Source organism: Anarhichas minor, unplaced genomic scaffold (genome assembly GCF_050575085.1).
Source record: "Anarhichas minor isolate MPS153535 unplaced genomic scaffold, ASM5057508v1 ptg000046l, whole genome shotgun sequence".
Taxonomy (NCBI): domain Eukaryota; kingdom Metazoa; phylum Chordata; class Actinopteri; order Perciformes; family Anarhichadidae; genus Anarhichas; species Anarhichas minor.
This window is the reverse complement of record NW_027466492.1, coordinates 1465373-1531023: the sequence shown is the minus strand read 5'-3', so window position 1 is coordinate 1531023 and position 65651 is coordinate 1465373. Positions and strand designations below refer to the sequence as shown.

Below are 65651 nucleotides of genomic sequence, written 5' to 3'. Positions count from 1 at the left end.
GTGTGGGATTTCATTTTAAAAAATATATATTTATTCAGTATTTATGACAAATGTTACTTTCATCAATCAAACAGTTTTTCTTTCCATTGTTTTGTAAAATATGTTTTCTCAGTGTGCGTCCATAGAGCTGACACAGCATTTATTTACTGCGACTCTCTCCTCTATTTCAACTTAGTAGCAAGACTTCAGACTTTAGCCTAATTTGATTTTCACTTTTAATGGTTTTGATTCACACCTGCAGTTTGTCCAAAGGCTGAAATGGCTTCTGTCACTATCACTCTATCACACACTGCAAACAGACTTCTTCTTCTTACGAGCAACTCTTTTCTCAATGTGCTTATTAAGACCTTGAGATGAAACAAACTCCCCAAGTCGATCCCATTAAGCAGTTTTATTCTCTGATGCACAGACCAGTGAGCAAACTATCCTGTGTTTTTACACCTCGAGTACACGGAGAACTGTGAAATGAGTCATTTATTTTCTAGCAGCTTTAACGCTGTGAGCTCCACTTATTTCATCTTCCCCAACAGATCCGTAGAAATGCTAAAAGAATTCTCTGATCCACACAAAACCGTGACTGATATGCTGCAGGTGATGTAACTTGTGTTGTTTGGTGTATGGTGTATTTTTCTTCTCTAACAAAGATGGAGGAGTCATTCGTTCCTACAGAAATTGTCCCAGAATGCAAAGCAACAGCAAAACAAACTTTACACAAGAGTGCACAACCGCAGTATCCCGTGTTGGTCACATGTTGGATTTCCACATCCTTACGGCCAGATATGATTTAAAGCAGCAGTCTGGGAAATGTAGGTTACTGTAAAAATTAGACGTGGCAGGTTGAGGTAAACTATAGGAGTGCCAGGAAAATAATAAAATTAAGATTTTGGGCTAAATGTTTCCTTTAAAGACTCTTAAGAAACTAATACTTAATTTGCTCACCTGAGCTGTATTTCTTCTGCTTTGATTCCAGGTAGAATCAGCACTTTCTAACGGCTCTAACGATGTTGCGGATGTGAAATGATATTCAGAAATCATTTCAAAACCTGTGGCTGTGTACGACTCCTTGTGAAAACCTTCTGCAGGAAGAATTCAAGTTAGTAAATCTGCAGAAACAATCTGTAGCGTCGAGCTGTTAAGCCTGAATTTGCAGTAATTCCTCTTTGTCTGTGCATGTGTGACACACTAAAGAGAGACGCTGAAGGTACAACGCTTTGGCACAGTTTCCTGCTTTGACTCTGTACTCGGATGTTCAAAAGATATTTTAATGTAACCTCACTGTTGATATAATTTGTGTGCAAAAATGTTCTACACTTACAATTTTTAAGACATGCTTGCTGCAAAGTTGATCCATCAATCTGTTCGTCCACCACTTTGGTCCAGACTGAAATATCTCAACTACTGGATGGATTGCTGCGAACATTTCAGACGTTCGTGGTTACCAGAGGATGAACTATAATAACTTTGATCCCCTGATCGTTTCTTTGCCCCATCGGCAGGTTCAAGTTTGAATCTGGCCAATACTTTGAACTTGTGACCCGATACCTGAAAAATAATGATGTCATTTGCATCAGCCTCAAGTTTACTTTGCTTAACACCAGCATGTTAATGTGTAGTTAGAAATGTGGAAATTCAATTCTATGTTTATTATTGAGGGTCATAGTTAAAGATGGTGTTGTACCAGACAACACCAAGATGTCAGTGCTGAAACGTAATTTAATTACGGCATCATAAAAGCAGAATTTATGGCGGAACAGTTGGACTGAACTGCACCAGTCTGTCCAGGTGAACCTAATGTAGTGGCCACTGAGTTATGGGTTCATTTCTTTCTGAAATTGACTAAACTTATGTCACTTTTTAATTTCTTTTATAATTTGGTCGTCATGTTGAATGACGCTCCAGTCTTGTCTTCTTCTGCTAAAGCTGTCAGAACCACAGTGAGTCTGAGCCTGTAGAGCTTTAAACAAACCGCACAGAACATATTGTTTAGCTTTTTACTCAAGTATTAACAGCACAACGAGGTGTCGCGTCCCTCCATGGTATTTGTTTTGACATACAGGAACTGGTCTTATTTTACTGCCCTTCTTTATTAGACACTGTGTATTTTAAGCCATGTTTAACAATAGTTAAATGTGTCCAATCAATAGTCAGTATTAGCTGGTGAAGCTGAAACCCCTCCGTAGACATCTGGTGGAACACTTCAAAGTCTTTTGTTTTTTTAAAGCCTGTGTAGCGGGCTGGGGTTTTCTCCTTGGACCCCCCCCCCCCCCTCCCCCCTCCCACAGGTGGGCACACTTACCTGTAGCCTTGCGTCATAACGACACTAAACACAATCAGTCACATCTAAACCAGCCGAATGTTTTGCCACTTCATCGAGTAAAGAGGAGAAGCGTCGTGTTGGTGGAGGAGATGTTCCACTACTTTCATGTGCCGCGTTGTTTTGCTTGTTTCATATTGTTTCATATTGTTTGAAAGTTGAGTAATTTATTTCTTGGCAAAAATAAAGCTGTAAACAAACTGTAAAGACATGAGTTTTATGTTTTCTTTCACGTCCAGACCACAAGTCACTGATTTATGGAAGTTTGTTTTGTTGGACTTCAGAAGTCGTAACCAAGACGATCCACAAATGTGTGAATGTAATTTCGTGGGCCACGTGACATCTGTGACTTCCCTCCTAATTGATTTTAATATTTATAATGCAAATGTGTGAGTCATTTCACGTGAACGAATGGATCCACCAACATCCTTTTATGTGAAATTAAAATATGTTTTCAGAGTAAGTTATGCATATTTGCAAATGGTGGATATGACCACAAAACACCAGATTCAAAACTACATGTGGATAGTGATTCATTGGTGGATCACGGTACACATTTGTGGTTTGTCTCCTGTGGGTTACAACTATTAAAGGACAACAAACACTTCCATACAGATTTTGCGGTTTTGTCTCAAAGTGAATTTTTCTCTCCAGTGTTACAAGTTACTGAAATCTATTTGTGGGAGGGATCCGTTTTTGGTGAGAAACATGTCACGAGTCTGAAGAGTGACTTCATTTAGTTACAACTTCATTTAGTTACAAGCCAGCAGCAGAGACAGCAGCTATACACATATTTTGGAAATGGATTCAGCAAAAATACAATCACAAGTTCACATGAATAACGTTTGAATAACAAAACTGGAAAAAATATATATATATTCTTATTAATATGCCAGTGAATTGCTCAAAATTCAAATATGTTAAAATATGCCACAATTGTTATTGTGGTGTTAATTTAGAAAGAACACAGGTCATGTACAGCAGCCTATACATTTATAATTGTACTCTCTAATGGTTTTCAATTTAAAGTCCCAAATCTTGACCTCCATCGGGGGCAATGAGTGAGAAGTGACCGCACTGATTTTTTTAACCTGTATTCCTGGTCCTTCCTCCCGCCATGGCCCTGCTGACACCCACTGCTACTACCATTTTTATTATTACTCACATTACTATTTTATATTACCTATACCAATAATGCACATTACTGACTTTGCTTCTTCACCAGAGTCTCTGTGCTTTCTCGCCTCACAGGTTCCTGTGGATCCTGGTTCTACCTGGACCCTGATCTTGCCTCCTGCTGTGGTTCTGTCATATGCATTGAATGTGTTGTAACTCTGTAATGCTGTTCATTCTGTACACATGACAACTATTGCACTTCTGTCCATCATGGGAGAGGGATCCCTCCTCTGCTGCTCTCCCACAGGTCTCTCCCTCTTTTCTCCCTGTTAAAGGGTTTTTTGGGGAGTTCTTCCTGTTCCGATGTGAGGGTCCCGGTACAGAGGACCCACGTGGAGCTGTGGGTTACAGGATGAGTTTGTGTGAACTGAAAGTGTATCATCACGAGGAGCTTTGGGTACATCAGCTGAGACTGTGATCTCTGAAGTCATTGATTCATGATTTGTTATTCATCACATTATATTCTTGCTTGATATTAAGTCCTGGCCTGTAAAATTGCCAGTAATATTTTTCTTCTATCTTATTTTTTTAAACAGGACAATCAAATCAAATTAATCTTTAACTTCATTTATTGTGCGTTTTGTCTCTTTCGTGGCAAATTAATTGTATTTAAGTCAGGAGTGTATGGAGGTGGAGAGAGCTGTGAGAACTGTGTATATGAAATGATTTAAGAGACGGCGGATTGCATACTTTATTATATTATGAGTATTATTAAAGTGATATTGATATTTATTTTTTAAATATCATGGTTATCGTATATCACAACAACCCTAGCAGATCAAAATGAATAATTTGCTAAAGCAACCAAATATTACCAAAGACACACTTGACCGCAGTTTTCTTAAAGAAACTAGACACTGATATGAGCAGATTTAGATTTTTATAAGAAATAATAAAAAATAGAAAAAATATTAAAGATAACAGTGAACATATACAGCATCTCAATCAAAAAAAATGAATATTACATGATCAACGGAATAGTAACTTTTGTAAAACATAAATAATTACCTTCATGTTACATATATACAGTATAATTACTAACCTTATTTGTGAATCAAATATAACTTAAATCATTACCTTAATTAATGTTTATCCTATTTAAATACATAATCATGGTGCAGGTGCCCATCCAGCATGTCCCAATACTCACAGAGAGAAAACAACAACATCACAGTCCTGAAAGAAACACACTCCTTCCTCACCTTTCTAAACTGGTGTATGTTTATTTTGCTTGAGTTCTGCATTTAAACCATTCCACAAATTCACCCCACACATTGAAAAACATATACACGTCAGAGTTGGTCAAACAGTGTTATTCTTTAATTAAATGATCCTATGTCTTAGCTCCAGTGTGTTTGATCACGTTTGAGTCTCATCCTCTGAGCCACATCTGAGCGCTACGTGCCAAAAATAACGGACTGCTCCTTTAAAGAAATGCCGGTTTCACCTAACGGACGTTATAACCGCTTTCCTCGCGGGGAGAACTATTACTACTACTAGCGGTTATTTAGATAAGATTGAAAATATTGTTTTCTAATTCCCTCTTGGTAAAAGCGTGTGAGTGCAAAGACTACCATAGACATGGAAACGTTGTTTCGCATTACACCCCCATAAAGCGCCCCGGTGGTATCGTCCGCTCCCCGGAAACGCCGGCGACAGAAGGAACCCGGTGTACCAGAAGCAGGTGGAACTGATTTGTCAGCCCAAGTGTAAGTGGTAAGAGTTTGGACGTATTTTAATGACTTATTCTATTGTCGGTTATTAAAATAAATAACTCGTTCGTACTTCGCTTTAACTGGTGGGTTTGTGAGCCTTTGACGCGTGTGTTGACAAACTAGCTAACGTTAGCAGTGTGACGTTAGCTGTGACACCCGTGGTGCTCCGCTAGCTAACAGACAAAAGAAGTGTCCTAGCATCGAAGACCCCAGAATAATGTAATACTAACAATGTATGTTTGGTGTTGTATTTAATGTCTCTGTGGAGTTTAATCGACAACCAGAGGCGGGTTCTGGTCCCGAGTTGTATAGCCTAACCTAGTCATCCTAACCTCGTTAGCCGTGTGAAGCTAACTGTTCCAAAGCCGTTTTAATTGACGGTAACTTAACGTTAAAAGAGTCGTTACAGTGTACAATCCTCTTTTTACTAACGTGACACAGGTTTGGCCCGATGTTGTGTGATGAATGAACGTTAGAAATAATCTTGACTCATTCCTTCTGATTTTTCACTGAAATATGTAACGGAAACACTGGGTTTGTTTACATATTTTATTATTTTAAATGAGCCATCTCTTCTACTAACGGCAAGTTAATGTTACAGAACGTAGTCTTTAGTTCTAACAGACTAGTCGTGAAGGCCTTCGTCCTAATAAACTTGTTATATAAACCCTGTTTTGCTCCTACGCAATGTCCGCGTTGAACTGTGGTGGAACTAAGTACATTTACACAAATACTGTACCTAGGTACAAATTCGAGGTACTTGTACTTTACTTTTTTTTTTTAACAATACGGTATTAATACTTAAACTGAAGTAAAGAACAATACTTACTCCTACAGATAATAGCATTTGAACCGACCAAATGCCACGTTAAACCCGTGTTTAAACAGACGTATTCAACGTATTATTCAACATTACTCAGAAAATGCTGACATTTGGGGAATAAGGAGTCCTACTTGTGACAGCTGCTGGCTCACTAACATCTGTAATTGAAGGTGGCCTCTGTGTCTAAACCTGCTTTATACAGCAGGAGTCTACATACTCATTTCCAAGATTCATTTTCAATGTCTTGGTTTAAAACAACTGGACAGTGTGTCATCATCTCACTCATACTAAAGCAATGATTCAACCGCTTTTGTGTTTAAAAATAATAACACTTGTGTGGTGTTTTCTCTTTACCCACTTATGCTCTTCCACAACTATTGTGGACAGTCTGAAAGAAGAGTGTGTTGTAGCTGGAGTGTGTGTGTGTGTCCCAGGAGTAGCAGCAGCTCAGCCTTAATGGCAACAAAATAACGCAGGCAACCATTTATAGATTTAGATGAATTAATATTAAAGCAAAACAAATATAGTCTTATGTTCACATTTATGCAGCCAATTCAGGACTAAATTATGTTTAATAATGAGATGCTGTCAATCACTTGTGACCACAATTTCCCTCCAGGTTTTAATAAGTAATGTACAGCATGTTCCCTGAGTGCTGATGATATCTTGCCTGTATTGATTCAGGTGTCCACACTGAGGAACAGTCCGCACCATCTCTCAGTCATCAGTAACGCTGGACAAGCTTGTAAGTAGTCATGTTTATTTATTTTATGTAGTGGGCGATATGACCCAAAAATAATATCAATATAATTTAAGGTATTTCTTACTCTTGATAGCGTGACAAAATACTTTCCTTCAATAAATGGAGATAAAAACAGTATAATTCAGACACCAAATGTTTTATTTGCATTTGACATACTTTCTGCCACAAAAGAAGAAGAATGAAATAGTTAGAAACTTGCGTATAGTCGATGTCTCCACAGTGTTACATGACAGGAAAGAATAGTGTTGTACCCCAAACACTTCTCTATGCTAAAGCAGAACAGCTGTTAATGTATCAGCTTGTTACAGGTGACATTACTTTGAAACACTTGACACTGAAACAGGAAGCTGTTCCTGTTTTAAATCTGTTCACATTCTGATGTTAAGCTTTCAGTTTGTTTCTCCAATGACTGGTTTATTCTGTTCTTATTCAGCTGCTGCTCAGAGGATCTTTGTCTCTTTCTGTTGTCAGTCTGACTGAACCGTTGTAAAGAGTTCTGATCTCCATGTACTAAACAAAACATCTCAGTAAAGAGAACTTTCTACAAGATAAAAGCATGAAAGACCATTCAGACCTATTGAGTCGTCCTCTCAGACAGCTGACTCAATATAATCAGGCTGCTGTGGCAGGTGACCCCAAAGTTTTGAGCAGCTGTGTACAATGCTAAGTGTTGTTTTATATTAACATTCATTTATCAGTTTGCAAATACTCAGTAAAAAGATCACGTATTTAGTTTGTAAACAACAGAAACTGTGAGATTCAGATCTGGTATGAAATATAAATAATACAATAAAATGATATTGACCACAAATCTAAAGTAAATATCTAAACAAAGAAGCTACTGTTGACTCTTCTTTTAACTCCACAATGTAGATGTTTTAGTTATTCTCCTGCTGTAACTTGTCACTCAGTGCCTACCATCAGACCACACACACACACATATGCATGCATTTATTTTGACACATTCAGATTCATTCATTTTATTCATACATTCTTTTTGTCGAGCTGGCAGTTTTGCTTTCAGGCATACTTGTAACGGTATGTCGTCATAATGTCAACAAGTCAGAATTGAGCCATTGTCATGTTAAGTTTTTTAAATTTATTTATAAACATATTGAAAATACCAGTGTTATTGTGAACACTTTGATATGGCACACCCTGGCGTACAAAGCCAATGCAGTGCAACATTTAAACAGTGAGAACACAGCTGCACTCTTAATCTCTGGCCTCTGATTGGATGAAGGATTATCAAAGTGTACCTTTGGGAACCTTTGTCTTTCTTTTGTTCTAGAATCTCTTAGAGTTGAATGGACAAGGCAGCCAGAAGTACACAGGTATGACCTTCCTCCTTAAATAGATCATTGCCTTGTATTGTCATGGAGAGGTGTTTGACAACATGTGGTTTTCCTAATGTGTAGCCCAGCTAGTGAAGCCCACTAAAGGTTCAGTGATGCCTGTGAAGAAGAAGAGGAAGAATCCTGATGCAGATGATAATGAGCGCAAGTGTAAAATCACAAGGTAAGCAGACACTGTGTGTGTGTGTGTGTGTGTGTGTGTGTGTGTGTGTGTGTGTGTGTGTGTGTGTGTGTGTGTGTGTGTGTGTGTGTGTGTGTGTGTGTGTGTGTGTGTGTGTGTGTGTGTGTGTGTGTGTGTGTGTGTGTGTGTGTGTGTGTGTGTGTGTGTGTGTGTGTGTGTGTGTGTGTGTGTGTGTGTGTGAGAGAGAGACAGAGACATGCCACTGTCATATCCCATGAGTCACCTGTATGTAACAGTCAGGATGGTGTTACTGGGTCTTGTGTGGTGGCCTTTTCTTAACACTTCAACAAGTTTGAGTTGACTGTTTTCTAGGGATGTTAGTTTAATTTTGCTTTTGAGAGAGACCGACACCTATTTACGGGACACTAGCAGGTGTCGTGCGAGTGTGAACATTGGTTAACATGGCGCCCATATTAAATTAACCTATAGGCAGATATTGATGCGTAGCCAGTTAAAAATATTGCCCCTACCATAGTTTTTCAAGGCGTACTCGTATATTAGATCCATCCCACCACTCTGCCCTCTTGTGAACAATTAAGACATTCTTTGATTTATCGCAGCTGTCAGAAACTCCTGATAGCTCCAGAGGACTTTTTTCTCCTCAATTTTTTATATTTAAGGACAAAATCAGTATGACATTCATTTTAAAAGTGTCGTGTAATCTATGAACCCAAAGCTCTGGTGTGCGTTGCAGTTTCACCCGACCTCAGATCCGAGGTGCGAGGCCCGTCATCGTTGAGAAGCTGTTCTCCAATAAGAAGTGCCTGGCCTGGTTCCAGGCGTACGCCGGCCCCGACAAGGTGGTCGGTCCGGAGGCCATGGAGAAGTTCTGTGAAGACATCGGCGTGGAACCAGAGAATGTGAGTCCACTTATCCCTCACCTGGGTATTTATCAAGCGTCTCAGGGTCAGTCGTGTTGAGAGTGAACCTGAGGACTAAAGTCACTCCTACTTCAAACTTATTCATGAAGCTTCATACGCTGTGACGCGATTAGGTTTTACAACACCCAGAGCGCTTTTATTTAAATGAAGAGTGTGTTCAAAACTAGTTTTGTGCTCAACTCTCCTTCATGTCCACCACCCTGCAAACTGTAGAGAGATTCCACTGGGGGACAGTGGAGGAAATGAAGAACCCCGTGCACATGCACCAGTGTTTGATTTAAACGTTTGCACGGATTAAATGCATCTCCTCTCTTCTTCTCGCAGATCATCATGTTGGTGCTAGCCTGGCATCTAGAAGCAGCAAGTATGGGATTCTTCACAAAAGAGGAGTGGCTCAGGGGAATGACATTATTACAGTAAGTCACTTTTTAACTGTTATGTGTCTGAAAACGAATGTCACTAATGAGACTTCTCTTGCTCTTATGACCCACATTTAGTTTATTTCTGCCGACACCTCTCAGTCTTTAGTGGTTATTAGACCTGTAAGAAGAACCCGTTGAGCTGTGACTGCTTGTGATGCGTGTGTCCCTTCACCTACTTGCAGGTGTGACTGCACGGAGCGGTTACAGAGCAAACTGGATTACCTGCGCGGTGAGCTCAACGACTCTGTAGTCTTCAAAAACGTCTTCAGATACGCCTTCGACTTCGCCAGGGTGAGTTTACTGGTTTTATTGGGGTTTTTTCTCCTTCGTTTGTTTAAAGAATAACTAGACACCCTCTGAAAATCTCGTTTTTCCCGTCCTCTCGTAGTTTTAACCACTCACCTGCAGTGATGAGCAGGTGTACTCCTTTAATACAATCAATGTGCAGCCTCTTTTTCCAACAGTCATACTGAACATTACCTGAGAGCTCTGTAGAAAAGTGACATCAGCAGGAGTCAAAACGGAGATGGGAATTATAACTCACTGTTGTCTTTAGGATAAGGACCAGAGGAGTTTGGACATGGACACGGCTAAATCTATGCTGGCCTTGCTGCTGGAGACAACATGGCCACTCTTCCCAGTCTTCCACCAGTTCCTGGAGGTAAATCCCTGTTCTCTCACCCGTTTGGACGGATCAGAGAGAAGTTTCAATAATTTGTTTCATTATGAAATCTTGTAAAAGGCCTGTAGGGGACACCAGTAGTTTCTTTGCAAAATAACTATTTTTCTCTAAAAAAACAAGTAATAGTCAACTTTCAATCACCTGCCGCACTGCCTCCCCCCCCATTTATCTGTCCTCCAGCAGTCCAAGTACAAAGGGATGAACAAGGACCAGTGGTATAACGTTCTGGAGTTCAGCAGGACCATCAACACAGACCTCAGTAACTACGATGAAGACGGAGCTTGTGAGTTTACTAGCGACTCGCAAACACAGCAGGTCCTCACCGAGGCTTTAGTCACAGGAAATGGCACTGACAAATGAATCCCCCCCCCCCTGTATAAGAAGTGGACGTAGTCGTCATGTTGGCGGACTGTCGTTTTGAAGCCTAGAGTTTGGCATTTTTTTGCCGTCGCCACCTTGGCTTTTTGCAGCCAGGGGTGACATGATGGAGGTGGAGCTCGGTACAACTGGCCGCTGAATACGACGGTTTTGTTGTTGCATTAACTTTCATGAACCGAGAACACTCTGAAAGGGTTGAAGTTATAGGAAGAAAACACGGACAGTGACGTTTCAATCACGGTAGCCCCGCCATAAAGCACCCCCAGCTTTATGGTCTGTTTGACTCTAAATGGATCATCACTTAATAAATGAACATCATGCTGTATTGAAGAAGACTTGAAACTAGAGATTGAGACCATAAACTCATGTTTACAATGTTTACTGAGGTATTAAATCAAGAGAGAAGTAGTCATTTTCTCATAGACTTCTATACAACCAGAGGAGTCGCCCCCTGCTGGTGAGGAGAGAGAATGCAAGTTTTAAGACACTTCAGGATTGAATGTTGCCTCCTGTTCCTGGAAAAATAGAAGGTGCTGGAATCTTGGTAAGATGGATTTATGCTTCTGTGTTAAGAGGTTACATTACACCTAGAGCGGATAGACTACTGTTCATAAGTTTCAGTCGTTATATTGATGTTTTTCTTCTTTCAACAGAGATAATAAGATCTTTACATTTGATATATTTTGGGAGCTAGTATTTCTTTGGACCCCGCTGCAGCCGTTAGTTGTGGATGCAGGAGGAGATCTCTGTTGGTGTTGCCTCTCCTTCAGCAGAGCAAGAGTTATACGACACTGCATGATGCAACACAGCTAATATGATAGCTTCCTCCATTTAGACTCTGGTTCTCTGGGTTCCCTCAAAGGTCAGCACTGCCATGACGTTTAGTAAGTGCAAGACGGACTTAAAGTGTAACTATAGTTACAGTGATAATTGCTGGTACAAGTTTCACAAATCCATTCTGTAGATGTGGAATCACTGACCACCTTTTTATATTTAGAGACCAGTTCATGCTGTGTTCAAGTGCTGTTAGAATATGACTTGTGGAAAACAATATATAGTACAGAGAAGTGAATAAATGATGATCACTATGGTAAGAGTGATTTATTTGTACGTTTTTAGAGTAACTGTTGCTACATGATTTCTCAGATTGAAACGTGCAGGATCTATGTTAATATTATCTATGTCCTTGTTGTTTTGTCCACAGGGCCAGTGCTGCTAGACGAGTTTGTGGAGTGGCAGAAGACTTGGTCGGCATCGTAGCGGATGAAGTCACAACACCAAAAAAAGGAGAAGAGGGGAGAGAAAACAGAAACCACAGAACGCTGCAGAAACTCTGTATTGTTTGAGGGAAAAGGGAAAAACCTGCAGTTTGAGATCTCACTTTGACAAACTTTAACAACTCACACACACAAATATGGACTAGTGAATCATCCCCATGTGGGAACAGGCCTTTCTCTCTCTGAGTCACTTTTATGGTGTTAATTTTGAGAAAAGAAAATGTTCTTAAGATAAAAAGACAAACACAAAAAAATGAACTGAGAGGAGAGTTGTGGAATTTACGTTTTCTTAATAACTATTTTTTCCATTTTGTGTCTTGTTTATAGATGTTTTCACAGTAATAAAAAGGAAATGGAAGTATGACGTAGTAATTGGTATAACACTTTAAGTACACGCGTGTTTCCTGGTAACTTGTAATGCAGTATCTGCTTCCTCAAGAAGACTTCATGAAGCGCCAGCTGAGCCCCGTTTCAGAACCCTCGGTTAGCCGCGAGATGAGGGGAACTTTTCTTTAACAAACCCTAGATCACACAAATGGGGACTTTATTTATCTAATTATGTGATTTATGAAGATAATTTGTAGCACCAAATCTTATTTACGGGCGTCATTATTAAGATGAATTCATCTTTTTATTTATTAGAAAATACTTTTTATTTCACTAAACCAATTTGGACTATTTTGTGTTGCTCTATTACATAAAGTTCAAATATAAATCCATTTTAATTCCAGGTTTCAATGCAACAAAACTCCAAGGGGGTGAACACTGTACATGTACATACATTAGTATCTCTACGGAGGCGTGGCCTTTTTGTTTACCTGTTGCCATAGCAATCACAGAATCCAAGCTCAATTCAGAGTTGATTGAACAAACTGAAAACACCCGAAGGTTTGTCAATGCTGCTCTCTGAAACAGGCCCTGCTGGATCGTATTGATAATTGTCCCTGAACCCTGAAAGGATGAAAGCCACTATATGATTGAAGAACATCTGTGCAGAGGTTCAGTCACATGGTGAATCATCGAGATGCTGTCGTGATGGTGACGTCATGTTGGGGCATTTATTTTTGAGGACGTCAGCTGTTGGAGGGTCTATATCTCCATGTGGAAGTGTGGCCTCTCCTCTCCGCTCCCCGTCTCCCTCGTGTCCAGCGGCCCCGCTGAGGCGGCGGCCATGATGGCGTTGAGGCGCGTCAGTGACAGGGAGCGCTGCTTGAGCCTCGTGGCCGGGCCCGGCTCGGCGTCTGGAAGGTGACCGTATCGCCGGCCGTCCTCGTCGTACTGGTACAGGCGGATGACGCGGCTACGGCGGCCCGGGGAGGACGACCTGTCTCCCCCTCCCTCCTCCTGTTTCCTACTGCCTGTCTCACCATCTTCACTGCAAATGTCTGTCTCTCCATCCTCCTCGCTCCTCTTCTCTCCGTCATTTACCTCCTCTTGATCGCTCCCTTTCTCCTCCTCGCTCCTTTTCTCTCCGTCATTTACCTCCTCTTGATCTCTCCCTTTCTCCTCTGTACTTCCTCTCCTCTCCTCTCCATCCTCCTTGCTCCTGTTCTCTTGCTCACCTGCCTCCTCCACCTCTTCATCCTGTCTCCACCCCTCATACTCCTCCTTGCTCTCTCTTCCATCTTTCTCCTCTACGTCTCCACTGCACTTGTCCTCAACTGTTTCACTTTGACACCCACCATCCTCCAAATATAACTCTCCTTCTACCTCCCCATCACACCCTTTATTCCTTTCCTTGTGACTTCCTCCTGCCTCCTTCATGTAGTCACATCCCTCTAGATAGGCCGTGGTGTCCTGCGCCGCCTCCTGTCGTTTTTGCCGGAAGCTTCTCTGAGGTTTGGCAGGGGGAGGTGAGGTCGTCGTCTCTGCGGTTGCACAATCTGCAGAGTCATCGTTGTCATGCTCCATCTTAAAGGCCTGGTTGTCGTACGTGGACGGCAGGGTTGTCATGGTGACCTCGGAGCCATGCTCCTGCGTGTCAGTTTGGCAGCGTTGTCGTGGTGATCGCAACCTTGTAGTGACCGCCCCTAAACACCTAACGGTGGAGTCAACACATCTTGCATTAAAGATACATTAATACCTAAATACGGAAAATTGACGAGGTCATTATTCGTCACTTTTTTTTGCCTGTCGGCTATATTACTTCATTACAATACAGCAAAGGACATCGTCCACAGATGTGTTTGAACTTTTGTATTCAATAAACTGGGAAGAAATAATTGATTACTATTTCCTTACATTTCTCAAGTGTAAATAGCCACATGAGCAGGCACATACAGGTGCTGGTCATATAATTAGAATATCATCAAAAAGTTGATTTATTTCACTAATTCCATTCAAAAAGTGAAACTTGTCTATTATATTCATTCATTACACACAGACTGATATATTTCAAATGTTTATTTCTTTTAATTTTGATGATTATAACTGACAACTAAGGAAAATCCCAAATTCAGTATCTCAGAAAATTAGAATATTACTTAAGACCAATACAAAGAAAGGATTTTTTAGAAATCTTGGCCAACTGAAAAGTATGAACATGAAAAGTATGAGCATGTACAGCACTCAATACTTAGTTGGGGCTCCTTTTGCCTGAATTACTGCAGCAATGCGGCGTGGCATGGAGTCGATCAGTCTGTGGCACTGCTCAGGTGTTATGAGAGCCCAGGTTGCTCTGATAGTGGCCTTCAGCTCTTCTGCATTGTTGGGTCTGGCATTTCGCATCATCCTCTTCACAATACCCCATAGATTTTCTATGGGGTTAAGGTCAGGCGAGTTTGCTGGCCAATTAAGAACAGGGATACCATGGTCCTTAAACCAGGTACTGGTTGCTTTGGCACTGTGTGCAGGTGCCAAGTCCTGTTGGAAAATGAAATCTGCATCTCCATAAAGTTGGTCAGCAGCAGGAAGCATGAAGTGCTCTAAAACGTCCTGGTATACGGCTGCGTTGACCTTGGACCTCAGAAAACACAGTGGACCAACACCAGCAGATGACATGGCACCCCAAACCATCACTGACTGTGGAAACTTTACACTGGACCTCAAGCAACGTGGATTGTGTGTCTCTCCTCTCTTCCTCCAGACTCTGGGACCCTGATTTCCAAAGGAAATGCAAAATGTACTTTCATCAGAGAACATAACTTTGGACCACTCAGCAGCAGTCCAGTCCTTTTTGTCTTTAGCCCAGGCGAGACGCTTCTGACGCTGTCTGTTGTTCAAGAGTGGCTTGACACAAGGAATGCGACAGCTGAAACCCATGTCTTGCATACGTCTGTGCGTAGTGGTTCTTGAAGCACTGACTCCAGCTGCAGTCCACTCTTTCTGAATCTCCCCCACATTTTTGAATCGGTTTTGTTTCACAATCCTCTCCAGGGTGCGGTTATCCCTATTGCTTGGACACTTTTTTCTACCACATCTTTTCCTTCCCTTCGCCTCTCTATTAATGTGCTTGGACACAGAGCTCTGTGAACAGCCAGCCTCTTTTGCAATGACCTTTTGTGTCTTGCCCTCCTTGTGCAAGGTGTCAATGATCGTCTTTTGGACAACTGTCAAGTCAGCAGTCTTCCCCATGATTGCGTAGCCTACAGAACTAGACTGAGAGACCATTTAAAGGCCTTTGCAGGTGTTTTGAGTTCATTAGCTGATTAGAGTGTGGCACCAGGTGTCTTCAATATTGAACCTTTTCACAATATTTTAATTTTCTGAGATACTGAATTTGGGATTTTCCTTAGTTGTCAGTTATAATCATCAAAATTAAAAGAAATAAACATTTGAAATATATCAGTCTGTGTGTAATGAATGAATATAATAGACAAGTTTCACTTTTTGAATGGAATTAGTGAAATAAATCAACTTTTTGATGATATTCTAATTATATGACCAGCACCTGTAGAGCGGCGTTTATAAAGCCAGCTGGGGATATAAAACTACATTAAATCATAGAACAGCATGGGAGAAGGAGACGAGCAATGACCTCATTGGCTTTCCAAAGTATTTCCTGGCACTGAAGCCATCTTTCCAGTCTTAATCAGAACTGCGGCTGTAATAGAGAAGAAAGTCCCTTTCCAACTAGATACCACAGGTTTAAAGGGCCAGCGTGTAGGATTTGGCGCCATCTAGCGGTGAGGTTGCAGATTGCAAACAACAAACTTCTGTGTGCCAAGCGTGTAGGGCAGAGGTAGCCGTCGTGAAACCGCAAATGGCCCTCTAGAGCCAGTGTTTGGTTTGTCCTTTCTGGGCTACTGTAGGAACATGGCGGCTGGCTACATGACGGGGACCCGCTCCTTATGTAGATATGAGTTTATTCTAAAGGTCACGAAAAAACGATTCTTAATTTCAGGTGATTATACACTAAAGAAAACATACTTGTTAATATTATATTCCATTTATACCAACAGATCCCCAAAAATGCTACACACTGTCTTTTAAATATGATGGCTGTATCATAAGTAGACCGGACTCCAAAGACTAACCATAACAATGTTGTTCTGTCAGTTACTTGAACCTATTTTATTTTTTTGTCATCCATTGGTCTACATTTATTTCAGCGCAATTTAAAAGTCAATTAGCAGACTCTTCTGTGTTCCGTCATCTGTGAACATTCAAGTGCTGGGAATAGAACATCCTGTTTTGAGCATTTACCGACGTAAAATCTGAAAAATGATTTAACCAGTGTGTCGCCAGATTTTTCGTGAGTCTGATCCCGGTTTGAATAAAAAGCTGGGATGTACGGGGGCCTGAACGCACCTGAGAACCGGAGTCCTGGTCAGAGCTCCAGCGCTGAAGCCCACCACAAACGTCAACAGCACTGAAGCCGCCACAGCTCCCGCAAACTGACCGTCTGAGACTCCCGCCTGCCTCTCCTCCGGGGACCCAACATCCCTCCTGAACCTGAACGCATCGCTTCGCTTATATTCGCTGTCAACATGGAGCTCGTACGACCACAGTGTTGTTCCCCCCGTGTCCCGCAGGAGGCAGTAGTACATGCCGCTGTGTAGGCTGCTGGTGTTGGGGATCATCAGGCTCCCGTCGCGCTGCACAAAGACGGGGTCCGGTTTCCCGTGGGAACCGGGGGTCTGGAGGTCTCCAAAGGGCGTGTGCCAGTACTGGACCACACCTGTACATGAAAGAAGGACGGTTACAGGTGAGGTTTTAGAGCAGCAGGTGAATGCTGACGGTGTGACAGCCGTGTTGAAACTGTAATTAAACGATAACTCTGGTCATATTTAATATTTTTCTTACTGTAACACTTAGTGTGTATCATATCGACTGAGCCACGTTGTTGCTCATGTTTCTTCATCATCATGAACACACACACACACATTCATCGTCCTGCGGTCACACATTCTCACTAGACCACCAAATGTGGATTAATCCGCTGCTAAATAGAGTCCCCAAAAAGTGCACTACTTCCTCCTGTTTGAGTTGTTTATTACAAACTACAGTGACTACATGAGCTGTTTTACAGATTTCAGTGTATCACTCTGCTGATATTTAGCATGACGACACTTGTATTGTAAAGATAATAAATTGTATTTATGATATATTTAGGACGTCATTCCTGACGAAACATGATAAGTGTCATGTATGTCATTTTAATTTGGTCTAGATATCGTCATTACTAATACAGTGTGTCATGCCTATTTCACTGTAGTTGTTCCTTATATCATAATCTGATAGATTTGAATTTGAAATGCATCTTCCTGTATAATCATTCAGTGGAACAGAGGACATCTTGTATTCATACTGAGTGGATTGTTCAGGTGAATTAAAGGACATAGATTTAGTCTCAGGTGTGGAGGCAGGACTCTGTCCGACCCTCTTCACTGACCTGCGTTCTTTCCGTCTCCACAGTTCAGAGTCAGCTCTACCTCTGGATGGCCTTTGACCCGGCGGGTTGGTGCAACGGTCAGAGGGCCAATAGCTGCTCTGTCTGGATTTGCTGAGGCGGCCAGAAGGGCCGTGAGAGTTAACCACCTGGTTAACATTTTGATCCTGCAGAGGAAACCAGAGTCAGGTGTGTTTTTATGGCTCACGAGCTGTAAATGACTCAGTGACAGCTGGATTCATAGCAGGGCTATGTGGTACAATTAGGTACAATTATACAAGTGCAGTACTAAAGTACAATCTTGAAGTACTTGTACTTGAGTATTTCCATTTTATGCTACTTTCTACTTCTGCTCAACTACATCTCAGAGGTCCATATTGTACTATATACTCCTCTACATTTAACAGCTTAAGTTACTTTACAGATTCGGATTATTAATACAAAATATAAATAAACTAATATATCATTATATATTACCAAAGGTTAAGCTACCCAGCAGTATATTAAGTTAGAATGACCTTTACAAGCTGCAACATTGAAAAACTCAATGAGTCAAGATTTATAATTCTATAATATATATTTTTATGAAATGGGCCATTCTGCAAATAGCACACTGAGTACTTAAAGGCAGAAGGAGCAGGATTTGTCCATTTGTAAACACAACATTCAAAAGGGCCCCCGGGGGCCCCTAGGCCAGAGCTTCTGCGGGAAGTCGCTGTTATGAACTTTTATTCAGTGTTTCTTGTGGCACATTGAAAAGGGCTTAGTCATTTATATCAATAGCAGAGCCCTAAAAGTCCGATTATAGAACTAAACATATCGCCTGAACATTCACTTTGAAGATGTCACAGGAAAGAAACATTGATGCGTTGTAAGCCAGCGTTCATCCCCTCAGGTTATCCGTAGCACTACAAGAGCGCTGTATTTCTGTTAATGTGCTCAGGTGCTGTTACTGCTAGTTGAGTTTTTGTGCTCTTGGCTTTGAGTCATTTTTCTCATTTTCTGCCACTTTGGATTGAGCCCAACAAACAAGCTAGCAAAGCTTATATGTTCCGTACGGTGCCCGGCTAGCGGCGCAGTAACCACACAGATGGCTACCGTAAACTACAGGCCAACGCCACACATCATAAGACAGCACTGTTATTTTGACCTGCTCAGTTCTTGTGCCCTGCTGTTAGTTATGAGTTTTATTTTGATATAACTGATGACTGTACATTTAGACAGTGTGGACCCTGGAGCAGAGGTGAAATGCTGCCCCCTATCTGTTTGGAGCATGTGGCTACATATTACACGTTGCAGCTTTAAGTGTACTAACAGTGGACTATAGGTGACCATAAGATGCTGTAACTGTTGGAGGGATTGAATCATTTTAAAGAGACATTTTAAATCAAAATTCAATAAAAAAATGTCAATATAAATAAATGTACCTTAAACTGTTAACTGTTTGAATCTGAATCGGAGCAAATAAGTCACATGAGTAGAGTCCATTATGTTCTGTTGATCTGTCATATGATGTTTTTAGTATGCAATCATGTAAACTGTCTCTCATCATACATTAAACTCTGAAGTCGTACTGTTAAAAGTATGAGGGTGTGAGCCCTCAAGAGTCTGGGATATTTACCTGTGACAGCTTGTGTAATTTCCTCTAAATGCAGCCGTGTTTTTCCTTCTGCTGTGTGATCACACATCGTCTGATGGACGTCTCGCTGTTCCAGTCTCCTCTGGCAAAGTGTAAAGTGCAGTTCCTCACATGACGCTGTGGATGTCGTCTCCTCTGATGATGTTAAAGATTAATAGCATCACAGAGGCATTGTTTTTATAAAGCCACCTGTTTTCTGACCAACAGCTGTTCTCAACCTCCAGTTAAACTCTGTGATCAGTAAAGCCTGGAGAGGTCACTTTTTATTTATATTATTTGCTTTTTTTAACTTAAACTACTCAAATACAAGTGCATTTTTAAATACTGAAAAACCAGAGCAAGTTCATAAATGCATAATAAGATAGAAACAAAATAAAATATATGTGTATTATGTATACTCAAAAAGTCCCAAACAAAAAATACCTCAGCTTTATGTTTGTTGACTGTGTTGTTTTTTAAAAGTGTTTCATGTTTAAAAAACATTCCTCAAATGAACTCTCTTGACTGTTCCAATCCTTGTTTCTGTAAACATGCAAATTGCTAAATAATATGTGTAAATAATATATAGTCTGGAAGTTTCTTATGTTTTTACTTCATACATTAATCGTGCAGTTTTAAAGTCCTTCAAACCTCTAAATTTGAGAGCATGTGAATTGAAAAATAATATTTTAGAATATGAATTATGCAGATAAAGGAGGTATGGGCACACTCATATCTATGCAGTGTACACATTATGTCATCAGAACACCCAGAATTCAACTGGAAAGGCAGGTAAAGAAAAAAAACAATCACATTCCAGTCATTGTGTGCAACACACCTGTGCACACCCTGGTAGAAGAGGCTCCGCCTCCTGAGAACTGCAGCCACAATTTTATTTCATGAAGTCTTTTATTTACACATTATCTATCAGGATTTTCACTGTATTCCTTTTTTTGACATCCACTTATTATAAATCTATTAAAATGCTGCTGTCCTCTTCTGTTTTAAGCACCATTAGGCAATCTAGAGCATCTTGTGCTCTACCGGTTATGACACTCTATCCAACAGTTGAGATATTTCAGTCCAAATGGTCCAAAATCTCTAGGGCCATTCAGCTAGCATGGCAAGCTAGGGCCCCGATACTGACGCCCGTCCCACCCAGTCCCTGTACATTGTGTATATATGATGCTGCCTTTAAGTACTCCTCAGTTATATAGTGCAGACATGGCTGCATCATTATATTTTTCCAAAGCCGACCAAAAAACAACCAGTAAACCTTTGCAGGAATACCACCTGGCCCAGGTTTTCTGTTATTTGATGCTTGTTTCATTAAAGGGACAGTCCACCCCAAAATCAAAAAATACGTATCCTACTTTAGGAGATGTCAGCCTTTGAGATGGCCACTTACCTTTTGTTTGGACCCGTTTCATTTATGAGTTGGCACAATACAAAATTAAATGAAGTAATCTGATCGTTGTCCGGATGTTTTAAAAAATTTTAAATTAAAAAAATATATATTTAGGAATAAGCAAGCACTAAAATAGTAGGGTATTAAAACTCGGTTATTATGTATATCATGTAATATTATACAATCATGCTGCTGGTTTGCAGTGGGGTGAGATATGAATATATATTTGTATGTAGTAGTAGCAGTAGTATATTATATGTTGTACTGGTATCAGGTTTCACACATGGAACAGTTACTCCTGTAATTACTACAGCAACCACCAGAGGTCGGTGGTGCATTACTACATATTATTATATTACATATTATATTACATATTATTACATAACTTTCCTTGACAAAGAAATATCCTTCCTGACTGTCATAAAATGTAAAAGGTGCTTTTATATTTCTGGGTTTATGTTTAAAAACATCATGTGCTGTATCTCCTGTGTTTTGTTTGTTTCTAGAGTGTAGGCTTCTTTTGAACAGACATTATCCGGTCTGTGGTATCCTTTCTTAAATGCTTTGCAGATGTTGTTCATTTATTCTAAAGCACTGTGAGTAAAGGCACTGTATCATGAACACTATACCACTTTGTATAATTTGCATTGGTTAAATTAATGCTGGATCTGCAACAAAAAACAGAATCTTAATCATCTTTCAACTCTGAATCAAGCATGTTGAAACTTACAAGGAATTGAACTCTATACTATATATATATATATATATATATATATATATATATATATATATATATATATATATATATATATATATATATATATATATATATATATATATATATATATATATATATATATATATATATATATATATAATATACTAACATATATACACTTTCTATGATACATTTTGGAGGAAAATATTGTATTTTTTCATGTCTATTTGACAGCTTTAGTTACTTATCAGATTTAGATGATTAATATAAAATATAAGTCAACTAATACGTTATGATGCGCCTTTATTAATATAGGTTAAGCAGTATTTAAGGTAGTTAAAAGGATTTCCACCTTTACCAACTGCAACATTAAAGTGATGAAAACTTGAATGCATCATTAATTAAAATGCAATAACAACATATATAATATTCTCAAATGGTTACTTTTGGTGCTTTAAGTACATTTCGATGATGTACTTTAAGTTTGAATGCAGGAATTTGACTTGTAACTGAGTATTTCTACACCGTATTGCTAGTTTTAAAAAGATCTGAATACTTCTTCTATCACTAACAACGAGAGCCAATACAGCACTGAGTCGTTCCAATTTGTCCTCACCGCACCTGAAGGCACCATTAGAGTCTGTCTCCAGCCTTCAGATGAGTGAAGGCGGGTTGGCGCTCCTCCTGTGTGTGCGGGTGTGTTTTACTTTCACGGTTGTCAACTAACTTAACTACGGCTGAAAAGCTCCGCACATCACCGGCTTGACGTCAGAGAGAGGGAATACAAAAAAAAACGAAAATCCTCCCGGGACAAGAGGGAGAGAACATCCGCGTGAGCCACCCGGGGAGCTGACATTTAACCAAACATTTTTCCAGGTAAGGTTTAAATAGTTGAAGCTAACTCGGCACTGCTTTCATTCACCTGAAGTCTGGTTGGAAAAGCTCACTCTAACCGTCATTAAACTGTCTGTTTTCTACGTCAGAAAAGTTAAGATAGTTTATTTTAACCGCCGTCGTTCAGTTGAATTTTACACACGCTAACTTTGACAAATTGCACGTAGAAAATATTTGTTACAACGTTAGTTGGTAGAGTTAGATGACAACACTAAACAGAAGAAAATTATTACAGTAAAATAGGATATAAAATGTTCACAGTTTCGTTTTCCGCCTTCTTCACAGAAGATGAAAAATAAAAAATACTGGCCATTTTCAAGCTAACTGGCGTAAAAACAAATGCGTTTCCGGCAACAACCTTCAAAATAAAATGCTATTTTCACGCGTTATGTTGGAGGCTGTGCGGAGGGTTTGTGAATCCTACACAATGCTGGAAGAAGTACTTGCAGATATTTTACTTCAGTTAAAGTAGCAATACTAAAGTTTAGGAATACTCTGTTACAAGCAAGAGTCATGCTTTGGCATCAAAATACATATACTAAAAGTACCCAAAGTAATAGTACGTGTTATATGCAGAATGGCACATTTCAGAATAATAATCTGTTATTGGATTTAATATTTTTTGCAGTCGTGTGTACATCACGTGTTGAAGCTGGGGCTAATTTCAGCTAACTTTAGTTGGGTAGTTTGTGAATTAGGATCAATGGAGTTTTTATTCTTAATCTGCAAAAGATATGATAGTTATTTGTTGATTATATTTTGCATTGACAATCTGAATCTGCAAAGTAACTAAAGTTTTGAGATAGAGGAAGTGGAGTAAAAGTACTGTGTGTGAATACTGTGTTCTCTTTTCTGTGACAGACGTGGTACTTTTACTTTAAAGGGATTTTCCCCCTAGTTTCCGGTGTAATTCTTTTTACTTTACTTCACACAGCTGAAAAACACATGAAACTCTTCTACAAAATGTGTCTTAAAGTTAATTCTAGCAAAGTGAAACAAGCAGACACGCATCATATCATCTGCATTGTCTACATCAAACATGTTCATGTCACGCGTCATAAAATGTGATGTTTTGACATCTGCATTGTTGTTCAGTTGTGACACATTATCTGTGGTGGCATGCCTGTTGGTTCCCACATGAGACCACACCCATGTGTGGCTGTTCTACCTTCTGTTCTTACTCAATAGTCAAACCTGTGGATCAACACCGGTGATCCTTAAAGGTTTGGTGTATTCACTCTTATTTCAAATGACTCAAAAGTGAGCTGTGCGTCTTCATTATGCTCAGACCGCACAGCTCAGATTGTAACTTCATTATGAAGTTATCATACAATCATGTTAGGAAGTATATCTGGTACTGCTGCAGGCAGCTTGAAGGAGGAGTTAACTGTGTTGTTGACAATAGTTCAACTGGTCACAACCAGAGTTGGTAATCGTGGGCTTTCAGCAGTGGTGACGGTTCTATATTATGTTTTTTTTAATTTAGCGGCAGCAACAAGTGATTATTGTCGGTATTTATTCATCTTTTGAATAGTCACAACACCCTGAAGCTGAAGGTTACATCCTCAAATCAGAGCCTAATAATCCGGTTGGGCCAATATATTAAATACGGACCAAATTACCTTTTGTCACGAAAACACACAACGACTGCAAACTCCACAGGCGACCTCTCGGCCAGGGTTCCATTTAGTTTTATTGTTTTTTTAATCGTATGATTAAATGCACTTGCACACAAACACACACACTGTCCCCCTCCCCCCCATCTGATGATGAGTCATGTCCCAGTCATGCTGATCGTCTGCAGAAGAAGAAGAAGAAGAAGAAGAAGGTCAGCTGAGTTTCTTCTCAGCAGCTCTCAGCCTCTCTCAGTGTTCTCGTCTCTACTATCCTCTGTTTGATTCCTTAAACCCACAGGACTGCCCCAGTGTTAAAGGGTAATCGCCCCCTCATTACTACGATATATACTTTATTTATTTTTGACTTTAGTAAGCAGATAGTGTTTTATTAGTCTTAGGTTATGTGATGAGTGTCTGATAATTGTTTTATTTTTAACCAGGACGTTTTTTTCTTGAAAGACAATTTGCTTCTTTGTGTTTTTCGAGCCTCAGCATCACAAAGGACAAACTAGTATTTATTGAAAGCGCCCAGCGAGCAGATACAACGTGTAGCTCTGTCTCCTCTCTGTGTTTAGTGCCTTTAATTGACTCTGATAGAATTACCCACCGGTCCCCATGGTAACCCACATCCTCAGTGGTGGAAGAAGTATTCAGATCTTGTAATCAAGTAAAAGTAGCAAAACAAGTACATGTCCTCAAATCCACGCCTCACTGAAGTAAAAGTATGCAAGTATTATCAGCAAAATGTACCTAAAGTATGAAAAGATAGTGCAGTAAAGTTACTATTATGTTTCTACATTAATATTACTGCATTAATGTGCATGTTACATTTCACTGCTGTAGATGTTTTAACTCCTTTATATCCTGTTGGTTAGTTTAATCTACATCAATGCATCATATTCTATAAGATCATCATGTTTGTGGCGTCTCTGTCCTGTGAGAACCTCGTATCTCTAAACAGATCAACAGTCCTGTTTTCAGCTTTTAGGCCGCAAGGTGAACCACGAAAAGTCTTTTAGAAAATGATTCCCGCTCCACAGTCGTGCATCTACACAATCTTTAGTTCATAAAAAAGAACGAGTCATGCTAAGCTACCAAAAAAAAGTTCGTCGCTGAATTTTCAGTCGATTCTCGATGCGTCTATGTTTTATGCAGAACTAGTTTCTTCAGAGCGTAATCGGATCTTGGTCGCGAGTGGCGGCACGGTTCGACACGTGATCGTTCTACACCAATGAGGTAGCTGCTTTTTGTCAACAGAATGGCAAGATGGCGGCTCCCATGGTTAGATACAACGTTACCGAAAAAGAGGAAAACATCCGAACATCCCCAAAAGTGTGCTAAATGGATTCTAAACAGTGCTGTATACATCGCCGCGTCCAAGAAGAACAATGAGGCAAATATACGATAATGTTATGTTTATGTTAAGTCATTTAGATCAACTTTGAAATACCTGGGAATGCACCTTACTGACGATCTTACATGGACTAACACACTGCACTTTATACTCCCTCTTGCTATTCATGAAAAATATTTCTTGATGTTTCTTTCTTCACACTATTTCTATGTATGTGACAAATAAACCTCCTTCCTTGTATCAATAAAAGGCAGTAATTGTACTTATACCAAAGACCATTTGTTTGTTCATTCATTCTTCCACAAATGAAAACACTGATCAACCATAAAAACAATCTTTATGAAAAATATGAAATATGATATATAAAACTGTACAAAACAGAATAATGAATAACAGATTAAGTACACTCAGTCCTCACTGTCAGTGTCAGGACAGTTATCTTCCAGTTACTCAGTTTCTTTTGTGTTGGCACAATTACAACAATGACATAAGTCTGTGCAACACAGTCCTGCAGAAAAACAGGAACATCTGCCTGTCTCACAGGCACTTTTGCAGCCGCAGTGTATCACATGCAAAACACTGTCAGGGGCCGGATTTCTGGTCATCCAGGTGACGTGCAAGGTCCCATCCTCTATTTGCCAACCATATCCAGCAGGTGATGGAGCACTTATATTTTCTTTGAGACAGGACCTCATTATTGCAGCCTGGTAGTTTGGCCTTTTGCAGTGCTGATGGAGGGCATCAGCAGTAGGGGGAATGCATAATTCTGGCAAGGCCGATGATGCCATACAGAAAGCCTTGTATCTAGCTTCATTTACATTTTCGGCAGATGTTCCTGTTTTTCTGCAGGACTGAGCAGCTACCTCATTGGTGTAGAACGATCACGTGTCGAACCGTGCCGCCACTCGCGACCAAGATCCGATTACGCTCTGAAGAAACTAGTTCTGCATAAAACATAGACGCATCGAGAATCGACTGAAAATTCAGCGACGAACTTTTTTTTGGTAGCTTAGCATGACTCGTTCTTTTTTATGAACTAAAGATTGTGTAGATGCACGACTGTGGAGCGGGATGAAACGATAACAGGGTTCACCTTACGGCCTATTTGTGACGATGCATTTTCCAGCTGATCCAAGAGGCTTTTTAAAGAGTTTACTTAGATGAAGAAGTAGGAGGATTTTCATGAACACATGAAGGAACATTTCATCCTTCAGTTTATCACAAACACTCAGCATCAACACATCTGGAGATACGTGGTTTCACTGGGCAGTATGAGGATGTATGTACAGTAGGGGAGTAGAAGTTTATAGTTGCATTAAATACTCAAGTGAAGTACAAGTATCTTGAATTTGCACTGAAGTACAGTAGTTGAGTACGTAACTGTGCTGACTTTCCACCACCGCAGAGCGAAGTCTGAACTCCACAGCTAGCTCCAGGCTAGTTCAGCCGCTTTTAGTTGGTTTGAATTCAAAAAGTCAAACGATGTGAAGGAAGGTTTGAATTACAGAAAACCATTCATCAATGAGCTGTGAGTGTCAGAAGAATCTCTCTAACAGAGCAAAGTTCTCACGCTGCCGTCGTTCTAAACTGGGTTAGTTGTCTTTGAGTATTAACGGTGATCTTAATCAGTGTAACGGCATCAAGGTCAGACCTGTGAGCCGCGCTGACAGCGTTACAGAAATGTTACCAGGGGGAGATTTCTTTGTCACCATTAACCGACCGATGGACTGTGACACCGTGCATCATGTCTGGCTGTTTGTGTTGACGGCTACTGGACGGTGAAATATAGAGTTTGACTAAAACACCAGGGAATGGATTTGAAGATTAGTTCGGTGTCTTGTTCAAATTAGTAAAATGCTCCAAAAACATACAAGCGTAATTCATTTCATTTACTAACACGCTCTACTGTTACTTACTGTATGTGTTGCTGAGCAGTCACGTTCTTTATCTGCTGCTCAAGATCTGAAATACGCTGAATATTTAATGAGCGTTGCATTAAGTCAGTAAACCAAACCATAAGGAGGAAACCAGCATTCTTTTAAGTAAACAGACCCTTTTAAAATCAAACACACACACACACACCACATCCTCTTTCTTTCATTGTCCACTTCATTCGGCAGACAGGAAGTTGCTGTTCAGGACTTCACTCAGCAGATCCGTCCCTTAATGCTGCCGCACCAAACCTTCCTCGTGTGTTTGCTCTGCTGCTGATCCGTACTCAGACATCACTGTTTGTCATCCTGTCACATGATTGGCGGGGTCGTTTATGTAATGTGTGTTGCACTATCTTGTGTGTGTGACTGTGTGTGTTTTTCCAAAATAACCAACACTGTTTATTCTCAGCCCTGTCTTTCAGTTTGGCTGTATTGCATTGTATATGTTATATTTGAACATACAGTAGGAGCCTTTTTAATGTTTTTTAATTATAAAATATATTGTCAGAATTGGGGGAAAAGCCCTGATTAATGGTCGGTTTCTGTCTGTGCAGGGGGATGGTGGTCCCATACGAGGGCCAGTCCTTCTCTGCCCTGAGGAGGCAGTGTCAGCAGAATGGCCGTCTGTTTGAAGACCCCCTGTTCCCCACAGCCGACCAGTCTCTGTTCTACCAGAGCAACCGCATCGGCACAGTCACCTGGAAGAGGCCCAAGGTGAGAACAAAATAAATGGTTTGTTACACAGTGAGCGAGACGTCCACGTGTTTTCTACGGCAGGCGGATCAAAGCCATCGCATGTGTAAAATAAATAGATCACGGAGCCCCGGGGGAGGGGGGTGATATCCGGAGAGGAAAAACTCTCTGGATATTAGATTAAAGTTGTAATTTTTTGTAGAAAAATACTCAGACACTCTGAGATTAAAGTGGTCAATGTACGAGACAAAAGTCACAAATTTACAAGAAACAAACTTGGATATTCTCTGAGATTACAAAGTCATAAAGTTACGCATGAGACATTATTGGTTTTTTTCGTGAGGGAACCACATCGCTTCACTTTGAGAGGTTGGATCACCCTCATCACAGATAGCACCACTTGTCGTGTGCTACAGTGGAGGACTTAATCAAATTAAACATTGCAATCTGATTGAGCGATGAGGAAATGCTGGTTGATTTTAGTCCAGAATCACCACATTATCATAAGCATATGGACTCTGAAGAGACATTGCTTTAAACTGGTTGTATTCAGAACAAAACTAGCGGTGGGGTCACACCAGCCACAACGGCAAATCAGAATAGGGGCTTAAAGAATGTGTGGGTGGGAGGTGGACGTAGTCTCCGTGACGTCACCCATCGGTTTGTGGACAGCTGTTCTGAAGCTTCAAGGCGCCATCTTGGATTTTTTGCAACCAGAAGTGACAGAAGCGGGTGGAGCTAAGTACAACCGAATGCTGAATGAGAGATTTTTAAACAACCAACATGTTACTATTAACTTTCATGAACTGAAAACACACTGTGAAAGTGTTAAAACACGGTTAACTCCCGGACCGGACAACGCTGTGGTAGCGACCTGTCAATCACAAGTTAGCCCCGCCCTAAAGCATACCCTGCTTTATGGTCTATCTGACACTAAATGGACCATCATTTACTAAATGATCATCATGTTGTATTGAAGAAGACTTGAAACTAGAGATTATTTTCCCTCGCAAATTTATGATTTTAAAATCTCAGGGAATGTCCCATATTATTTTAAAATGTTTTTACATTTCCAACTTTAATCTTGGTGTTTTCTTTCTCTGAATATTATCCCCGTCACTCGGCTCCATCATTTTCTTCTTTTTTTTTACCTACAATGGCCCTGATATGTTTCAGCCAAAGATTGTTGGATAACTATAGGAGTTCTCCACATCGCATCTGCTTTGCAGGAGTAAAACATCTTTTTTAAACACATAGCTGGTGGTTTCAATGGAAATTCAGCGGCCCCCTCACTGTTCACCTAATTGGACAAACACCACTGACATGCTGCAAAGTAAAAGAACATTCTACAGCCAATGATGTGAGGAAAAGCCACAGTGAGCTGATCAGCTGATTCTCAGTGGAGGTAGAGACAGATGGGAGGAGGCAGCAGGTGGGTCAGGGGACGTCATGAGACGAGTACAATGGAGAGCATGCACAGAGAGGGTAAGGAGGTCACTGAGCAGAGAGAGGAATTCATGGAATTTATTTTACCCCACTGAAGTCCCACTCCAACACCCGGCAATGGTTTTGTGTGTGTGTGTGTTTACCTGGTGTGTTTACTCTTCCATCCAATATTTCAGCAAATATTTGGACGGCAGGATAACGCGTTGAGATGTCTCTCAGTAGTGATTCACTTACCGGTTATTCTCATACGTGTGGGGGAATATGGACTGCAGGGATTGTGGGAAGGAAAAATTATTTGTATGGAGAAAAGAAAAAGCACAGGATTTGTGAACACTCCAAAATGCACCACGTCATCACATATTTCACCTCAAATGCGTTAGTTTGAGGGAAAGATTGTGTTGTGTTATGGTGCACGTCCCTGTTAATGGGGAAGTGGTCATCTGGAAGGAATTAGCAGATGTCCTCTTAGAAACAAGGGTTCAAACACACCGGAGCAGTGAAGGAGCTGCTCATCCTTAACTGATATATTCTCTATTTGCTTTGTCCAGTGTTTTATGGAGCAGCCCAGCCAAGTTTAAGGAAGGCGTTTCAGGAACAGGGTCGGGCTTTGTTAAGGACAAATTCATGGCTAAATATACAACAAGGCCAGAAGAGCAGGACATGTTTCTGATGTCGGTGTACATGAATTCAGGTTATAACACTTTAAAGTGAACGTACCAGTTTAGTGATTCACCGATCTGACTTCTTCCGTCCACATACCGATACTGATACCTGTGCTTTGGTTTTGGAGTTCTGATCCGATACCAGTGTTGGATTATGAAGCTGTATGCCTCACTGTGTGGAAGTGACTAGGATCATTCTTTTATGTGTAACATCAGGGTTCGAATAAAATTAAATGTTTATAGTTTTTTTCTTATTCCAACCATGAATTAAAACAATTTACCAATGGCCCTCCAGTATATACTGTATAAAAGAAACAAGCAGCTAAAGCCTGACCTGCTACTTTTATAATATGTGTTTACTGTCAATCATTGATGATCTGAGCTGGTAAATAATTAAACAGGAAGCTTGAAGCACTCCCGTGGATCAATATTATGGATTTGTCCATGGAGTGGAGACCCTAAAGTTAAACTGTCTCTCTGAGTGAAACCTTCTGGGTCGACACGTCTCTGGATCGGTGTCACTAACAAAGGGAAACTTTGGTATTTTTCAACCTGGACCCTGTTGTCTTATGTTTTTGTGACTAAGTGGCTAATGGGGACAATGGTTTTCTAAGTCACGAGCTGTAATGTAATCTCTCGGGGTAACTCCTCACCATCGAGTACGTGCACTTAAACTGCTTGTTTTGGCCACCGACAGACTCGGATTGTCATCAGAATTGTCTGACAATTAGGGAGGCCCCCCGAAACTCTGTTCTCAACAGGAACCGGTTCCAAATGAGTAAAATACCCGAGTGTTGATGCGGTCCGGAGTTGACGGTTCTGCTGTCGGTACTTTAGAAGTCCGAAGATCTCAGCGGAAAATAGCGGCCTTGCAAAGCTCTCTCTGTCTCTGTGCCTGTCTTTGATCGAGGGGTGGAGTCGTGTTTTACTCTGAGACACACACACACACACACACACACACTCCGGCTCAGTACAGCGTGAGACTCACATTATGGCAGAGAGTGTGACTACATTTGACACCAGTAGATGCTGAGAACTCTCGTTGTCATAAATCTAATAAAACCCTCACAAGTGAGAGAGGAAACAGCAGCAGTTTGTCACAACATGTGACCAACAAGCTGAACATCAATGTGCAGAAGTGCTCAGTTGTCTACTGTTTGTGGAGCAGCCGTCCATCCTCGTCCACTGCAGGTAACGTTAGTGATGCCATGCTGAGTTTGATCATAAGAACAGGCTAATACATGAAAGCTAATTGTTGAGCTGTGAATGTATTTTAAAGATTTTGGAACTTCTTGTATTGCTGCTCACGAAAGACTATTTGTTTACATACAAGAATAATAAAGCAATAACGTTTTCTTAATTAATTCTCTTTTCGTTCTCACAATATAATAAGAGTATCGATAAGGAACCGAACCGATAAGCAGTATCGATAAGAGTACTAGTATCAGTAAAATCCTAACGATACCCGTCCCACTGACACCATTATGGAACTTGAGAGGAGATTACGCACAGGTCTCCGAGCGCTGGATGATGTACACCTTTTTGACTCCTCCCATCAGATCTTAGATCTCTCTCTAATAGCTAACGGTTGCGTTTACACTATTTGTCGTTATTAGATATCAGACAGCTATCCGATTGCATGACGTGGTCAGGGATCCAAAAAAGCCTGCCTCTCTAACCATCAGTATATCTGTGAAAGGCTATACATTGCAGACAGTATCGGCCATGTCAGAGTGGTCAATACAATATAAAACCATTTACCATGTAAACAATAATGACAGGCACAATAAAAACAGTTTTTGTCCGTCTCTAATAGTTCCTTTCTGTTTTTGGCTGAGAAGTGATCACTTTTTAAAGCAAAGCAAGCGAGTAACGTTAAGTCTTTGTAGTGCAGAGAGTATTGTTCATATTTCCACCTGCTGAACAAAGAGGAAACTTTCTACTAATAAGAAGTGTAACTTTGGAAGATGCCCTCTTTATTAGTCAGGCTCAGACTGGAGAAGCCTTCTAGAACCTTCTGCTAAAATTCACAATACATCTACACAGAATGGAGACTGTGGATTTTGTCAATTACTCTTTCAATATACATATTTAGGGTTTTATCTTTTTCCAGATTTTTTCCCCCACATTTCATGTTTTCCATTTAGATTTTTTTAAGAATTGTTTTTTCCGACAAACACATTTTTGTCACCAGAAAGTGTCTAATCATGCAAGGAAATATTCAAAATGTGATGAATATCAACGAATTTCATGTAACACACCATTGCACAATTTTTTATTTTATTGTAAGAGTGATTCAATGAGGGTTTCAGTGTTTCAGTGAGATCTTAGTGTACGAACAAGTCAAATTTAGCATGTTTTGTGTAGGTTTAAGGAAGAAAAAAGGAGGATGAAGAGAGTTTGGAAAGAAGACCCACCCAGGCTATTTATTTAGTGTGTGTGTGTGTGTGTGTGTGTGTGTGTGTGTGTGTGTGTGTGTGTGTGTGTGTGTGTGTGTGTGTGTGTGTGTGTGTGTGTGTGTGTGTGTGTGTGTGTGTGTGTGTGTGTGTGTGCGTGTGTGCGTGTGTGCGTGTGTTCGTCTTTTTTGTGGTTGAACTTCAGTTCAATTACAGAGTATAAGACACATAAACATGTCCATCTGTGCATGGAGAAAAGGGTTTAAAATACATGTAAAAAGGCACATAAGTTGTTGAAAAAGGTTAATTATAAACATAATAATGAAACATTAACTTAAATATATTTACAAGTGACAGCAACAATAACATAATCACTCATTACTGATTAAGCCTATGGCACTTGAAATTCTTTACATACAGTTTGTCATGTGACTTTACAAAAGGAAATACATCACATACAAGATAAAACTTTAAAAATATATATTTAAAATACAATTGTCTCCTTGGCAACTACCGGAGAGAATCTTTTGGGACGTGTGCCTATTTTGCTTTCTAGCAGAAAGTGAGACGAGTAGATCGATGCCACTAAAACCTGCATGCTAAATATCAAGCTTATAGTGGCACTCTGTTAGCTTAGCTTAGCACAAACACTGGAAGCAGGGGGAAACGGCTAGCCTGGCTCTGTCCACAGATAAACCAGATGTGCACCTCTAAAGCTCGTTTATTAACACGTTCTACCTCGTATGCTAGGATATAACGTGTTAAAAGCTCCATGTATACGTCTGTGTCCACATGGTTAGTGCTCTTTGTGGTTCATCTCCACGCCTTCATTTGGCTGCTTGTCCTGATAGCCTCCCATACACTTTGTGGTTTGTTTAGCTTTGAACGTTCAGAAGTTATTTCTATGTAATCTGAGGGTGTGTTTGTTACCCTGTATTTACCTTTACCTTTACGGTTGGCTGAGTGCTCCGGCTAACGCCCTGCGTCACATTGGTGCATAGCTGGCAGCTGCCCAGCAGATGACCACATCGTTCAAGTGTCGGTTCTCTTCCGTGCAGTAGCTGTAGGTTGACCAATAGTCTGACTCAGCAGATGTACACTGTGGGTATAAATCTGTCATTGGCCGCCGCTGCATCCTGGACTTAGCCCCGCCCAAGACCATTGTGATTGGTTTAAAATGAATGGTAGATAATTAGAACCCCGCTTATCCTTAATCTACTACGTTTACTCACGTCTCTAAAATGGTAATTCCTTTAAAATAATAGTTTTTCCACTGATATTCAAAATGCACCTGACGTGTTGAGCGTTTGTTGGAGTCTTTGTAACCTGGAACTGTTATTTTGATCTACGTTGGCAAAACCATTCAATGGACACTTCAATACACTCTCCTCCTTTTGCGATGTTGATAAGTCAGGGGGAATAAAGTAACATTATTTATTTGAAAGAAGAAGAAAGGGGTAACACTGATTGCAATCATGTTTGTCCTTCTAGGAGTTATGCAGCAACCCCCACCTGTTTGTGGACGGCATCAGTGCCCACGACCTGCACCAGGGCCAGCTGGGAAACTGCTGGTTCGTAGCCGCCTGCTCCAGTCTGGCCTCCAGAGAGACACTATGGCAGAAGGTGAGACTCAGACACAGAGACCGTGTCCCTGTTTTATTATTTATTTTTTTGCTGCTTGTGATTATAGATAAACATAAATAAGGGTTGTGGCACGCTTGGCCGAGAGGCGCTATCCATGGTACTGAAAGGGGTTCGAACAACACGCAATATATTTACATAACAATGTCAGATCGTGAACATGCACAAAGTCACACAACATTGTAAAAAAACAAACTACAAAATACAACAACTAGCTCCAAAAATGCAGCATCCGAATGGATCTGGTAATATTTCATGGCATTGCTCAGTGCAGCACAGTTAGTTAAAGACTTCTGTTCAAATGCCTGAGCCACAGCCGGTGGAGCGGGATGCATGCACACACAGTGCGAGTGCGTGTGCGTGTGCGTGTGCGTGTGTGCGCGTGTGCGCGCGCGTGCGGATGGGTATGGGAATGTGTATGTGCAAGTATGTGGGTGTTGGATTTGTGTGGATTGGTGTGTTCACTTAAGATTCGTGTGTACTGTCGCACTTTGTGTAATCCATGTGGATTTTACATTACCGCCCTTTCTCACACACACACACACACACACACACACACACACACACACACACACACACACACAATGGGGATAGAACCGGTCGTCGGGGACAAGACACGCGTGTGATTATTTGTGTACGTATGTACGTCAGTGTGTGCATCCAGCTACTACATGACTGACTCAAGGCTTCGACCGTTGCTATGGTAATCAATGTTAAAATCTGTTTTTGAATGCAGCATTTTGTTTTGTAATTATTATAGTGCAGTAAAATATTAAAGCCCTGCAGGCTTCATAGTCTATATAAGCCCCACTGTGGCTTGTGATTTATGTTCATGAACAACAATGTTTCAAAAACAGGATTGATTATTAATATTAATAATATTATTATTATTATTATTATACTAGCTGCAGTTGGGCAATACATCTCCTCAAAAAGATAAAGCCCATCTCTGTCATGGTTTTAATTTTATGGCGGTAAAATAGATACACAGTGATTAGTTCGGCCGGAGACAGACGAGCTGAGCGAGCACTGGAGCCCGTCTATCCCTCAGACCCCTGCTGCATGAGTCGCTCTATGTAGTCAAGCTTAAAGACCGCTCATCTGTCAGAGTTTAACCTGAGACTAAATAAAGGCCTGACAACACACTTCTAACGCAACACACAGGATCGATAGTGGGTTCAGTGCTTTGCTCAAAAGCACATGAGCAGAACACGTTTGTTTGGCCTTTTAAACAATTAGATTACAAACATGATGAGACTGAATTATTGGAGGTGTGTGTGTGTGTGTGTTCTTTCCACTCTTGGTTAGCTCGCTCCTCCTGTCTGGTCTCGGAGGTCCTCAGCAGCTCACTTTTCCATCAGCTGAAGGGAAACTAAAGCCCGTTTCAGGTGCCTCGGCGGAGCAGCCGGTTGTCTTGACACCCGCTTCCAAACACTCACTAAGCCTCTGGTGTGATTGAGGACAACTACACGGGCAGTTTGACGACAATTATGACGACACTTCCACGGCAAAGAGACCCGGAAGTCTCATGGGTTCATGGTTCAAAAGGCAGCGTTGGTTAAAAGACGTGTTGATTCACATACAGAGCGTGGCGTGTGTTTCTTTAATTATGAAGAATTTTAGTTTCTTCCATTATCGAGTAATACTTATTTTTATTACTTATTCAGCAATGTTATTAAAGTGGAGAAGTATTTCCTACTGATGCATTAAATCATGCATCGTGCTCTTTGTCTTACTGAAAATAAGAAGTGTTCCAACCGGCTCTATTTTATTTGACGAGCGCAAAACTGTGCATTCATTGTGGGTTTTAACTCATGCAGAGACTATTAATATATAGCCCCTCACTTATATTTCATCTCACGCTGTTCCTGCACCCTAAAAGCAATTTGACCAAAAATACAAATCTTAACTCAATCCTCACTTACTTGCTCATCTCAGGCTTTCATTGGCAAATCCTGAATACATTATTGGGATTATATTCTAATGAACCTATAAAGTTTTCCCTACTCCTGTTGTGTTTCTGTCCGTATTGAAGCTGCTCTGTCTCTCTCACTCAGTGTAAAACCCGTGTTGCTGCCAGCATCTTGCTCCAGTAAGGTGGAAAGTTTGACTGGAATCAAAATGGGAGCTTTTGTAATTTATGAGCAGGTGCTGTAGCTGTAAACACAGCGTCCTGGAATGCTCCCTGCTGGTTCCCTTCAGCCCTGTCCAGCTGAAACACAGGGAGACCAACTCTTCAGTAGTTCCTCTCGCTGTTGTCTCATGACGAGCCTGTTGTTACACAGGAATGCTCCTATCAACCATTGCCAGCATTGTTTGATTTGGGGCTGTGTTCATGTCCTGTCTCTTCTCAGAGACGTCTGCCTTGGTCCTCACTGGGCTGTTTAGCGTCTGCTGCTGTTAAAGGCAGCGAGAGGTAACCGCCTCATCGCTGCTAACGCTCGCCCTGACAAACAAAAGCAATGCGATGAAACTTGATTTGATTTATGTGTCAAACATTTCGTTTTCAATGGTGTAATATTGTAATGACAAACAGAAGAAGAAGAATACAAAATGTAAACGACAACCTCAACGCAGCAGTACAGACTGTATGTGTTCCGGTTTCTCATCTTATTTTCACTCTTTTATCTTCTCATGCTCGTGATAACTGCCAGAGTGGCTGTGTTTACTGAAAAGCAAGAGATAAGAGGATGGTAATCCAAATATGCACATTTTCCTTTAAAAATAACTGCAAATTCATCCTCTCACCCAGAATTGAGGGTCGAATCGTCAACTTAATTTATAAACCGCTCCTCCTTGTTTCCTCCCTTCCTAGTCTCCTCTCCTCTTGTCCCATACCGCCTTCCCTCTGTCCAGCAACACCATCAACAACCAGCACCAATGAGAGCACACAGACAGCTTTCAGTCGATCTTTAATCGATGTCCCTCCATTGATCTGTGTTTGGTGTCAGGCCGACGGGCATGCGGAGTGAATGTGTGATATTCCGTTCGCTGCCACTTTGTTCTGCTGCTACTGTGGCTGTCTCTCCGGCGAGCGATGGAGGACTTCAGAAAAACAAAATACAACAACAAAGACTGCTAACAACTCAAACACATATCACAACATTCCGCTGGTCAGCCAAGGCGTGTTTTATTTACAAGAGGAAGTTCAGTTTGTAGCCTAATAAGGCCCCAACCCCATTAAAGCTCTTTGGCTGCATGGCCCTCCAAAGAGGCACACTCCGAAGTGAGTGTTGGGATTTGTCTTTGTTAATAAAGGTTTTAAAAATGATGATAACATTGAATTATCTTAGTCTCATGTCGTTTCAATGTTTCTTTATAACAAGCAAAAAAAAACGCCAGAAAATGGACGGTGTGCCGACGTCTCTAGCGAGCCGACGTCAACGGGACAACATTGTTTTAAGGCTGGGTTGCACATTCAAAATGATTTCCATGATGCAAACAATATGAAATGGGATTGGCCCTAACCTTTTCTATTTAAAGGTTTTGAGTTATAAACATTCTAAAATTGTAGTTACTGATTATGACGTTTAAGCTTCACCCCATAATATTTTGTTAACATTTTCTTCATACATGCTCACATTTCTGTATGAATTAAAACATCTTTTTTCAGTTCATTGTTTTTAATTGATGAGGTTTAAGTAGCACCATGAAACATACAACAGGATTAGTTCCATTTGAATAAAATAGTAGTAAATAAATATCTCTAAAGAACACATAAATAAATATGTGTGAAAAATACTTTCTTTAAGGCTCATTAAGTGCTTGTATAAAATGTTGGCTGTTGAGATGCCGTTACAAGTTATAGAATGGACAGTAGCGAAATGAAAAAAGTCGTGCAGAAAGAGGGTGGAACTACACTTTAATCAGTGAGACTGAGATGAGGACGTTTTGGGGGAAAATATGAAAATTTATTTTCTTTGATTTGAGGAGAATTTATTTCAGCTCTAGTTGTATGTTTTTCGAAAGGTCAAAGATTGAACAAAAATATTGCGATGCTTCTCCAGCGCTAAAAGGATTATACTGACAAACAGTGAAGCGTCATTTGTCTAGTGTGAACTCCACCGAGCAGCTGAGATTCGCGGCCTCCGCGGCATCCTTGAAAGCAAACAGGAAGTACATGACCTTCCTGACCTTGGCCAGCTCGGCGATCCTCTCGCCGAACTCCTGCATGTCCGCCTCCAGCCACTTGAGCGGGGAGTCCTCCGGGTCCTCGGCGTTTCGCCAGAACGTGCCGATTGGTTCCAGTAGCTGACGGGTCATCAGGTGGGTGAGGTCGGGGGTCCAGTTTTGGGAGATGCCGGTGATGGTGACGCGGCCGTGGGCGGCGAGGGAGAAGTACCAGCGGGAGAAGTTGAGCTCCTGGTTGGGGAAGTCCAGCCGGTACACGGCCTCGTGGGGGAGAAGCAGACGCTCGCCGTCCTGACGCTTCTGACTCGAGCGCTGCAGCGACGACACACGCAGACGCATCATCTGTGGAGGAGCAGGCAGGGAGAGGGAGATGAAATGGGTTAGAGAGGTGTGTGTGTGTGTGTGTGTGTGTGTGTGTGTGTGTGTGTGTGTGTGTGTGTGTGTGTGTGTGTGTGTGTGTGTGTGTGTGTGTGTGTGTGTGTGTGTGTGTGTGTGTGTGTGTGTGTGTGTGTGTGTGTGTGTGAGAGATATGTCAGATATGTCAGATTCAATCGTCCACACTGCCTTTTATTCTTTGGTTGTAGACGAACAACCTACAGATCAAAAACAAATAAATTCCCTAAACACTGAAGTTAAATGGAGATCTGTCTTAGAATATACAGATGTTACATTATAATGACAAACTGAGAAACATGTTTTAGAAGCTCTGTGAGACTGAAACTGAAGCACCTCTACCAGGTCTTCCCAGAGAGTTCAGTTCAGGGACACTCGGTCAATCTGACATTTCGGAGGCCTTCACATCGGGGGCCCGACCCGGATCCGAGTCCACTTGACCCCAAAGTCCAGTTGGTTTGATCAGGGTGAACATGGTGTACCGTACCCCGGGCACGGTTTGTCGATCCGTGCCCGGCTCCACTTGAAAAGGTGGTCTCGAGTAGGGTTTATGTGTACTCGGCTACGCTTCGCTGTTTTGTGAAAAACAACTGTACCCAAACAGGGAGGAGGTTTGCTTTTTATTTGTGAGCAGCAGTCACGTTTAATAGTCACATTTAAGCCTCTTCTGATTCAGAATTAAAATAAAATGGGCTGTTCATCCAGTGTTCTGCTAAAATGAACTTCTGCATAAACAGAATGTACAATGTGATGTGATTAAATGCATCAGGGCAGCTTATCAGAAACATCCTCACATATGAAAAGCTGGAACCAGCGACGTTTTTAACATTTGTGCCTGAAAATGACTTGACCGATTAATCAATTGTCAAAAAGAATTGCTGATGAGCTTTCTTTCCGACACACCGATCGATTAGTCGACTGATCGTTGCTCTAAAAGCTCTTTTCTCTCCAGCACAGCGAGAGATCCTCATTAGCATGTGAGCCCAGGAGCTGTTGACCTCCACTGTGACGCTCGGTTCAAATAGTTATTGAAGCACAGCGCCGGGCCAGTCGTCAATGTTTTAACTCTTCTGATGAGTAGAGCCATTGATCACTAACATTCAAAGCACCAGGCACAATACAGAAAACAGAGCAGATTCAGGAACAGATGTTATGAAGGCTGTTCATTAAAGCAGGGAGCAAAGTTTGAATGGAAAAGTAGTGCGAATCTCCAAAAAAGTGAACTTTGAAAAGTCGGCCAACAACAAAAAGAATAGCAATACGCTAAATTTAACAAATGTTTTCTTACAAACTTTTCTTAAAGATATCTACGTTCACCATATCATCAGCATTCAAAACTGCCATGTTGACATTTGTTGGTGATGGGCACAAACCCCATCACATCAGTTTTAAACTTCATTCATTCAATTATTTTTTTCTATCAAGTACAAAAACAAACACACACATTGTGACAACAGACATGTGAGAACCAAACCTCTGTCAGTGCGGGGTCTTCTTTGAATGTCAGCACCAGCGTGTTGGAGGGGGCTCTGGCGTTGTCCATGTCCGACCTGGAGGTTAGGATCCTGGGGTTAAGGCAGCGGGCAGGTCCGGCTATGTCTGGATGGATGCTGTGATGACGGAGCTCTGCTCAGAGTTTCAGATTTCACTCTCGCTCTCCTTCCCTCGTAGGCTCGTCGCACGCCTTCTTTGTCTCCCCTCCCCTCCCCAACTGTTTCCATCACAGAGTGGCAGTTTCCTCACTTTTGTCCTCCCCCCCTCTCCCCCCAACCGCCCTCCTTCCCACAGGGTGAATTGGTTAGGATGCATTGATTAGCCACATAACGTGAGAGAGGGTAAGGGAGTGCATTGGTGGAGGGGATCAATGCCAAAACAGCATCAGTCGGAATAAGCTTTCAGTCCTTTAAAGGCTGATATTTCTGCACCAAACTGTCCACAAATATAATATACTCATTTATTTACGTGTTTATAATATGCAACTTTAATACGAGCACTTGCACTATCACAGAGGAAAACATTTTTTGAGCAGCATTTGTCTGAATTATTTTATGTTGATTGGGTTTGAAATGTCTGAATATCAAATTAAAATACTCATTTTAATTTTACTTATAGTTTTTTTGAAGGCGTTACAGAGGGTGAGGGTGCTAGGCAACAGGAGGCGCTGGTGACGTATGAGAGGTAACTCTGGGAGTTTCCCGAGGGCTTCTGGGAGCTCCACTAGTCTCGGCTCAATGGAGCACTTATCTATATCACTCGTTTCACTGAGGTGTGTGTGTGTGTGTGCATGTGCGTGTGCGTGTGCGTGCGTGCGTGTGTCGTCAGTGGGGATCTTGGCTCAGGATATGGGTGGATGGCATTCCCTTGTTAAAAACGGTGTACATCCTCATGTTAATTAAGGGGAAACGAGTGGAGAGGCAGATGGTTTTCAACTTTTTAGGAACTAACAAGTGGACAGAATATGTACAGATGTTATTGTCAGAGGTGATTGTTACTTTAGTAATGATCTGGAAGATTTTAATTTAAATGAATATTGTTAGGTCACTATCTAACACTGAATGAGGGAACACAATGGTGATTGAGCCTCTGGCCCTCTGATGAAAGCCCTGGGGTTTGCATTATTACAGTGGTCCTAGCAGGTGTATGGCAGCTTATCGCCATAGAGAACGAAACGGAGAGCTTGGAGATTGTAACTTAAAGTCAGTTTTGAAAAATCTGGAATAAAGCTTCAGGCTATTGGTCGATGCTTTTGCTTCTTATTTTGGGTGACTCATACGTGTGTGTGTGTGTGTGTGTGTGTGTGTGTGTGTCTTGACTGGATATTATTTGTACCCTTTTATAATGTGCAATTTGCCTGATTCTGTTGCCTATTTATTTATCTATGCTCACTGTTATGTATGTTTTAGCTGGTTAAAAAAAACAGAAAAACTAAATTAGATAAGGAAGAAAAGTATTTCACACGAGTTCTATTAGTTCTCACCCCCATAGAGGAACATAAAATTTCAAAATCTTAAATTTTAATTTAAAAGAAATAGAAATGATTGCCTAACTTTAACTTCTGTTGACAGGATTTGTTTTTTATAAATGTTTTTTTATAAATTATGAAATTCAGATAAAAAAATAAATGTACCAATTATTCTAGTTATTCTCATAATAGACTTCCTCTTTTCTGAGTGTTGAGCTTCTGAATGTGAACAGTATCACACTAATGAAGAGGAAATGAACATTTATTATTCATACCCATTGATGATCACTCTCAAGATGTCACAGATCACGACAGCTCTCACCGATTATGTGAGAGTTTCCTGCCTCTCATACTTGGAATTGAGATCGTGGAATTTTACAGGAATAATCAGCCAAATGTACGTCTGTTTTCTGGGAAAATCACCACCAGAACCTGGGATTTAGCGCATGTACGTCTGCGTGTTAGTGTACTGACTCTTATCGTATGTAGTGAAACAAAGACCTCATTAACACGCCTTCACTTTCTACTTAAGTCCTTTAGATTCACATTTTGAAATAAAACCTGAGCTTTGACCAGATGATGATTGTCTGGTTGTTCTGGTTTTCCCCAGGTGATCCCTGACTGGAAGGACCAGGAGTGGGATGAGGAAAAACCGGAGTCCTACGCCGGGATCTTCCACTTCCGGTTCTGGCGGTTCGGTGAGTGGGTGGACGTGGTGATCGACGACCGGCTGCCCACGGCGAACGGAGAGCTGGTGTACTGCCACTCCAACGACAACAACGAGTTCTGGAGCGCGCTGGTGGAGAAGGCCTACGTCAAGTAAGACTTCCACCGTGTGTGTTTTATTCACCATCAGTTACAGTGGAGCAGCCGATGGCGAGGAAGTCCTTGTTCTCCAACAACGCCACTACAAAATGTATGAAGTTACAATACAGGAATCAAAGAGAATATGTTCAAAATAGGATATTAAATGTAATACTGTGGTAGTAGACTGATACAACAGTGGTAAATAATAAACTCTACTATAGCAACTATGTTGTTTTAATCAGTTTTTTAATGGCGCCATGTTTCCCGCATTAATCTAAAATGAACCCGGAATCCCAAATTGATTTAAGCTGCAGATTGTGATCACTTTTCTCAATTGTATCATTTTAAGCTTCCGCCCACCGTCGGCGTCAAAGACTTTTAAGTTCTCTGATTAGTTTGTTTGTTTGTTTGTTTGTTACTGAAATGCATCTTGAGAGTCGTAGTTACCCTCTCCTCCAAGGTCTTTATGTCCTCAGGCCTGTACTTTTAGCTTTTTATCCAAGAGATGCAGTTTGTAACATTGTCTGTGGGAAAATGAATAGAATGTTTCTATAAAATATGATATTATTTTATAAAACCACTAAAATTGGCTGCATATCTTTGCCTATCAAGGTTACTTTTGTAAAGCAGATTGTTGTACATTATGAGTCTGTATGTAGCGTTATCAAAAAAACAAACACCCAAATGCATAACCGGCCGCTCAATGCCCAGCACAGATTTGATAATAAGTAAGCTGTGTGTAGGCTTTAATGATGTGTTTTATAGGATGTGCGGCTGCTACGAGGCGCTCGACGGGGGCAACACGGCCGACGCTCTCGTGGATTTCACCGGCGGCGTGACGGAGCCGATTGACTTGATGGAGAACGGCTTCAAAGACGACGAAGAGAAACGCAACGAGCTGTTCGAGAGAGTCCTGAAGGTCCACGACAGAGAGGGCCTCATCAGCTGCTCCATCCGGGTGAGGAGAGGGGCAAACATGTGGCGGCTGAATGATTGAATGGCTTGATTTAAGAATGATTTTACGCAATGACCGAATCCGGCGCCGTGTCCTTTCAGGCGACCACTGCGGCCGACATGGAGGCCAGGCTGTCCTGCGGCCTGGTGAAGGGCCATGCCTACGCGGTGACGGACGTCCGCAGGGTGCGGCTGGGCCACGGCCTGCTGGCCTACTTCCGGTCGGACAAACTCACCATGATCCGCATGAGAAACCCCTGGGGAGAGAGAGAGTGGAACGGGGCCTGGAGTGACAGGTGAGACCGTGTTTTCTACACAGATTGTAAACCTTGTGGGAATAAATACTTTGACATGTTTGAAATCTGTCCAGAGCACTTATGATTCGAACATGTCTGGTCCCAGATGATTGTACTAAAGACCTTTTTTCTGCCTGTTTGCAGCTCTGAAGAGTGGAAGAAGGTCAGTAAGAGTGAGAGGGAGAAGATCGGTGTCACTGTGCAGGATGATGGAGAGTTCTGGTGAGTTTTAGTTCAACACTGCCCCCTGTTGGCAGACACAAGGAGCCTGGAGTTTCACTAACCCAAAAGTCAGTGGCCTAATCTCCACACACAGACTCACAGACTTTGAGGTGCATTCCTGTAAAGTCTGACGGTTTAGGGCTGTCCCACTGTCCACTCATTGAGGGTTTGAGGGCTCTCTCACAGACATTTTGAGCCCTTTATGAACACTTTCTATAAGTCAGCATTTCTGCAGACTTTGCTCAGGGGAATTACCCACAATTCATAGCAATGTGACTTTAAACACAGTTACCAGTGGAAGATGTAAAAAAAGGTAAACAAAGAGGACGGCACATAGGAGTTTAGCCTGGCAAATTACATTTACTCAGAAAGGATTAAAGATGGAACATAAAGACACACGAAAGCAGAGATTATGTTACACAGATTTATTCATCACATTTTTCAGCTGTTTTGACAAAAACAAGTAAAAAGATTGTCTGAATGACCTCTGATCTTGTGAGGAAAGAGCCTGGAAGACCTTTAAATCAGGGAGTAAAAAATATAAAATAAATACCCACAATTGTACATCATATTTTTTTTGTGTTCAAACCCTCACAGTCCCTCACACTCAACCATTTAACAGGTGACATCAGTAAGTCCTTGAGGGTTTAGGGCCTTAGGGGGGACATTGGGATTGGGCCATAGACTTACTATAATTACTGTCATCTGTAATATTGACATTAGTTCAGTCTCCATCTCTCAAGGGTTGATTTGTTGATCTAACAAATCATTGAACTGATTTCTACTGAATTTACACGCATTTCTTCAAACCAGAGTAGCTGCTGATCCCTCCCTCTTTCTCTCCCCTCCTGCAGGATGACGTTTGACGACTTCATCGCCAACTTCACAGACATCATCCTGTGTCGCCTCATCAACACATCCTACCTGAGCTTCCACAAGACCTGGGAAGAGGCCGTGATGCAGGGCTCCTGGAAGAGCCACAGCGACCCGCTTCTCAACCGAGCCGGGGGCTGCACCAACAACAAGCACTCCTTCCTCCAGAACCCGCAGGTGTGGCTGTCTCTCATTGAATCACGCCTTCTCAGATTTGGCGTTGCTTTGCGATAGTGACCACTCCGAAGGGCCGAACCCGTAACGATATGCGTGTATTTCTTTTTCTTCTGTGTTACAGTACGTGTTTGACGTGAAGAAGCCGGAGGACGAGGTTCTGATCTGTCTGCAGCAGAAAGACCGCAGAGCCACGCTGAGAGAGGGACGAGGAGAAAACCTGGCTATTGGCTTCGAGATACACAGGGTCAGCTCGCCGTGTGTGTGTGTGTGTGTGTGTGTGTGTGTGTGTGTGTGTGTGTGTGTGTTTTCAGGACGTTCACAGATGTCATCTCAAAATCTCAGAGTAACCGGAACATGTATTGCAGGACTGTTGTAGCCTTATAAGATTACATTAGTTGTAAATAAGTCTATAAAATAAACTGGGAAGTATATAATACAGCACAAAATAAAAATAACAGTTTCGTACATTCTTGTGTTTAGAATTTTAATAAAAAAGATAAGAAGATGCGCGGGGGCAGCTAGCATTTAGTCGGTTTTAATCAGGTGAGGTTTGTTTGGGCAATGGTGAACACAGTAATTGCACTCTGGTGTGGACAATCAAACTATAGTGCAGTTTGATTGCAGCGAGAACATATTTCGACATAATTACAAAACCCAGGCTCCCAGCGTGGAACATTTTGTTGAGATGGACACGAGAGAGGACTGAGTTGGACCTCTGCAGACGTCCGATGTTTGCTTGGCATCTGAGACGAATATGCTAAAGTAAAGTAAAGTTCCCAAAAATACGTATGTTTATAAAGTCATTCAAGATAAACTGGAAGAGAAGTGAATTTGTGCGTACAGTAGATCTGTGCAGAGTCATCTCAGCAAATAGATGTTTCATTTGGTCAGCTTTAGTTTGTGCATCGTCAAAATGAACCGGACTAAATAGACAACAAACCAAACGTATCACATTCACTCTGACGGGACAGTGGCTTGTGAAAGCGTTACAGCGTGTTACTCTTAGAGGAGATTAGCACGGCCCGTGTCGCGTGAATTGTTCTCACTTTCATTGGTTTTAGTGACGTGTGTGTTTTGGTCAAACAGCACCCCCTGCCTGCGCACAGTAACATCTGCAGGCAGAGAGTGGTACTGCAGCACGGGAGACACCCAGAGGCTTCCAAACAAAAACCCACAAAATGATCATAAATTCAGGCAAAGTTCTGTGAGAAGTTGACTGGATGAATGAGACTTGGGTAAAACTGCACGAGTTGTGTGAGAGTTTGGAGACAAATGTTTTGATATAGTTTTGCTGTTGTTCAACGCGTCCCCCATTTACTTCAATTCAAGACTTTTCTCAGTTTTTGATTCTTCATTCACCGGGGAGGCAAGTTGTCTTCTGTAACAACAGCATTTAATATGCAAATGGTCATTTTGGGGTAGAATTAGTCGTTAAAGTCTGAGTTGCACCAATAATTGAATCCAGTATACTTGTCAAACAGTTGGTTCAAGCTCAGGTCCCGCCTTTGATCATGCAGATAACCAATCATAGTTTAGTATATACTGGGGTCACCCCAGGTCGCTCCATGGACACTCCCCTGCCAGTTTCAATACATTATATAGATACTGTTGTAGTCTTCATCTATTAAGGTCTGTGGGCTCTCTGTGTTCAGGTGGAGTTCAACAGGACCTACCGTATGCACGTCACCCAGCAGAAGGTGGGCGGGAGCACCTACATCAACTCCAGGTCTGTGTTCAGACGCATCGAGCTGCCTGAGGGGCGGTACGTCATCATACCCACCACCTTTGACCCTGGCCTGGAGGGAGACTTCCTGCTCCGCACCTTCACCGACGTGCCGTCCGACTGCAAGTGAGTGGGGACTCGTTTTAGTTTGAGCTGAAGGAGCTGCAGCACGTTACTGACTGAGAGCAGCACTCAGTGACTCAGGAGTCCTCTGGTCTGCCTCTCACTTCTCTCACAATCAGGAGCTACTTTCAGTCTTAGGATGTTTTGTGAATATGGCTCCAGGTCTGCAGCAGGTTCAAGTATTCATCAGTTACAATCAACTCGAGCTGCATTTCAGAGACTTTTTCAAGACACAGAAATTGGTTCGGACTAAACCCCAGGTGCAGTTTACACCTGAGGATCCAGCTGGTTTTATTTTAAAGCTTGAGCTATGCTGATGACAGAGCAGCAGCCCTTTTTCAACAACAACATAAACATACGGTTCTAGATAAGAACTAATACAGTAATCTCTTTCCCCGTCTCACTCTCTCTCTCTCTGTCTGTCTCTCTGTCTCTCTGTCTGTCTCTCTGTCTCTCTGTCTGTCCTGCAGAGAGTTGACTCTACATGTTCCTCCACAGACCTGCTGGTCTGGGATGTGTGGTTATCCGTCTCTGGTCACACAGGTCCACATACTGAATGCGAATGGACTTGCAGGACAAGACTCTGATGGAGGTACATTTTAGTTAACAATGAGACACTTTACAGGATATTTGATCCATCCACAGATTACCGATCAAATTATATTTATAAGCTCTACAAAACAGTTTTCATTTTATTTTATTTTGTTTACAAAATAAATACATAAATTATAAATATATAAATATAATATTTTAAATATATTTATATTATATCATATTCGCTTTTTTTAAACTGACGTGCTGTCAGCTGAAGCAGCTCCAGCACGATGTTGTTTTTGGCCAGTCGATGGCAGTAGAGTCTTGGTAACGCAGCACAGCAGAAAGTTACACCAGTGTGAATGTAAAACAGTCTCGACAGCAGACAGCCACAAGGTGCTCACAATAGATGAATATTTTGCGCGGTGTTTGCATTTATTGAAAATACTTGGTACCTTTAATCAAAGTATAATTAAAGTACTCATTACTTAAAATGAGTAAGACAGACAGATAAGACAGACAGACGCAATGGATAAGACAGACAGAAAGCATTAAAGGCATTTGTATAAATGGATCAGACCACAAAGTGTATGCCGATGATATCCTGATCTATTTAAGTAAACCCTCCAACTCCTTTTTTGAATTAATGAACCTGCTAAAAACATTTGGTAGATATGCAGGATATAAACTAAACTTGCAAAAAACACAAATTTTGACTTTTAATTGTACACCTCCTACAAACATTAGAGAGAAATTTCACCTTAACTGGGACCAGAACTCCCTGAAATACCTAGGAATACACCTACCAAGAGATATTTCAACATTGGCAGAGATAAATTACAGCCCCCTCTTAACAAAAATGAAAGATGATATACATCGATGGAACTCTATTTCTTTCCTCGGACTAAGCCATAGAATTGACTCTGTAAAAATGAATATTCTTCCACGATGCCTGTTCTTATTTCAAGCACTTCCTGTAGAAATTCCCCCAAAACAATTCTCCGAATTGGATAAAATCCTTTCAAGATTTATTTGGCAAGGGAAAAAACCAAGGATTCAATTTAAAACTCTACAACTCACAAAAGAGGAAGGAGGAATGGGTCTACCCAACTTTAAGGATTACTTCTATGCTGTCCAGATTAAACCTTTAATTAACACGTGTACCCCAGCTTATTGTGCCGGGTGGAAAGATATTGAACTCTCTATTATGAATGATCCCCCAATTCATGCAGCATTGGCCCATAAAAACTTGGGAAAACTTATAGACAATTTACAAAATCCATGGATCAAATTCCATTTAAAAATCTGGAACGTGATAAAAGGAAAATATAAACTAGATCAAAAACTGCAAATACTTCGATGGTGTGCCTATGATCCGGGGTTCAAACCAAATGAAATGGACCATAGATTTAAATCCTGGATCCCAAAAGGTATAACAACATTCTATTCTCCGACAGAAAAGGGACAACTAAAGGACTTTGAACACCTGAGGCAAAAATATTCTCTTGAAAAATCAGATTTTTATAGATACCTCCAGATACGCAACCATTTTGAACATAACATTAGAAATACAACGAACCTCGATGACCCAATATTGAGAATATTTCTCGGTGCCTACCAAAATGATTCAAATAAGGGAATTATCTCTAGATCCTACAAAGGCCTTATGACAAAAAAGCCGCACAATGTAGGATATGTTAAGGAAAAATGGGAAAGAGAAGGTAACCTCTCAATATCAAACGAGGACTGGTTAGATGTGTGTAAATTTCAATGGAAATGCACCAATTCTCACGTGTGGCGGGAATTTGCGTGGAAGTGTGTTATTCGTTTCTTTATCACACCGAAGCAGAAGGCGCGCTTCGCTGGAGGAGATGCTACATGTTGGAGACGATGTGGGGCTCCGGAAGCAAATCACTGGCATGTATTCTGGGAGTGTCCAGTGATACAACCTTTCTGGGCAGAGTTTCATAAAACATTAAAAAGCATACTTAACACTGACCTGCCCCTGCAATTTTCCACATTATTCTTAGGAAAATTTGATTTCCAAACAGGGCGTCCAGATGAATACCTGTTTGGCATTTTAATAACGGCTTGTAAAAAAGCACTCACAAGGCGCTGGTTGCTTCCTGAGCCCCCCACGATACAGGAGTGGATAGATATAGTAAACATCTATGTTATGGAAAGGATCACTTTTTCCCTTTGCCTTCAGAGAAACATGTTTATTCAACTCTGGGACAAGTGGGTGAGATACGTAAAACCATTACAAACAGATTTTGTGGAATAGTGAATGAATGACCCTGTAACGTTGATTTAGCTTAGCAAGCATCATCGACCTCTATCACATTCTCTCTCAAGTCCCCCTGTCTGATGGTTTTTTTTTTTTTTATGTGTACACTCTCCCAAATTGTACAAAGTTACCTAACTTTGAAAAACTGTGGACACCATATATGGTGGTGCGAACGTAAACTTGATAACCTAAACTACTGTCCAAAAATAATAAAAAAATAAATGATAAAAAAAAAAAAAAAAGTACTCATTATACAGAATGACCCATTTCACAAAGATATATATATATATATTATATTACTGGATTATGATGAATAAATGATGCATTAATGAGTTCATCATTTTAATGTTACAGCTGGTAAAGGTGGCGATGATTATAACTACTGCTGGTGGGCGGTACGTCATCATACCCACCAACTACTGCTGGTGGGGAGCTTAATCCACAATAACATATCAATATGTATTAGTAAGTTACTAGTAGCTAAGTTGTCAAATAAATGTAGTGGAGTTTAAAATACAATATTTCCCACTAATATGTAGAGGAGTAGAAGTATAAAGTAGCATAAGATAGAAATAAAAGATGTAAAGTACAAGTACCTCAAAAGTACAATACTTAGTAAATGAAACTACAGCTGTGCCTGAATCTATCCACGTCTCACGTTTACAGTCCTATCAGTAGTCTCTGCTAACTACAGTGTGTTCGCTAGCAGCATGTAGCTCAGACACAACAGAGATGTGTTTCGCTCTTGTACCTTAGAAGCTGATAATGAAAACAAAATTCATCAAACATCATTTCCTAATCTTAAATCACACATTGATTGATCAGGTTTATGAAACTAACAGATGTGTGTGTGTGTGTGTGTGTGTGTCTCTCCAGTGTCGGACCCCTACGTGATAATTCGTTGTGAAGGAGAGAAGGTTCGCTCACCAGTCCATAAAAACACACGCAGCCCCAACTTCGACACCAAGGGGCTGTTCTACAGGAAGAAAGCCAACCAGCCAATCAGAATCGAGGTTTGTGTGTGTGTGTTTCTGTCTGTGTGTGTGTGTGTGTGTGTGTGTGTATATTTGCATGTGTGTGTGTGTGTGTATTTGCGTGTATTTGTGTTGGTAGCCAGGTAAGGCTGAGAGAAAATTGTGCAGTGGTGGACAAATTGTTCTGCTGTTGTACTTAAAGGGATAGTTCAGAGTGTTTGAAGTGTGTTTGTATGAGTTACTGATCCACTGTCAGTGTGTTACCTACAGTTAATCTAGTCACTAGACTAACAGTAGTCTAACCCCACAGAACACGGGATACCAACAGTATAATGCAGCCTGCTCGTGCAGAATGTCTCATTTCAGAATGATATAAATATCATTGTTGCATTAATGTGTTCATTCCTTTTATGTTGCAGATTGTAAAGGTGGAGCTACTTAACGTAACTTAATCTATAACGATAAATCATCATTTATAAGTTGATTATATTTTGTATAATCTGAATCTGCAGACAAATATACCATTCTACCACTGAACTTATGAACATGCATTCTGTGGTCTCATTCAAGCAGTGACTCCCTCTCTGTGCCTCTCAGATCTACAACCACAACGCGTTGAAGGACTCCTTCCTGGGTCAGGTGACGGTGCCGGCCGAGCAGGGCGAGTTCCAGCAGACGCTCCACCTGAGGGCCAAGGGCGATCGCCGTGACAACGACCTGCCGGGAATCCTCACTGTCGCTATAGTGACCAGCACGGTGCTCACCAACATCTGAGACACGCCACCAAAAAAAACGTCCAGTCAGCTTAAGTTTTCCAAGTCGCGGGTTTACAAAGTTAGCACGAATAGAGGGTTTACGTTTTGGCAGTTTACTTTACAGAAGATTACACATCCAGCAGGAGGAGACCTGATGCTCCTGCTATGCTTTAGCCTGATGCCACTAAATGTCTGTTTACAAAATGATTTACAGTACCTGTATCGGGTGAATCTGATTGTTCTAAAAATGAGTTTTACCTAGCTTATATATACGTTTACATGCACAATATATTCAGCGTTATGCCCTTATTCTGTAAAAGACACACAGGACACATGCAAGAGCATTTTCGTCTTCACATCTTACTTTTTTTAATCAGTAAGCTCGTACGAGTGTCATACAATATCAGAGTCAGCGAACGCTCCAACTTTCTCGCTAAATTTAGCAACTTTTGGAGCTACTGCTACCAACCCTGCCTTTAAAGAAAAGTGTGTTTCTTTGTCCAAACAGAAATGTGAGCTTTTATTTTGGACATGCCTTGTAAACCATTGGCCTGTTGGTTTGTGTTCACCGCACAGAGCTGGCCGTAAACAGGCAAGAGGACGTGTGTCGCGAACTGCCGTAAAACCCAAATGTGAGACGCATATTGTGAATGTACAAAGAATCCTCCTAAAACCTGAATAATATCTGCGTATCACACACGTCTTAATTGGAAAATGCGACATTGAGAGTAAGACCTGATGCAGGATATGCAAATGTATATGTTGTTTACAAACATGACCCGTATCAAATTCAGACTTTTGTCATGTTCAGAATAATAGTGGGATATTAGTGTGCATGTAAACATGGTCGGTGTTTACATTTCTTCATGTCTATTGACCACTCTTAATGTCATTTTTATTCTACTGTTTAATGTCTTATTCTATTTGCTCTTTTTAAAATCCTACTCATGTCTTTTGATATGGGCTTCTTTTATATCTTGTCTCCTGTACACCTCTATGTATTGCCTTGTTGAGACACATGAACGTACCTAGTGGTGTAACACCACCTGCCACAAAGAACCTGCCATTGTGATATTAGCTAGCATTAGCATGTTGTGCTGTTTGCCATATCAAGTTTCTCTTAATGTGCAAGGAGGCCTTTTTTTGATGAATTACGTGAAGTATTTCACTCTGGGTAAATACAATGGTATTTTAGTCCGATTACAAGTTGTAGTTTACTTTGTCAGAATATATAAAATAAACATAAATATACACTGCCATTCAAAAGTTTGTAATCAGATTTTATATTGATGTTTTTCTTCTTTGCAGGGATATAAATAGAATCATTTAGACACCAAATGTTTTATTTACATTTTGTTTTATTTAGCTGACGTCCCCTCAGTGTTGCATGACGGGAGAGAATACTGTTGAACTTGGATGTAGTCTTCAGTGATCCTCCATCTTTCCTGAAGTGGGCTCTAAATATTGAGTGGGTGTGTTTCTCTTTGGGCCCTCTGCAGTCTACTCAGTGGTTAGATTGATTAAAGGTTTAAACTGTCTTTATTACCACGTTAAAGTGATAAGATCACAACCTCCTGCTGCAGTTCCTTGAAATGGCCACTTGACTGCAAAGGGGAGTCAATCCCCATAGACCTCCATGTTAACACGCTCAACTTTATATATATTATACACTCACCGGCCACTTTATTAGGCACACCTGTTCAATTGCTTGTTAACAAAAATAGCTAATCAGCCAATCACATGGCAGCAACTCAATGCATTTAGGCATCTAGACGTGGTGAAGACGACTTGCTGAAGTTCAAAGTGAGCATCAGAATGGGGAAGAAAGGGGATTGAAGTGACTTTGAACGTGGCATGGTTGTTGGTGCCAGACGGGCTGGTCTGAGTATTTCAAAAAACTGCTGATCTACTGGGATGTTCACGCACAACCATCTCTAGGGTTCACAGAGAACGGTCCGAAAAAGAGAAAATATCCAGTGAGCGGCAGTTGTGTGGACCAAAATGCCTCGTTGATGTCAGAGGAGAATGGGCAGAGTGGTTGAAGATGATAGAAAGGCAACAGTAACTCAAATAACCACTCGCTACAACCAAGGTATGTAGAATACCATCTCTGAACGCACAACACGTGGAACCTTGAAGCAGACGGGCTACAGCAGCAGAGACCACACTGGGGGCCACTCCTGTCAGCTAAGAACAGGAAACTGAGGCTACAATTCACACAGGCTCACCAACATGTGACAATAGAAGATTGGAAAACGTTGCCTGGTCTGATGAGTCTCCATTTCAGCTGCAACATTCAGATGGTAGGGTCAGAATGTGTCGTAAACAACATGAAGGCATGGAACCATCCTGCCTTGTATCAACGGTTCAGGCTGCTGCTGGTGGGGGGGATATTTTCTTGAGCATCGTTTAAACGCCACGGCCTACCTGAGTATTGTTGCTGACCATGTCCATCCCTTTATGACCACAGTGGACCCATCTCCTGATGGCTACTTCCAGCAGGATAATGCACCATGTCACAAAGCTCAAATCATCTCAAACTGGTTTCTTGAACATGACGATGAGTTCACTGTACTCCAATGGCCTCCACAGTCACCAGCTCTCAATCCAACAGAGCACCTTTGGGATGTGGTGGAACGGGAGATTAGCATCATGGATGTGCATCCGACAAATCTGCAGCAACTGCGTGATGCTATCATGTCAATATGGACCAAAATGTGTGAGGAATGTTTCCAACACCTTGTTGAATCTATGCTACGAAGAATTAAGGCAGTTCTGAAGGCAAAAGAGGTCCAACCCAACTAGCAAGGTGTACCTAATAAAGTGTCCGGTGAGTGTACATACATACATATATACACATACACAATATATCATAGTAATATAATCTGTACTTTAGGTACTTCTGTGATGTGTCCAGCTGGTACACAGTGATCACTGAGGTCCTGTGCTGTGGAGCCGGCACAAAGGCAGTCAGGAGTGGAGGAGGTGTCACAGTGAACCGGTTATAACACAACTCAGCAGCTCATCAAGCTCTGTTCCCCCGACATCCTCACCAGCAGGTGAGCATGCTGAACATCATGTGCATGTAACAGACTAACTTGAACGTCTTCTATCAACCTCACCATATTGATTGTGAATCTACTCACAGGCGTGGTGTGGATAGGAATGTTGTGCGCCTCCTGAGGGACCGAAGGGAACACTATGGTCAAGGTGTGGAGGCAGATACAGGAGTCATGTTGAGGAGTACCTTCAACGTAAGGACCTGTACACCACGCTCCTCATGACTGATGTGGAACCGGGAGGGATCGTCTCCGCATCAGGACACTTGTTCCAGGCTCCGCCTCCTCCACAGAGCTTCCCTCCACTTCCTCCACTTCCTGCTGCCAGAGGCCAACAATGTGCAGGATTACTGGAGCCAGATCCTCTCCACTAGGCACCGTGCTGAAAATGGATTCCACCAAGAAAGTATCAATCAAAACACATGCCATAATGCCGTACTGTATGATGTGAAATCATTCAGAAAAATCACAATATCAATAGAATCTAACAGTTAATCACATTATGCAAACTCAGCATATGTTTTTAGGTGGTGAAGAAGCTGTCTGGGGAAGGTCGAGGCTTGAGTGGTTTACCAGCATTGGGAACGAGCACTCACAAATAGTTTAATTTGTGCTGACCTGGGAGCAGTCTGGAGAAGCTGGAACCGATGTGGAGCCACTTGTGCTACCGGCAGTTAGAAACACCTCTGCCACCTCTACCATCAGCAGACCTGTGCCCTCCCTCTCTGCATCCACAGCAACCGCTGAGACTGCTGGCCCCTCCACACGGCCATACTGCCTGCTCCTCCTCCTACATCAGTCCCTACTACTCTGCCCACAATGTCTGCTCCTCATGAGTTAAGCCCACCGTCCTGGGCCAGAGCTACGCAGTACAAGCTAAAGAGTCTGGAACAGCAACAGCAACACGAGTGCAGAATCTCCCTGTCTGTACATGCTGTGGCCAACCGACCCAGGGACATAAAAAGTACAACAGAAAGGCTTTCTGCCCTGTAAAGATGATGTCAACATCAAAAGGTCTGGACCACACAGTGTACGACAGCTACGAACACTTCACTTCTGTTGTGGACAAGGTGGAGCGATGAGCTGTAGACACCCTGTATATATCTGTAATTATGGGACAGTTGCATTGTAAGTAACTTAACTGTTGTGCTGTGGTGTTGTTAGCAAGCATAGTTTAGATCTTCATGTACATACTCATGCATTGTAAATAGTTTAGATCTTCATGTACATATTGTAGTCTTCTATTTTATGACTGCACTGTTTTTTCTGATTGTTCTCCATTTCATGCACATATTCAATAAAGTGTTAAGTGTTACAGTAACATCGAGTTGTGGAATATCAATTAATGAATGCAACAACAGGGGTGCGTTTGTTGTCATCAACAACAGGGACACGGATATATAGAGTTCCAGATTACTTACATGTCAGAGCACATGCCTATATTACAATGATATCAGATCATTTTGCAACAGAAACATTAAACAGACTCAGAAAATATAAAACTACTTCTAATTAGCCTCCCAGGTGTCATAAGGGAATTTAAAATGACAGAAGTGACAAATGTAAACAAACAGCATTCTCTCACATGTATCACTTTGATTTTAAATAAGATGTATTTCATTGAAAAGAACAGTAACCTGAATAAATGACACAAATATACTTGAGATTCTCTATTTATAGCACCATTCTATTATAGCTTCAACAGGTATCACAATAAATAGCTTATTACAATTTTGATTACAATCTGAAATGGACAATTTTACACACATGGAATCAATCCAGATGATGACAACAGTGTGTGCAACATCTACTTTGAAAGGAGGTGAGGCGTGTTCTAGACTCCTCCTGTGGACTCCTTCATATTCCACACGTGGGAATCTTGTGTGCATATTTTCCGGTGGTGGGGACTCTGTTGACGCTCTCTCCTGTAAACACAAAGAAAGTCTTAAAGATCTTTATGTATGAAGGGACACGTCTAGCAGCTGCTGGACCAATGTGCAGATTTCTGTTTTCAGATCTTGTGTATTGTGGTGCATGTATGACAATAATCATGAAAGAAGTCATTGTGATACACAAACTAACATGTACTTGCAGTAAACAGTGGTACATGATTTACAAACACATTGAGAATCCGGTGAGGAATAACAGCATTCCTCTGGCTAGTGTGCTCCGTAATTAGTATATTTGGCGGATAGAGGTCTACTACATTATAATCTATATACTGATTTCTTTAACAGTAACATTCTGCTGCTGATACCACAGTTTGACAACTTGGGGGAGCCAAGATCCATTCTACCTTCTCTGATTCCTCCGCTGCAGATTGACCACTTGATGCGCCATTACACATTCACAATACGCAGACTGTCCACACGAGGGCGCCACTGATTCATTCTTAACTGTGATCAATGACGCTCCGGGTGAATGCACCATGTGAGGCTTAGACAAGACGAAGCTAAATCAAACTGCAATCAAGAGTCATTTGATCCACATTTGAAATTCAGAATAAAGAATAAAAACACAAATGTTTCTCCATTGACTGTAGGTTCCCTCACATTCCAACCACTTCCTGTTTCTTTGTTTACTGCTGGTGCGCTACTGACATACTGCCATCTATTGGTCTGGAGTGTGAACAACACTAGTCTAGCAAATATAAACAATATTGTACAACAGAAAACTCATGATGATTACCTTCATGAAGGAAGGATTTATTGCTACATTAGGTTTAGCTAGGCAACTTAATGAACTGACAACTGGTTGTATATACACTAGGTTTCTCTGTGTATGGCTTACTGCAAAATCATAATAATGATAATAATGGTTCAGATACCGAGATAAAGAATATATACATATACACGCACACACAGCGTTTCTGTGAGAACACACTAGAGAAAACGGTCCAAATGAGCAGTACTATGAAGCCTAACAATGCAAGTATCTAAATTAATGTTTCTAAATTAGTTCTCACATAGCTGTGAATTCAGCACTTTCTATATCAATCTCCTTTTCTCACTCACCAGCTCAATGTCTTTAACAGACACATACATGTAACGTCACAACGAAAGCCACGACTTTCGTCATTAATTCATCATAATGTTATATTGTCTCCATATTATTTCTCTTGAACAGCATTAGGGGGTGCACCGTTCCTGGAGGTTCTGCAATACCAGGTCGATGCGTGGAGTGGACGGAGCAAGCCCCTATTCCATCTCCCTATTCCAAAAATCAATTTAATATATGGTCCCCGGGTAGGGGACGTATCAGATATTAAACTGATAAGAACAGATACTACACTTGATCTTAGCCAAAAGGCCGAGAAGCGATACCGGTACAGAGTCGGAGGTGAGGAACTCACTATCCGCACAGTCAACCTCACTGACGGGTCGGGAACTCAACTACAACGTTTGAATCACATATGAAACAAGAACATTGTACAATAGTAATAATGTCCCACTGGTGCTGTTTAGTTTGAGATATTTATATTTAACTTGTGTTCGCAAATGCGTCTTCTTGTTTCTTTCCGGACACGTGGTACGCTGTAGTCCAATCAGGAAGTAGAAAAAACGATAAATATAATTTCTAATTTGCAGACACGCTGGAATAAATATTGTGTTTCTACAAGTATATTCTTTCTTAAATAGCGTGTAACGAACTTGTTCCGTTGATAAAAGTTATGTTTTTACGCTTCAAAACTCACTTCACGACAACAAACACAGCTGTGTCTCTAGTGGAGGAGAGCTAACAGCACATTTCACCTCTTCAGCCTCACACACACAGTTAGTGATGAAAACACAGCAATGCAATCGATCATCAGCTATTTAAGTTACCGAAGACGTCCCGTTAACGTGACTCACAGAGTAGAATATAAACAGTGAGGTCATAATAGAGGATGCTGGCGGCTCTAATGTGTACTGTTAGCTTCTTAGTGAGGTCATCCATTACTCAAAACTAACGACACAGAAATATCTCAAATCAAGCTGACCAACATCTAGATTGCTCTATAAAAGTGTGAATACTCCAATAATAAAATGTTGAATTTATTCAAGACTTAAAATCTACAGTTAGAGAACATAAATGCATATAGTTTGTGTAAAATCCCTTGTGTATTTATATCCAACAGTGCAAGTAACAACAAAATCCTCCATTAAAAAAAAACCAGTCCTTTCAGCAGCTCTCTGGGTTCTAATCCCAACTCTCTGTCCTGACTATCTAATAAAAGGCAAAAAGCCAAAAATTAATCTTGAAAAAAAAAGGTCATTAGCAGGTTGTTAGCAGGCCCCTTTCATCTTTAAAAAGTTAATAAGGACAACATTTTGCAGTTTGAACAAGTTGGCTCTGCGTTGTCTCCCTCGTAGGAAAGGCGGGGGAGGAACTCATGCATGAGGTGGCTGCTCGATATGTGGAGGGTATGAAAGACATGGATGGGAGGAAACCAGGGCCTTCAAGCATTTTGGGTGACACAAAGTTCATTTTATAATCATATCACATTTATTTGTAGTCATGGCAGAGATCGGACTTACTCTCATTTGCCCTTAAAGGAGTCTCCCAGCTGAAGCCTGGAGAGGAAGGGGGCTACAGAGTGCCCTATAATCCAGAGGGGACGGGCTGTGGAGCGGCCATGAGGTCCATGTGCATTGGTCTCAGGTAGGACGGTTGTCCCATCACGTACCCAGCACTTAAGTCTCTAGTACCCATTTTTTAGGTGTTCTTGTATACGAAAAACTATCTACACCTGTGATTATTGTGGCCAAAAGAATTAACGATAAAAATATTATTGCAATATCCTGAAATATAATCATAATAATGCTATCAGTGAAATTCATATTTGACTTTGTTTATTGAGCGTTTTGTCTATTTCTTGGCGAATGAGTTACACTCTAAATACAATATGAGTGTAGGGAGGTGGAGAGAGAGTCTGTAACCATAACTGTTTGTATAAAATACATTAAGAGGCGCTCGATTATTTACACAATATTATCATATGTGTATTATTAATATGTCCATTTATAAATGTCAGAGTATATATTGCAACATGTGGGACATGAGCTAGTAAACAGCTCAAATCCCTGTCACTGTTTAAAAAATATTTTTATAAAAAATTGTAATTACTTAAGTTTATTTGATTTGATCGTTTTAATCAAAACTGGAGTAGACCCGTGAGAGCATTTTAGGCTTTTTCCAATGCATATTCTTTTATTATTTATATTATTGTTATTTTTTATGTGCTATTAAATGATTCAATCAATCAAAATCCTTAGAATATAAATACAATAACAGTCTAATCCTTATGCATTCCAGTTTCAATGTTCTCTCCTCCATGGTTATTATTTTTTAATTGTCAATTATATTGCGGTAATGCCTTCTCGAGCAGGTAGAGGGCAACTTGATGACTAAGCGAGGGAAAAGGAGATATGTTCAATTCATATCTTTTAAATGGCAGCTGATCCAGCAAATCTAAGCACCTCTCTGTTGTGTTTGGACTTTCATTTGTCTCCTGTAATCTGTAGGGTTTAGTTTTAGTTTGGGACATACTTGATATTTTCAGTGCTATGCAAGGACATTTTATTCATGAAGCAAATTTATTTATAAGTAAACTCAATGTGTGTTACATCAAAAGGCACGTGTAAAACACCCTTCCACCCAAAAAAAGCAAAGAACCCGGATTCACCTCTCAGACTACAGTTTTATGTTTGGGGTTAGGGAGCATTACAGCAGCCCTCCTTGGTAGTTGGTAACATGAACTACATTTACTATGACTTGTTTCGACATACTATACTATGACTTTTTCCCGACTTTCTATACGACAACTTTTTTCGACATGATATACTATGACTTTTTTATGAATTTTTTCGACAATCTATACTGTGTCGAAAAAAGTAGTTTCTTAAAAGAAATGGCTTGATATATAAATCCTCCCAATTATTGATTTGTTTTTAAAGAGAAAGAGTTGCCCTTCTTATGTCACTGACATGACTTTCAAAGTTAAGGTCAGAGTCCAAAATAACTGCTGACTTACTGTCTCTGAAACACGATGAGTAAGTGTGAATACATTTCCTCACTCTGGTTTTTGGGATCTACAATGATCTGATGATTCATTTCAATCGATTGATCTTCTGATTATTTTATCTATTAATTAAGTGTGGGGAAAAATGTCCATCCCAGTTTCCCAGATCCTAAAAACAAGCTCATCTTTAGGTTGGAGAATCTGAGAGTGTTTGACATTGTTGCTCAAAACGTGATTTAAACAATTAATCAGTCAACAAAATAGTTGCGATTAATATAATGTAGATCAACTAAGCAATGATTCCACTAATCGTTTAAGCTCTAAACTCATCACATTTGGTTGTAAAGAGGAATTAATCCGGATTTGGATGGTAGTCATCAGCTTTTAAATTGTTCAATTTAAATTGTAGAAAGAGAAAGAAATATTCAGGCAGGTTCTGGAAAAGGTTAGGATGATAAAGCAAAATGAAATGTCAGTGGAGTAGCATTATTAAAAATGCATAGTGCAACTTGGTTTAGTCACCCAAGGACACAAAGAAAACATGACATTAAACATTTCACAAACACATTTACAGTTGAGGCACGCAGCTGCTGCTCTTATCCAAAGTAATTTATAATAAATGCAGCAGTGGAATATGTGTACAGTCTTTGATCACTAAGCAGAAAATAACACAAACAGAGTTCCAGGGTGAAAGCGTTAGCCAGAACCAGTAAAAACAACAACAATGTGGAGTCAATTAAAGCATGAAAAGAGGTAATTACTGTAAACAGAAGTTTTTAATCCCGACAGAATACTAACACAGAAAACATATTTATCTTCTATATGATGGACCTCATTAGGTTTATGGTGAAACCTTCAGCTACATATATCATAATAACATAATAAAAGCTGATAAGGACGTAAATACTTTTTCCCCATCAGGTATCCGAAGCCTGACCAGTTGTTGTCGCTGGTGGCTGTTGCAGTAGAGACGGGCAGGATGAGCCATCCTCACCCCACTGGTTTCCTGGGAGCCGTAGCATCGGCCCTTTTCACGGCATACGCGGTCCAGCGCAGGCCAATAACGACCTGGGGTCTCGGCCTGTTGAACGAGGCCTGTCCAATAGCAAAGAGCTTTGTTCAGGGTCGAGGCTTCGCCGTGGAGGAGGCCGAGAGAGACCGGGACTACTTCTGTGACAAGTGGCAGTGGTATGAGCTGCTGAAATCAGGCTTTGTTATGTTGTCATGCTGTAGTCAGATCTCCTACATCAGCAAACTTCTATTAACCTGTTACAGTCTCAATTTCACTGGTTTGGTTTAGTTCAACCGCACTGAACTCATTTTTATTATAAAATATTGCTCCTGAAGACAATATAAAATTCATACATATGTTTCTTACTTTTCGTTTTAAAATAATACACGTGTGTGTGCGTGTATATATATATATATACACAGTTATAATTACCATTGATAAAAAAGCTAAACAGCTGTTTTCACCTCATACATACAGTAAAAAAGACATTGGAATGACTTATTACTTCACTTTCACTTCTGCAGAATCACATTACATTGGAGGATAATATGAATGTTAGGAAAATCTCTTGCATCTGTCCACAGGTACCTGGATTCGAGGTGCATCTCTTGTGGGGTAGGGCCTGTGATTTGGCCCTCGTCCTATGGCCCAGTTGAGAGAGACGAAGCCTACAAGAGCTTCAGCCTTTTCGGGCTGGGCGGGACGCAGCGGCCACGACGCTCCAATGATTGCGCTGGATGCTGGGGGCAGGTTCAGACTGGGAGGAGCTGATGAGCAGAGCAGGTTTTCATGGAGGTCAGAGATTCAAACAGGAAAATGTCTTTTTTGGCATAGTATAGCATGTCGAAAAAAGTTATAAAAAAATGTAATCTATATTATGTTTATAAAGTCATAAAAACGCTGGAAAACGTCGTAACCAGGAATTACCACCTCGCGGTCGTAGGCTTCCACCAACCAGTCATGTTGCAGTTTGCATAACTATCTGCCCAAAATGTCATTTTATTTTATTATACATTGTGTGAAATTGTCATAATTAACCACAACATTCTAGTCAGTTCCCCCTTGAGACCAAGTGGATGTTTGTGCCAAATTTGAAGAAATTCGCTCCAAGAGTAACTGAGATATCACATTCATGCGAATGGACCGGATAGATGCACATAAACAAATGTCAGAGTATAGTATGTCATAAACATCTCAGTATGTGAAGTTCTATTCCTCCTTTCCTTCCTGCCTAGGAGACAGTGACAGCACAGCAGTGATTGCATGCTGCTGCTGGGGTCTCCTCTACGGCACCCGAGGGGTTCCTGAAGGCAACTATTCCAACCTTGAGTACCGGGACCGCCTGGAGCGCAGCGCCGAGCAGCTCTACGCCCTGTCGCACTGAGAAGGCCGCCACACACACAGACTGGGTCCCAACATCTTACACTGAGGGGAAACTAGGCCACACGGCCTGTGGTACATCGATCTAGAGAGCTGTCGCTGAGCCACAAAGTGTGGCGTCATACTGGCCTGAAGGGAAAGCAGAGTGCCCCACTAACCCAAAGAAGACTCATTTCTGCAACGAGGACCGTGTGCCTCACCAGGCTGGTGAATAAAGAGGGTTCCCTCTAGTGACCATTTTAAATTAACATGCGTGAGTGGAACAAATTCAAGCTAATGAGAATCCAAAAAATCCCCCTCTGAGGTAATTACTTCATTTTGTCAGTGTGACATAATAGCAAATGTTTAACGAGCTCTTGTTGTGTAATGAAAAATGTTAACCGCTTCATGCAGTGCAAAGCAAAACTAACACTCAAACAAGTACAATTAATGATACAATAAATTAAAACAAAGTTAAGTTGAAAACTTTATTTTTTTGGCCATTGTTGTTGTTTTTTTTTATTAATTATATTTTCCTAGAGGAGAGAAGAAGCAAAGGGGTGTTTTCTACTACTGGATCGAGTTTATTTTCAAAAAAAGTGAAAGGATTTGCTAAAAATCCCCTCTCCTTTCATGCTGTGATCCGTGAGAATCCCACGACAGTCTGTCTCCCATGTGTGTCATGGTACAAGGCTAAAAACACACTGCTGGAAGATGGTGTCTGCTGCCGTCTTTCATCCGTATATTTCCCTCTCCGACTCGTCCGCCCAGCAAGGTGCCTCATGTCTCTGAAATGGGAAGAAGTTGGAGAGAAGAGCAGGATGGCAGCAGGGGTCGGCCATCATTAGCATTAAAAAGGTCCTCGGCGACACCGAGGTTTGTTACTGATGAATGTTGCAGCAGAAGAACAAGGTGCTGCGAGACTTTCTGTACGATCCTTTCAGTTTGTTTTTCATGAGTCGCGTTCAGTTTGGGCCAACATCCAGCAGGCGGCGGGGATGTTGGGGCTCATTCCTAAGAAGAGTTTGGGAGGTGGGGAGGAGGGTAGATGGGGTTTAGTTTCCTTGCTGATGGAAGGGAGCAGGGTGCGGTTGTACCTGCATTGCTGTGAGGGAAACAGAAAACACTATAAATGCTACACTTCAAGCCACAGACAGCATCAAGGGACGGCTTTTGCTTTCACGTCTCGTACCTTGTGGATGTCCTATGTAAAAGTGTTGGTGTGCTCCTTGCTGTGGTCCATGCTGGGGATGCTGGGGCACCGAGCCGGGGCCCTGCTGAGGAGGCGGCTGCAACATCACTAACTGGGGCTGACCGTGGCCCCCGGAGTGGTGGGGACCCGACATGGCTCCCTGTACATGGGCCTGGAGGAGAGGGGGGGGGGGCAGCAGATTGACAGACCAAGTTTAAGATACAACTTTCTTTTCATTTCACACATGCTCTCTCATTTGCAGTGATGGCTGTATCATACCTGTGCTATCTGTCCAAGGGGGTATGATTGTGGGATACCCTGGTGGCTGTGGATGCTGTAGCCTTGAATGGGGTAAGAGGCCTGTGGAGACGTGTGGCCCAGCGGCATGTTGGGTGGGGTGGGTGCTGACAGGGGACCTGAGTGGTACAAGGACTGGGGCTGTGGGCCTGACTGGGCATTCTGAAAGGAGAGATCACAAAGTCAAAAGAGATAATTGATTCATCTCAATAACCGGGATCCACCGCCTCCCCAAATGATTTCATATGACGAGTATAATTTTGGCCCAGGATTGTCCGCCTGTTATAATGCAATTCATCTAGAAGTCCAGACTCTGAATTGGGACACAGCATAAGTGTTTCGGTATATTTGGGGAATTCCATGCAGTCCTATCTCAGCTGTCCAGGGCTCAGTGCAGCGTGCTGGGGAGGGGGCTGGTTGCCTGTCGGGGTGATGGAGGGCTGGGGCTGATGAACTGCACCCAAGTGGTGGGCAAAGGACTGTTGAGCTACACACAAAAAAGAAGATAATTATTGTCAAAATGATGCTTTATATTGTTGTTTTACTGTCAATAGAATGCAAGACTCTTAATAGAAGTACAGACATGACTCATCGTGATAAAGTATTGGAGCAGTACAACCTTAAATTCAGAATATCAGAGCGCTCTCTACATTAGAGTGCATCGAGATATTGCTAACATTTACAGACCTGACTGAAGTGTAAGACCCTGTAATAGCAGAATAAGCGTGGAGTAATAATTATAATGTGTCCCACAACCTAGAAACAAATACAACGCTGTCAACTGCACTGGTCTGTTAGTTTAATACGCGGAATTAACTCCTGTTATAATACTGTGATACTAATATATATATATATATATATATATATATATATGTTAATTTAAGGTGCTGATCGCCCTAAATGGAGACACCTGGCAGGCAGGCAAAACCCCAATGGAACCCATCTGCTGACATTCTCTGGCTCAAAGAGGACACAGAACGAGGCCTGTTCACCCGTTCAAATCTTTAAGGACATCACTGGTCAGTGAAAGAGGAGACGATGATAAAATCAGACCGCATGTGGTTTTATCCACCAGAACCTCCTGCTACGTCGAGGGCGCTCTGCAAACTCCACAGCTCTTTTTTCGGAGCCGCGTCTTTGTGTGGCGCCCTGTTGGAGTTTGGAGATACTCCCTGAAGAGTCCTCGAGGTGATGACTGTGTGGGTCAAGGACGGAATGTGCACCTCTACAAGTCTGGCTCCCACCACCGGGTATAACTCACTTCACTTGTGTATAGTGGCGTTATATATATATACATACATACAGTATATATCTATATATATTATGTATGTATGTATATTATA

The 65651-nt window shown here is 41.3% G+C and overlaps 4 protein-coding genes, 1 non-coding gene and 1 pseudogene across 7 annotated transcripts; 3 read left to right on the top strand and 3 right to left on the bottom strand.

Moving 5' to 3' along the window:
• Positions 1 to 5112: 5112 nt before the first annotated feature.
• dcun1d5 (DCN1, defective in cullin neddylation 1, domain containing 5 (S. cerevisiae)) lies at positions 5113 to 12328 on the top strand. Of its 2 annotated transcripts, none has more exons than XM_076112091.1 (10): positions 5113 to 5206; positions 6713 to 6773; positions 8083 to 8125; positions 8210 to 8309; positions 9022 to 9187; positions 9533 to 9624; positions 9813 to 9921; positions 10187 to 10291; positions 10493 to 10595; positions 11895 to 12328. In XM_076112091.1, exons 4-10 carry the CDS (start codon positions 8242 to 8244, stop codon positions 11948 to 11950), a joined length of 699 nt encoding a protein of 232 aa, XP_075968206.1. In that variant the 5' UTR covers positions 5113 to 5206; positions 6713 to 6773; positions 8083 to 8125; positions 8210 to 8241; the 3' UTR covers positions 11951 to 12328. The 2 variants fall into 2 exon arrangements, with proteins under 2 accessions (XP_075968206.1, XP_075968207.1); XM_076112092.1 differs by having other exon boundaries at positions 5115 to 5199.
• Positions 12329 to 16473: 4145 nt separating this feature from the next.
• Positions 16474 to 19543, bottom strand: LOC142971433 (uncharacterized). 2 transcript variants are annotated; one of them, XM_076111941.1, is made up of 3 exons: positions 19419 to 19543; positions 17801 to 17964; positions 16474 to 17086 (listed from the first exon to the last, which is right to left on the bottom strand). In XM_076111941.1, the coding sequence occupies exons 2-3, from the start codon at positions 17955 to 17957 to the stop codon at positions 16635 to 16637; spliced, it is 609 nt and encodes a 202-aa protein (XP_075968056.1). In that variant the 5' UTR covers positions 17958 to 17964; positions 19419 to 19543; the 3' UTR covers positions 16474 to 16634. The 2 variants fall into 2 exon arrangements, with proteins under 2 accessions (XP_075968056.1, XP_075968057.1); XM_076111942.1 differs by lacking the exon at positions 19419 to 19543 and having other exon boundaries at positions 17801 to 17992.
• Positions 19544 to 22183: 2640 nt separating this feature from the next.
• capn5a (calpain 5a) lies at positions 22184 to 52726 on the top strand. The gene is made up of 13 exons (XM_076111984.1): positions 22184 to 22417; positions 27894 to 28053; positions 34028 to 34159; positions 42274 to 42482; positions 43236 to 43428; positions 43527 to 43720; positions 43865 to 43942; positions 44797 to 44992; positions 45114 to 45236; positions 46645 to 46841; positions 47309 to 47430; positions 50536 to 50672; positions 51231 to 52726. Exons 2-13 carry the CDS (start codon positions 27898 to 27900, stop codon positions 51405 to 51407), a joined length of 1914 nt encoding a protein of 637 aa, XP_075968099.1. The 5' UTR covers positions 22184 to 22417; positions 27894 to 27897; the 3' UTR covers positions 51408 to 52726.
• Positions 38069 to 40359, bottom strand: ompa (olfactory marker protein a). Its single transcript, XM_076111985.1, has 2 exons — positions 40176 to 40359; positions 38069 to 38650 (listed from the first exon to the last, which is right to left on the bottom strand). Exons 1-2 carry the CDS (start codon positions 40242 to 40244, stop codon positions 38219 to 38221), a joined length of 501 nt encoding a protein of 166 aa, XP_075968100.1. The 5' UTR covers positions 40245 to 40359; the 3' UTR covers positions 38069 to 38218.
• Positions 52727 to 57577: 4851 nt separating the features above from the next.
• On the bottom strand, positions 57578 to 57768 carry LOC142971524 (U2 spliceosomal RNA). Its single transcript, XR_012959357.1, has one exon. It is a non-coding gene; the product is annotated as a U2 spliceosomal RNA (small nuclear RNA).
• Positions 57769 to 57944: 176 nt separating this feature from the next.
• LOC142971453 (ADP-ribosylhydrolase ARH1-like) lies at positions 57945 to 62928 on the top strand (annotated as a pseudogene).
• Positions 62929 to 65651: the final 2723 nt, after the last annotated feature.

What these genes read in the sequence shown, in the direction of transcription:
- dcun1d5 (XM_076112091.1), top strand. Translation starts at nt 8,242, where the DNA reads ATGCCTGTGAAGAAGAAGAGGAAGAATCCTGATGCAGATGATAATGAG. An exon ending in CGCAAGTGTAAAATCACAAG is followed by an intron (nt 8,310 to 9,021) that starts GTAAGCAGACAC and finishes TGTGCGTTGCAG; the next exon opens with TTTCACCCGACCTCAGATCC. An exon ending in TCTTCCACCAGTTCCTGGAG is followed by an intron (nt 10,292 to 10,492) that starts GTAAATCCCTGT and finishes TCTGTCCTCCAG; the next exon opens with CAGTCCAAGTACAAAGGGAT.
- LOC142971433 (XM_076111941.1), bottom strand. Translation starts at nt 17,957, where the DNA reads ATGTTAACCAGGTGGTTAACTCTCACGGCCCTTCTGGCCGCCTCAGCA. An exon ending in TGGAGACGGAAAGAACGCAG is followed by an intron (nt 17,087 to 17,800) that starts GTCAGTGAAGAG and finishes TTTCATGTACAG; the next exon opens with GTGTGGTCCAGTACTGGCAC.
- capn5a (XM_076111984.1), top strand. Translation starts at nt 27,898, where the DNA reads ATGGTGGTCCCATACGAGGGCCAGTCCTTCTCTGCCCTGAGGAGGCAG. An exon ending in TCACCTGGAAGAGGCCCAAG is followed by an intron (nt 28,054 to 34,027) that starts GTGAGAACAAAA and finishes TTGTCCTTCTAG; the next exon opens with GAGTTATGCAGCAACCCCCA. An exon ending in GTGGAGAAGGCCTACGTCAA is followed by an intron (nt 42,483 to 43,235) that starts GTAAGACTTCCA and finishes TGTGTTTTATAG; the next exon opens with GATGTGCGGCTGCTACGAGG.
- ompa (XM_076111985.1), bottom strand. Translation starts at nt 40,244, where the DNA reads ATGGACAACGCCAGAGCCCCCTCCAACACGCTGGTGCTGACATTCAAA. An exon ending in AAGACCCCGCACTGACAGAG is followed by an intron (nt 38,651 to 40,175) that starts GTTTGGTTCTCA and finishes GCTCCTCCACAG; the next exon opens with ATGATGCGTCTGCGTGTGTC.